Source organism: Camelus ferus, chromosome 11 (assembly GCF_009834535.1).
Source record: "Camelus ferus isolate YT-003-E chromosome 11, BCGSAC_Cfer_1.0, whole genome shotgun sequence".
NCBI lineage: Eukaryota > Metazoa > Chordata > Mammalia > Artiodactyla > Camelidae > Camelus > Camelus ferus.
Window position 1 is genome coordinate 64,906,710 of NC_045706.1, and position 60,948 is coordinate 64,967,657.

Consider the following 60,948-nt stretch of genomic DNA (forward strand, 5'->3'; position numbering starts at 1 on the left):
ACCATTTTCAGCTTCCACTTGCTGCCTTTAGAAGAAGTTACTGTCTGTATAAAAATTCCATTGCTCAAGGCTACACCCTTTGCCATGGTCATAGTCTAGCTCTTGGTTAAGTGTTACCAAAATCCTGTTTCCTCTGACCTCATTGAAGAGACAGTACATTAATGATTCTAAAAAAGCAATGTACTTATGAATTATTTCCAACCTGTACCTGATGAACTGTAATACACGAGGACAGAATATGGGAATGTGCATTTAGGAAAAGCACTACAGAATGCTCTCTGAATGGATGAAGAAGAGTGATTGCTTCTAAACTTGGCTCCATAGTTATGCAACAAAGTAATTATTAAAATATAAGAATTAGGAAGAGTATGAAGGGCCTTCTCTTTGGGAAAACAAAATCTCAACAAGGAAAGAAACCCTAAGCAACAATCACATGGTCAGGCCTGAGTTTTGGGGTTACAGCTACTAGTGTAGAAAATACGGACTATTAAAGTTCTAGCAAAAAACTGAGCTCTGACTTAAAATAAATGAAATAATAACAACAAACCATTACTATACACCATACAAAGTTCAAATACTTTACACGTACAATTTTAATTAAGTTTCTGAGAAGGCAAAACAAACAAAAGTAAAAGTTACAGAAAAAAGAGAAAATGTTTATAAGTGAAATTTAAGATTTAAGATAGTATGAGGTTTAGTACACATTCTGAAGAGCAGAAAGACACTGAGATATACAGAATAGGACCGCATTGTGATAGTCAATGAAAGGAGACTGTAATTTCATTTATGGATAAGGAGTAACTTTGTTGGGTTAGTGAAAGATAAATTGGATCCTTTGGGTAAAAAAATAACCAGTTAAAAATAAGATCGAGTCAGGAATGACAGAACACAGAGTTAATGGTTTTGAACAACATCAGTAAATAAGTGAGAAAATGAAGAGATGCAGAAGATGGTTCTGAAAGGAAAACAACCACAAAAGTATGAAAAGACTAGTACTAGGAGATGATGGGTTCAGTATGCTGACCCCGTGGTAGTAATGGATGGTAGACTGTTCCTTATTTGACCCCTGGGAAACGAGTCTCTCTAATTTTCATGTGACTCACACTGATCCTCTCAAGCTCCTCTAATGATGAGATTTAATGGACTTACACACCTTGTAAAAGCGGTATTGTCCCAGGACCACCTCTCTCATTTCCAAACAACCACTCTGTAGAAAAGGGGTCTGCAAATTGTGACTACAAGGCGGTGGTCCTAGAACTAAGAATACTTTTTATGTTTTTAGAGGGAAAAAGATGGAAGGGGCAGTAGAGAGGAGTGAAGAGGAAGCACAGGAGGAAGAGAAAGAGGTAAGAAGAGGAGCAGCAGCAGCAGTGACCAAGACCATGTGTGGCCCACTAAGCCTAAAATATTTACTATCTGGTCTTTAACAAAAAAGTTTGCCTATCTCTAATCTAGAAGACTTCATCTAGCCCCAACCTTTAACCCCACCTAAAGCTGATGGCTTTCAAATGGATACTTCTAGTTCTGGCCTCAACCATGTACTTATATGATGTGTTTCAAATCTCCTATTCAATCCCAGATTACAACAATTATCTCAAGCTTCTGTCCAAATGTAAAATTTGTAGCAACTCCCCTATAATCTCTCCTCCGGATTTTCTCTATCTCAGTCAATGGTACCCTAAATTATCAGATGCAAGAGACAAATCATTGGAATCAGGCTTAACTCCTCTCTTTCTCTCTATATCCAACCCAGCGGCAAATCCTCTTGGCCTCATCTTAAGATATACGTACAAATCTACAATTTCTCAGCACTTCCAACATTGCCTTAGCCACTGTCCTCTCTCCTCCAGAGTACACAATAGTGTCCTGTTGATATTTTTCCCTTGCTCATGCCTAAGCACCGCCTACCCACCACATATTCACTGCACAGAAGTCAGAGAGATCCTTCAAAACTGTAGATCTGATAGCTAAATCTGATTTACACTGAGTCAAAAGAGCCTGAAGATTTCCCAAATCACTCAAAATACAATTAACGTATCTGTCACGGTCCCTGCTACTTCTATGACATCATCTCCTGCCAATCTCCCTCATGCCCACTCACCTCCCACAATGCTGACAGCCTTGCCATTCTTCTGACACTCTGAGAGCACACCTGTCTAAGAAGTTCAGCACCTGATGTTCCCTCTGCCTGGAATTCTCAGAATCCACATAGCTCACACTTTTATTAGAGACTCATTTCTACTGTGGACCTCATCAAAAAGGTTTTCCCTTGACTTCTTTACCAAATAACACATTCCATCATTCTCCAAACCCCTTTCCACTGCTTTAACTCTTCATAATACTTACCACTGCCTGACACCACGTGTGTGTATGTATGTACACATACCCACACACACAACCCTGTACCTACACACGTATGCTTTTTGCCCCTCAGTGTAATATACACTCTTTGATAACAGGGACATACTTTTAATTACCTACAAACGAAACTGGGTCACGGTGGGAGCTCAGCATGTATCTGTTAAATGAATATATAGAAGTATTGCTTGGATACATACCATCTAATAAAAGATGTCTAAAGACAACAGAGGGAAGGTGAACAATTTTAAAAGCTAAACTAGCCAAGAAAAATTACCTAAGATGAAGCCAACTGAGTTTGGATTATGGGTATAGGCAAATCACTCTAAGATGTCAAAGAACAAATGACAGTGTTTATGAATGAAAGTAACATATGAAGGATGTGATTAAGGTAATAGAGGGATGTGGGCCAACTGTTCTTAATCACTTCAAAAGGTCTGGGGCTAAAAAAAGAAATTTCTAAAAAATATTTCAAAGTTGATAAACCATAAACCAGTGGCCTAAGGTCTCATTTCCTCTGGCTTTCATCTGCCTGAGAACTTACTAACTCACCTGAGAGGTACTGTTTTGGGAATCTTTCCTCTGGTATCCAGGGCTCTTCTCCTTGCTCAATCTTGAAGATCACTTCTGGCTTAGTAATGCAATTCCCTGTAAAGAAAACAACACAGGACTATGGCTAAACAGCCTGGCTTTGGGGACTGAAAAAATGACGAGGAAGAAAGGCAGAGCTTCAGGAGCTATCTAAGGAGGTGCAGAAATGAGCCAATCCTGGAGGAGGGAAGGACATAGCATTCTTTATAGTGGCCAAAGGGACTGGTCCTCTTAGAACCTTGAGTCCCAGTCAGAAAATTCCACAAGGAGTTCTTATGTTTCATCAACTAAGAAATGCATGCTACTGGTAATCACATGGGAAAAAAATTCTTACCTACTGAGACAAGGTGGCTGTAATTTTCCAGGATCACATCTCTGTATAATATCTTCTGAGTAGGATCCAGTAGGTACCACTCTTCCTGGGTGAAGTCCACACACACATCTCTGAATGACACTTGTTCCTGTAACAGTATATTCCTTTTCTATATGAAGTTGTCAGAGCGATATGAGTGGAAAACATTTAAAAGAACTAATCTCTTTAGAATTTACTAAAAATTGATATGTAGGATTGCCTTCTTTTATGTTAGAGTATGTACGATAAAAGTAGTATCTTATACAAACTGAGTTTCCACTAGGGGCCTGGAACTGTCCTAGTTGCTACAAATATGATTCCCGATAAGGAGACATACACAGTAACATTTATTAAATTAGACATTGTAGGAGCTAACAGTATGCACAAAGTAGACTGTGGTAACCAAGAAAAAGTTAGTTCTTTCATATTGTCTTTTATATTATCAGGTTAACTTACACTGAGGAAGGAAGGAAGTTGTTAAAATGAATAGAGGAACTGAAATTAATATGGTACAGGCCCTAACCAAGCTCAACTGATTAAAGTGACCAGCTCTGCATTCTACCTGCCTACCAGAGAAAAAAGGATGGATCCTCTCAGCTAAAAGAGATCGTTTTCTGGAGCCTCTACCAATATTTGTGTTGTTAAATACAACGCTTGGCATCCAATAAAAAAATTTCATGTTATATGAAGACACACAGACCAAGAAAAAAAGGACAATAAAAGCAGACTCTTGGGAGGTTCGGATACTGGAATAAATAAGAACTTCAAAATGAATTATGATTGATATGTTCAATAAAAAGAGGAAAATATGAATAAAATAAATGAAAGGATGGGAGAAGTTCAACAGATATGTGGTTCTGTGTGTTGTGGAGAAAGAATTATTAGAGCAGGCCTAAGACTGCTGTTCTTTGAAAGGTCTGCTGCAAGGGTGTCCCTTGGCTGGCATCCAGGAGCTTGGATTTCTGGAGGGTTCTCACCATTCCTTGATAAGAATGGTTCACTGTGCCTAACCTGTTTGTGTAAACAATATGGTTTATGCTGCACACATGCATTCCTTCTGGAGTCTAGAATTTCGTTACATGCTGAGCAGAGAGTATCTATGTGACTAGCCCCTGATAGAAGCTGAGCACTGAATGTATGTCGAGATTCCCTGGCAGTCATTTCATACCTGTCGTCACACCTCATTGCTATACGACTTACGTCTTTACTAGGAGAAGACTCTTAGAAGCTTGTGCCTGGTCTCCTCTGGGCTATGCTCCACATGCCTTTTCCCTTTGCTGACTGTGCTTTGTATCCTTTCACTTTAATAAGTCACAGCTATAAGTACAGCTACATGCTGAGTCATCTTGGCACATCACTGAACCTGGCGATGGTCCTGGGGATCTCTGATACATGTGTATACACAGACAAGTACATACATACATACATCAAATGGGCATTCTAAGGTTGAAAATTACAATACCTGAAATTAAGAACTCATTAGATGGGTTCAAATCACGTGAGAGAAAGAAGACACAATCTAAAATGTATGCACCTAACAAAAGAATATCAAAATACATACAGCAAAAACTGATAGAACTGAAAGGAGAAATAAACAGATCTATAATTATAGCTGAAGACTTCAATATCCCTCTGTCAGTACTGAGAGATAAAGCAAGCAGAAAATCAGTTAAGCATACAGATGAGCTGAACAGCGCTATAAATCAACATGATCTAATTGACATTTGTAGAATACTCCATCCAAAAAGACAAAACACACATTCTATCATTCTATTCCAGCTCACACGGAATATTCATCAAGACAGATCACAGTCTAGGCCACAAAACACATCCGGACAAATTTAAAACAATAGCTATCATACAAAACATGTTCTCAGACCACAATGGAATTAAATAGAAATCAATAAACAAGAGATAGGTGAAAAACTCCCTAAATACATGAAAGTTAAACAACATAGTTATAAATGACTTAGAGGTCAAAGAAGAAGTCTCAAATGAAATTTTAAAATATTTTAAATGAAATGGAAAAAAAATGAAAATACCATGTATCAAAATTTGTGGGATGCAATGAAAGCAGTGCATAGAGGGAAACGTACAGCATCAAATGTATATATCAGAAAAGATTTAAAATCAACAACTTAAGCTTCCATCTCAGTAAACTAGACCAAAAAAAGGGAAATTAAGCCTGAAGCAAGCAAAATAAAGGAAATAATAAAAATCAGTTTAACTGAAAACATGAAAAAAATAGAAAAAGTCAATGAAATCAAAAGTTGCTTCTTTAATTAATAAACCTCCAAAGTAACCAAGAAAAAAAGAATAAAGAAGCAAATTGTGAATCTCAAAAATGAAAGATAGGTGACACTACTAATCCTAATGACATAAAAGAATAATAAGAAAATACTACAAACAATTCTATTCCTGAAAAATTGATAACATACATGAACTCAACAAATTCCTTAAGACACAACTACCAAATTCACAAAAGGAGAAACAGATAACCTGAAGAGACTGTTAAAAAAATTGAATCCATAATTAAAACACTTCCAAAACAGAAAAGCACCAAGCCCAGACGGTGTCACTGGTCAACTCCACTAAACATCTAAGGAAAAGATAGTAACAATTCTCCATAATCTGCTCCGGTAAATAACACTTCCAAACTCATTATGAGGCCAACAATACCCTAATACCAAAAATAGATCAAGATATTATGAGAAAAATAAAGATCAATAACTCTCAATAACAGATGCAAAAATCCTCAAATATCGGCAAATCAAATCTGACAAAATATAAAAAGAAATACGGATCACAACCAAGTGGAATTTATTGCAGGTATGGAAGGCTGGGTCAACATTAAAAAAAAAATCAATCAATATAATTTAACACATGAAAGAAGAAACAGTACATATCATATCATGAAGAAAAAGCATTTGACAAAATCCAACAGTCATTCATAATAAAACCTCTCAGCAAACTAGGAATAGAGGGGAACTTTCTCAACTTGATGAAGACCCTCTATAAAAACCCTACAGCTAACATCATACTTAATGTTAAGAGGTTGGACACTTCCCTCTAAGCTGCAGGAACAGGGCAAGGCCGTCCTGTTGCAATACTCCTATTCAGCTTTGTACTGGACATCATAGCTAGTGCAGAAAGACTTAAAACAAGGCAAAACAAACAAACAAAAAAACTGAAATAAAAAGTATATGATTAGGGAAAAAAACTGTCTTTATTCAAAGTCAACATGATTGTGTATGTAGAAAATCCCAAAGAATCTGCAAAAAGAAAAAGAAAAAAAATCCTGGAAGTAATAAGCAAATTTAGCAATCACATAGGATACAAGGTCAATACAAAAAAGTTAACTGTTCTCCCATTATCAGAATTAACAATGGAAATTTCAAATTTTTGAATTAAAAATATCCCATTTACAACACCACCAAAAAAAAAAGTACTCAAGTATAAATCTAACACAATTACAGGAATATGCAGAAAAACAAAAACTGTTGGAAGAAGTCAAACAGCTAAATAAATGGAGAGATATTCCATATTCATCAGTCAGAAGACTCAGTATTGACAAGATGTCAATTCTTCCCAACTTATACTATAACTCAATGCTATTCAAATAAAAATCCCAGCTATTTTTTAGACATTGACAAAATGATTCTGAAGCTTATATGGAAAGGTAAAAGACCTAGATAGCCAACAAATGTGGAAGAAGGAAAAAGAGGATTTATGGTACCTGATTTCAAGACTTACATAAAGCTGTAAGTAACCAAGACAGTATGTTATTGGTAAAAGAGACACATAGATCAGCGGAACAGAATAGAGGGGCCAGGAACAGATCCACTGAAATAGAGTCAACTGATTTTGTGTGTGTGTGTGTGTGTGTGTGTGTGTGTGTGTGTGTGTATGGTATAGTTGATGTACTATACATAAGCTTCAGGTGTACAATATAGTGAGTCACAATTTTTAAAGGTTATTTTCCATTTATAGCTATTATATAACATAGGCTATATTTCCTGTATTGTGTATCTTTGTATTTTTACTTATTTTACTTACTTATTTTATATACAGTAGTTTGCACCTCAATCCCCTACTCCTATCTAGCCCCTCCCTCCTTCCCTCTCCCCACTGGTAACAACTAGTTTGTTTATCTGTGAGTCTGTTTCTTTTTTGTTATATTCACAAGTTGTTTTTGTTTTATTTAGTCAACCTATTTTTTGACAAAGGCAAATACCTAAATGGAGAAAAAAAAGTCCTTAAACAAATGATTCTTAAACAAGTGTACATCCATGCAAAAAAAGAACCTAGACACAGACTTTATATCTTATACAAACATGAATTAAAAATGAGTCACAGACCTAAATGTAAAACGCAAAACTACAAAACTTCTAGAAGAAAATATAGAATATAGAAAATCTGTGTTATCTTGGATTTGGTGATGAGTTTTTAGATACAACAGAAAAATCATTCCATTAAAAAACATTCCATTAAAAAAAATACATGGGTTGGATTTCATTAAACGAAATCTTTTGCCTTGCAAAAGACACTTCTTAACAAATGAAAGAACAAGCCATAGACTGGAAGAAAATATTCACAACATGTGTCTAATAAAGGATTGCATTCAAAATGTACAAAGGAACTATGAATACTCAATAGTAAGAAAACAAATGACCTAACTGAAAAAACAGACAAAACATCTGAACAAACACGTCAAGCAAAGACATATGGATAGCAAATAAATTTATGGACAGATGCTCAATATCATCTGTCATTAGGGAAATGCAAATTAAAACAAAAATGAGATACCGCTGACACATTTATTAGAATAGTTAAATCTCAAACAATGACAGTGTCAATTTCGGGTCCAGATGCAGAACAACAGGAATTCTGATTCATAGTTGGTAGGAAAGCAAAATAATGCAGCACTTTTGTAAAACTGGCAGTTTCTTACAAAGCTAACAATAGTCTTAACACATGATCAAGCAATTTCACACTGTAGGTATTTAAAATCTTACATCTATGAAAAAACCTACATTATGAATGTTTCCAGCAGCTTGATTCATTATGACCAAAAACTAGAAGGAAACAAGAGTCCATGGGTTAACAACTCTGAAATTACTTGTATGTGTATGTTGGAACTGAACAATTAAGTAAATGAAATGAGGATGGTGGTAGCCAGACTGCTAGAATGGGAGTTACAGACAAGCACAGGGAGAAAGCTAGAATGTTCCATGTGCTAATGATTACAACAGGAGACGTCATTAATGTAAACTAATGCTTAGCTTAATATAGACAGAGATGGTTACAGACTGAAATGTTTATAGTTATGTGTATATATGTGAGTTAGTACATATATATTATTTCCTTGTTCAGTCAGCTGAGAGGGTTTATAAGCACACCAGTAGCAACAGGCACACCCAGCCCCTCAACCTTGGTTTCTAACATCATTCTCCAATAAAAGGAACCAGAGCTCTTCAGAAAAAAAATGCCTAATTCTAAGGCAGGAAATATATAAGATGAGCCTGGAATATCTTCTTGTACCAGAAATTATGGAAGAAGTACTCAAAAACACAATAATGGCGTAGGTCACAAGGACACAGGAACCAGTTGAAAGTACTCTAGTTAATAACCAAGCTGGAACAATTTGAGCAACAAAATGAACAAGGTAGTATTGGACTATAAACAAAGTATAAAATAACTAGTCATGAGTTCATTTTGGTATAAAAATTGACTGAGTTAACAAACAGGAGAATACACGAATCTAATCTCCTGTGCAGAATTCCTAATAATTTATGTGGCTACTTCACCATGAAGGAGGTGTAGTAGAACTCCACATTTTCTTCCAAAGAGTACAGTATGAAAACAGGAAAAAGGAATAATTTTACAGTGGAGAAAGCTGACCATACAACCTCAGCCAGGTGATCAACGGTGACATATCAACTGTGAAAAGTAATGTTGAGAGCATTTACCCCTTGATAAGATGTTGCCAAATGACACTTTACCTCTGTGGTCCTTCTCCAAGAAACCAATAACCCCAGTCTAATCACGAGAAAAATAGCAGACAATTCCCAAGTGAGGGACATCTACAAAACACTCCTCAAAACTGACAAGGTCATCAAAAACAAGGGAAGTCTGAGAAACTGTCACAGCCAAGGGGAGCCTAAGGAAACAGGATGACTAAGTGAAATGTGGTATCCCAAAGCAGAAAACCTACATGAGGGGGAAAAAAACCCATGAACAATTATTCAAGACAAATGATACACCAGAAACATTTTGTAAGTCATATAAAAAACAAGCATTAGTATCCCTAATATACTAAGACACCAAAATATACCTAGATTTCACTGAATATAACTAGACGTTGAAAAAAAAGACAGAAACCTAAGAGCAAAATGGGCAAAAGACATGAACAGATAGTTCACAGAAATATAAATACAAGACACCTTTTACACTTGATTTACATACATAAAAAATATTCAGCCTCACTCATAGTTAAGAAAATTGCAGATGTAAACTACATAAGACACTACTTTTTACCTATTAGCTGCTAACATTAAAAAGTTAAACCACATATTTCTATGGGAGAAGCTGTGGAGAAACAAAACACTTTCATGCAGTGCCAGTAGAAATACAAAAATGATACTATAATCCCATCAAACAGATCAAGTTTATCAATTGTATTCAACCCTTTGACCTGGCAATCTCACTTCTGGGAATTTATCTGATAGAATAAAACTACAAGTACAAGGTTATTCATTAAAACATGGTTTGTAGTAGCAAAAGGCTGAGTTAATAACTAGTTTAATGAACTATGGAACATTCACAACTGAATTACCATGCAATTACAACAAAGAAAGCAGCAATCCATGTTCTGTTAAGAAAGATCCCTGGGACAGTGAAGGAAGTGAAGAAAAGCAAAAAAAGAGGATGGAAAATAGTGTACAGACGGACTACTCAGTGTGGTTCCCTGAGTAGCAGAATCAGCTTCACCTGGGAATTGATTAGAAATGCAGCCTCCAGGTGCCCACCCAGATCTACTAAATCAAAATCTGCATTTTAACACATTGCCAGTGATGTACAGGTGCATCTAAGTTTAAGAAGCCCTAAGAATAATATATTCCCTTTTTTTAAGCTGCACTGTAGTCAGTTATAACGTGTCAACTTCTGGTGTACAGCATAATGTAATATATTCACTTTTAAATAAAGGCTGAGGGCACACAAATTTTCTTTTAACTGAATAAAAAAACACTGGGAGGACAAACAATAAACTAGAAATAATGGATACCTATAAAGGGTGACAATACATTCCAGTTCGTCTGGGACTGTCCCAATACATGGCAGTCATCCCAGCACAATTGTTATTAAAACTTCTTTCACTCGCAGTGAAAGCGTCACAGTTTAGATGAGAAATAAATGTCACCCTACCTGGAGGAAGCATCAGATACAGAGAGACTGGGGGTGTGAATTTTTACTTACATTTTTATTGTATCATTTACTTTACCATGTTAATATATTACCAATTCAAAATATATATATATATATATATTTTTTTAAAGACAAAATCAGTCAGGAAAAACAGGTATACTGAGAAGGGCAGTGGGCTAAGGATATACAAAGCAATGGATAAGCAATAAACTCAGGGATAAGCAATGCTGGGGCAAAAAGGCAAAGACAATTTCATGAGGGATAGAAGATAGACAACAGAGGAGACTCTGAAGACAAAGAGACTACGGATAATAGTACCAAATGCTGCAAAACGGTCAAGTAAGACAAAATTGGATTTGACTACAATTTGGTAGCCTTTTCCACCATTGATTCAGGTGACTGGTGGTGAAGGAGCAAGACTGCATTGATTAGGCTGAAATGGAAATGCAGAGACAAAAGTTAGGACTACCTGCTACTCATGCTAGAAATACAAATGTGCAGACCCAAGGTTTTATAAACCTTTATAAACTTGAGAAAATCCATTTTAAGTCAAAGTGGGAATAAACAAAAAAACTCACCTGGGATTTGTTCATTTTTCACTCTTAGTGGAGGAAGGAGCGCTGAGGGAGAAGGAAGAAAGAAGTAAGAACTTGGCCTGCCTTGTAGTTCCTGGATTCACCTGCCTACACAGCTCCACACAAAAGATACTTACATGTCCATGTGTGGCTCCGATTTATGTTGAGCTTAGACATGATACTTTTCACTGAGTGAATGTAAACATTTGTTTCTTATTGATTTATTACCAATATAGGTTCTGTGACACAGAAAAATTAAAAACATGAGAAGATGAGTTTAATATGTAACAGTAAGCTAAAGGAGGAAACACTAAAGATTTGTCAAAACTGATGTTGTATGGGAAAAAAAACACCCCAACCACATTGTTAATCTATTTAATCTATTTACCTGCTAAAACCATTAATCCTGTGAGGTCAGATAACCCAAGAAAGGTCTTAAAAAAGGGATGGGGGTGTTTAAGGCAAGATTAAAAAAGAAAAAAAAGTCTGTTCTAACCTATTCACAATCTTCAAAAGGATCTTTTAATAAAAAAACTATCTTTGGCCAAACAGTGACAAAAGAACCTGCAGTGGCCCAGAAATCTGCAGACCTGACTTTTAACCTTGGTTCTGGCACTAAAAAATTGCACGATCTGAGCCAGTCACCTTCTCGGGCTCAATTTTTTTTTTTTTTTTTTCATCTTTCATTAGGACACAAACAACCCAGAAAGGACTTGCCTGTACTACCATCCTGGGAGTCTACACGGCCAGGAGAGCAGGAACCTCAGCATTTCTCCTGATGCCATCAACAATGGGACACTGTTTGAGGGCAGCTTGCCTCAGGAAGGAGTGAATGGATAATGAGGGAGGAGGGGGTGTGTAGGGACAGATAATGAGACTTTCCTTAGCTATGGCTAGTGAGCCTTTCTACTCGGACCATGCCTTCAAATTCTCCAAAGAGGTGACATTTTCTGTGTAGCCTGAGTGCCCACCCCTCTCAGCTCCAGCTCACCTCTCTCTTCTTAAATTTGTCCCAGACCTTCCACCGCCACACAGCCTTCGATGGCTTCAGGATACTGTGTCATGATTATACATAACAAATAACAAATGAATACACAATAAATAATAACTGGGGAGCTGGGTGATGTTAGAGCTAGGAGAAAGCCTTGGTGGCTAGCTGGTCCAGCCCCTTCCAACTCCATTTCATAAACGAGTTAACTGAGGAACGGAGGCCCTGGAAACGTGTCCAAGCTCCAGCCGCAACAAACACACACAACAGCAGCTAACTAATGTGAGAGCTCAAAAGAACACAATACGGCAAGCATTCTCGATATCAGCATTTTGGAGATGCGAAAACCAAGCCTCCTGCCGGCTATCTGGTCCGGGAAACCCATTTATTTCCGACCACCTGCCTGGAGCACTCGTTCCCCCCCGCCCCCCACAGCCGCCCTGCTCCCCGTAAGCCCAGCGCACAAGCAGCGTACACGCACACGTCACCCGGCGGAGCGCGCGCACGCGCACTCGCTCTTCCCCGCACCCCTGCCCCCTCCCCGTGGGTCCAGCGCACACGTCACGCACGCGCACTCCCCACCCGCGGCCACACGACGGCGCCTCCCGCTCCGCTCCGGGGCTGGAATGCTGCGGGCCGAGCGAGCCCGAGAGCCCGCGTTCCCGCTCGGGATCTCGGCCCCTGTAGGCAGAAACGCCCCCGCCTGCCGTCCCTTCAGTTCTACAGGCGCCGAAGATTCCTGCGGCCCCGCTGGTGCTCGCGGGGCTCCAACCACCACCTGGCACCGCTGCCTCCGCCGGCTCCCTGAACCGCGCGGGGCCCCCTCGGCCCTCACCCCCTCCCTCAGGGGCTCACCCGCAGCTCCCTTGCCGCGTGGACCTGGAAGCCAGGAATTGTTTCCCACGAGGGGCTTGGAGGCCGGGGAAGGACAAGCCGGGAGGAGAAGGCGGGGATGCACATGCGCAGAGGGAGGGAGCGGCGCGGCGGCGGCGGCGAGCTGGAACTAGGCTCCTGGCTGCTTGGGTTGGCTAGGTGGCTTTACCTTTAGAAGCGGTGCCTCACTCCTAAATTGTAAAAGTAAGCTAACGGCAGTACAGTACCTCGCTAGCGGTTTTTATGAAGATTAAAGGCGTGTACATCGTAAAAGCACTTAGGACCGCGTCTGTAACATGAATTGTTCAGTACATTCCTTAAGGTTACCTTACCCCAATATACACAATGCCCACTCCTTTAGAGAGTTTCTGCCTTGTTGACGGAGTTGAGAGGTTGCTGTCTGATATACTCACTCCTGCTTCCTGGAACCTGGATTCTGTCTGTGTCCCAGAGATGTACATCAAAGCACTGTGTGTTTTAGACTAGACACAAGCCAAGAGAAGTAAAATTGTGCATGAATTTTATTTATGGACGTGGACAGATATTAGTTTAGTTTTGATAAGTTTATCTTCTAGCAGTTTAGACAATAAGTTTATGTAAACTAAAATAAGATCTGAGATCAGCATATTATTTGGAATGAGGAAAAAAGCAAGCTAGCAATTCAGTTTTAATAATAAAAACTGTTCTTACGTAAGAAAGTATTCATATACCACTCTTGAAGAAAGCACATTCTCATCTGTTGGAACCAACCATGCTTTCTTTACTTGGAATCAAATGTACATTCCTTTATGTGGACATCCTTTCGACATTTATAGCACACTATGATCATTTTTCATAAAAGAATATATGGTTAACTCTTTTTGGTCAATGTCATTTAACTTTTTAAAATAAGGTTTACAGAAGAGTTGCAAAGATAGTTCCTGTGTATTTTTCACTCAGCTTCCCCTAATGTTAACTCAACTTTACGTAACATTGATACATTTACCAAAACTAAGAAAGTGACATGGGTACAATTCTGTTAACTAAACTACAGAGTTTATTCAGATTTCATCAGTTTTTCCACTAATGTCCTTTTGCTGATCCAGAATCCAATCCAGGATACCACAGCACGTTTAGTCATGATGTCTGTTTGGTCTCCTACAGTCTGTAACAGTTTCTTTGTCTTTCCTTGTCTTTCGTTACCTTTAAATGTTTGAATAGTGGTCAGGTATTTTGAAGTATGTCCCTGAATTTGAGTTGTCTGAAGTTTCTCCTGATTGGACTGAGGTTATAAATTTTTTTTTAGGGAAATCTTTTTTTTTTCCTTTTTCAGTTTTATTACGTAGGATTATTACAGTTCGACGGCACATACACATTATATTGCATGTAAATCTGTATATACAGTATATGGCACATTTATTTAGTTTACATATATGTACTAATTATTGTTTCTAAGAACAGATCTTTAGCTTTTTAAACTTACATAGTTATCAAAGGAATAAAGTCAACTACAAAATAAGAATCAACAGAATGCAGTGATCCAATCATAAAGGACTATCAAATATGCTTACACGTGTTTAAGAAATCAAAATAATAATTCATTTGTGTCATTGTTATTTTTCTTTAGCTTCCTCATATAAATGATGTTGTATGACATTTTTCTTTCTTTTTCTGGCTCACTTCATTTAGAATGACAATCTTGAGGTCCATCCACATTGCTGCAAATGGCATTGTTTTATTCTTTTTTATGGCTGAGTAGTGTTCCATTGTATATATGTACCACATCTTCTTTATCCAGTCATCTGTTGATGGACATTTGGGTTGTTTCCATGTCTCAGCTATTGTATATAGTGCTGCTGTGAACACTGGGGTGCATGTGTCTTTTTGAATTTTATTTTTCTCTGGATATATACCCAGGAGTGGGATTGCAGGATCACATGGTAAGTCTGTTTTCAATTCTTTAAAGAACCTCCATACTGTCCTCCATAGTAGCTGCACCAACCCATAGTCCCACCAGCAGTGTAGGAGGGTTCCCTTTTGTGCACACCCTCTCCAGTATCTATCATTTGTAGACTTTTCAATGATGGCCATTCTGGCTGGTGTGAGGTAATATCTCATTGTAGTTTTGATCTGCATTTCTGTGACAATTAGTGATGCTGAGCATTTTTTTTTTTTCATGTGCCTACTGGCCATTTGTATGTGTTCATTGAAGAATTCCTTATTTAGGTCTTCTGCCCATTTTTGGATTGGGTGCTTGTTTCTTTGATACTAATTTTGTATATTTTGGAAATTAGTCCCTTGTCAGTCACATCATTTGCAAATATTTTCTCCCATTCTGTAGGTTGTCTTTTCATTTAGTTGCTGGTATCCTTAGCTGTGCAAAAGTCTCACAATATACTTTTAGTTGGGCTGTTTATTTTCTTATTGTTGAGTTTTAGTAGTACTTTGTATGCTTTGAATATAATTTCTTTATCAGATGTGTATTTGGCAAATTTTTTCCTCCTAATCTGTGATTTGTTTTTTCATTCTCTTAGCAGTGTCTTCTAGAGAGTAAATGTTTTTAATTTTAAAAAATCCAACTTATCAATACTTTGTTCCATGGATGATGCTTTGGTATTATAGCTAAAAATTCAAACCTCAGGTTCCCTAGACATCCACGTATGTAATCTTTTAGAAGTTTTTCAGTTTGGGGTTTTACATTTAAGTCAGTTATTCATTTTGAGTTAATTTTTGTGGAAAGTGTAAGTTCTGTGTCTAAGCTCATTTGTTTTATATGTTTGTTTTATTGTTCCAGCATTGCTCGTTAGAAGACTATCCTTTCTCTATTAAATTGCCTTTGTTCTTTTGTCAAAAATCACTTGAGAACATTTGGGTGAGTCTCAGTTCTGGGCTACTGATCTATGTGTCCTTATTTGCCAATACATGCTTTCAAAAATCAATTGACCATGGATGTATGTGGCTATTTCTACATTCTCAGTTCAATTCCATTGTTCTATATGTCTATCCTTATAGTGGCACCACACTGTTTTCATTAATGTAGCTGTGTAGTAAGTTTGGAAATCACAAAGTGTGAGTCATCCAATTTTGTTCTTTCTTGACATTGCTTTGGCTGTTTGGGACACCTTGTATTACCTTATAAATTTGGAGATCAGCTTTTTCATTTCTGCAATACTATTGTGGGAATTTTGATAGGGATTGCATTGAATATGTAGGTAATTTTCAGTAGTACTGACATCTTAGCCACATTATGTCTTACCTGGCATGAGCATGGGATGTCTTTCTCCTTATTTCAGTATACTTTAGTTCTTTCAGTAATGTCTTATAGATTTCAGTGTACAACTTCCTTATCTCTTTTAAAAAATTATTCCTAGGTATTATTTTCTTTTGTATACTATTTGAAATGTGAAGTTTCTTAATTTCTTTTTCAGGATAGTCAATGCTGCTATATAGAAACACAACTTATTTTTCACTATTGACCTTGCATCTTGGAATTTACCCTAATTTGTATATTAGCTCTAGTAGTTATGTGTGTGTGTGTATTCTTTAAGATTTTGTATGTATAGGATAATGTCACCTGTGAATAGAAATAGTTTTACTTCTTCTTTTCCATTTTTCATGTCTTTTATTTCTTTTCCTTGCCTAAATTTCTCTTGCTAAAAGTTCCAGTACTTTGTTGAAAAGAACTGGTGAAAGCTGGTATTGTCTTGTTCCTGATCTTAGTAGGAAAGTTTTTGGTCTGTCATTGATTTTTATGTTACCTCTGGATTTTTTCCTAAATTCCCTTCATGTTGAAGAAGTTCCCTTATATACCCAGTTTGCTGTATTTTTTAATCATTAAAAGATACTGAACACTTCAATTGCTTTTTCTGTGTCAATATATGTGATCACTGTTTGCCTTTGTCCTATTAAGGTGCTATATTACATTAATGGCAACTCTATTTGTATGTTAAACCATCCTTGCATTCCTGGAATAAATCCCACTTGTTCATGGTGTATCTTTTTTTAAGATGCTGCTAGATTCAGTTTGCTAGCATTTTGCTGAGGATTTTTATATCTATACTGATAAGGAATTTTCATTTGTGATTTTTCTTTGTAATGTCTTTGTCTTTTTTTTTTTTTAACAAGGATGATGCTAACATCATGGAATGAGAAAATAGTGATCTCTCCTCTGCTATTTTATGTAAGAGTTTGGGAAATTCTTTAGATATTTGATAGAACACACCAAAGAAGCCATCTGATTTTGGACTTTTTTTGTTGGGTGTAGGGGTTTGATTACTGATTCAATCTCTTATTATGGATCTGTTCAGATTTTCTATTTCTTTTTGAGTCAGTTTTGGTAATTTGCATGATTCTTGGAATTAATATTGTTTTACAATTACTGTTGGTGCATTTATCTTTTAAATTACATGAGAAACAAAAAGGAGTTACTAACAGACACCATTAATACTGGTTTTTATATTTACCTATGTAGTTATGTTTACCAGTATTCTTTATTTGTTAATATGACTTCAAGTTACTGTCTAGTGTCCAGTATCCTTCCTTTTCAGGCTAACAGACTAAGTTTAGAATTTCTTGTAGGTTAGGTCTGCACTGACTTTGCTTGCCCACACTTTAATCAGGCTTCTGTCCCCATCACAAGCCCCTGAAACTTTGTCCCTAAGTCTAACCAAGTACAGAAAGACAGAATATACCTTGACTTAGCAGCTCATTCTAAAGGCTAATGCGAGCCAGACACATTTCCTGTCAGACTACCCCGTCACGCTGTTTGTTCTCCTCCTCCACTCACTTGTCCAACTTCCTCTCCAGAGTTCTTGCTAACCCTTCTTATTCATTCCTGAAAAAGAAAAGCTTTTTTCTATTTGATTTTGAGATGCTTTCAAATCCTGAAGTTGAAGCATTCTTTCTATTGCAACAGTCTTTTTGAAACGTTTCTGGTCCCGAAATTCTGGATTTATTTTTACTTAATATCTGAAGCACTAACCTGCTTATCTTTGTCACTGCTGAGAGAAATGCTATTATTTGCTATTTACTTTTAAATACTATTATTTTGTTGCTAGTATTTTCTGGTGTTTAAAGTAACTCCTATTTATATTCATAAATCACACTGATTTACAACTTTGCTTGCTTGGGTAGCTTGGTGTTTTAAGAGGCACGCTGGGTGTGAGAAGACTATTTTTGCGAGGTACTTAAAAACCTCAAGGCTGTACACAGAAGTGATAACCCTAGGCCACAATCCCTGAATTGCTAAAGAGCAGTAATGTTTCCAAACCCTCTCAAGGCCCTGGGCGAGCAGGCTTCTGGGAAATGGAGTCTGGAAGCTTGTGGGCTAGTCGCGTGTGGTCTTGGGAACTGGTCTTCTGCGGCTCCTTCTGCGCATTTGCAACGCCCCGTAGGCTCAGCCTCTTGAGTGCGTCGTCTTGAGCCTATTGTGGGAGACGGTCCAGAGCATCCAGGTCTGCTCGCCGCTTGGGGGCCGGACCGGGTGCAGCCAGAGTGGGAGTAGTAGGCGAAGCACAAAGGTTGGGCAAGGGGTGAGGGGACTCCCTGCGCCGCTCCGGGGAGCGGGCAGGGGGCGGCGGTGCCCGACGGTGGGGAGGAGCCTCTTGGACCACGGCAGGACTCGCAGCCTTAAGAAGAGGAGAGGGCGGGTAGGGGCGGCCAACGCGGAGTCTCTGTCAAGGGAAGTCGCCGGGGTGGGCGTGGGGACGCGGGGCCTCGGCGAGGCCGCAGACACCGCGTCTGTCCCGCCCCTCCACGGCGCGGGTGCCTTGGTCTCTACGGCCCGCGACCGTGGGGCACGTGCACATGCGTGATGAGTGCGCTCAGCCGGGCATAGGGAGCTGGGGGTAAGGGAGCTTTAGTGCAGGGCAGAACTTGGTGTAAAAGAATTAACTGGGAAAGGTTACCTACGTGAGACTTCATTTCCTCATTTGTAATACTCAGGATACTAATACCATGTGCCTCTTGGGGTTGTTCAGAGATTAAATGCCATAGCATAGTACCTGGCAGTGAATATTAGCTACTCTTGTTTATAGAAATACTTCTTACTCGTTATGCTCACAACCTCTTAGGTCAGTATAACTGTCCCCGCTGTAACAAATTAGAACAGTGAGACGGAGAGGAGAGTTGTATATCCAAAGTCACAATAACAAACTAGTAGACAACCTCAGATTTTTCTCGTAATGTCACGGTGTTTCTCATTTACTATCTTGGTTAGAAAAGCTTGTATTGCGCCTCCACAGCACTTAGCAGAAATAATTTGACATGTGAAGAAAAAATCTGAACGGTTGAATATTAGTGTGTAGCAGCTCTGTGGGATATCTAGAAGTTTTCAGAGTCCTTGGTTCAGAGAGCATAATTGTTTCTGAGTTAGCTCTATAACAGTCTGGCTTTGTGTTCTGAGCAGCCTTGGTTTGAGTTTATAGAAGGTCGACCTGAGATTCTGTGGAATAATGAATACTCGGAGTTGACTTGTGGGCCTGGGTGAAGGTTCCACTTAAAATAAATTTGCCCCTTAGGCACATTTCCTCATTTATCTCAGAACAAATTACCTCTTGCCAAATAAGAAGGAGGAGGTTCTAGGAACAGAATCCCACGTGGGAGAGAGCACAGCGCACCATTTGCGTTTCTCAGCAGAGGGAGTAGTTCTCAGAAAGGAGCAGATCCCAGGTTTATACAGCCTAATCAGAATGAGTGAGATTTGGATAATGCTGCCATATTCAGAAGCCACCACAGGCTGCCTAATGCAGGAAAGTCTGGACCAGGTTTCAGAAGAGAGAGGAACTGGGGCTGAGAGGAATGAAAGAGGGTTAAGCTAACCAGGAAATATTACTTCATTGGAGGGGTTTTGATGACATGGTGTGGGGAAAGGAGCTTTGCAACCAGATGGGAATGCTGTTTTACCAATCCCAATTTAACTCCCACTCTGTTTTTCCCTCTGCCCAGATTCTGAACTGTTCTCACACAGTGAATCTGGCATCTAAAAATATGCTGATGATTTTCTTACAGAAACAGTGCAAGAAGAGTTTTCTGTTTGTCTTGTTAAAAGTTGGGAAAAATTGGTCCTGAGAGTGTAAATGAATTCTCTGGCTTTGTGTTAATGGCAGAGCCAAGAGTAGGTGTTGAATCTCCACGTAGCCAGGCCAGTGGCTGTCCACATCATCACTGATAGAACACTTTTCTTAAATCTTTTGAGACTCTACTTATACTTTTAGAAAAACACTTAAAAAGTAACCTTAACCTCACCTTAAAATGCCTCCATCCCTTTTTTTATAGGTTTGGTGAATTCTGTACCTCAAGGAGTAAACGAGAAATAAACAAACAATGTACATTACTACATTTGATTTATAACTTTTGATGAAGGCTTAGTCTTTCTTCATTTAGTGTTTTGTAATTTGTTTAACCAGTTTTCTCATAATTTTTAAAATTCTTTGAAATAAAATAAAGGGATATGTATATTGTTTAAAAAAATAGAAAGAATTACATTCACCCAGTGAAAAAATTGCACATCTAAGCTCTTCATGACCATATCGCACTCACACATGGACATGTGGGTACTTTTTTCATATGTCCCTTCCTGCCCCTTCTCCAGTATGAAAAGGATATTCCCCCAGAGAGAGGCATTTCAACCCAGGCGATGTTTGTAGCTTTTTAAATAGGTAAATCTAGGAGTTGTGGGCAGTCTGTATCTCTAATGACTTCATTCCTCTGTTTTTGTCCCAGCTGTACCTTCAGAGATTTCAAAATTTTCTCAAGACCAGCAAAATATGAAGAAATCCTATGTGAGTTGTTGAAGTCATCCTTCATTTTGTTTTATAATGTATTTTATGAGGTTAATGACTCCTATACTTGAAAGGGAAAGGCAGAGGTCCATAAAATGAACCTGAGGGAAACAGCATAGCACAATGGTTCTCAAATTTTAATGTGCATTAAAATCACCTGGAAAGTTTGTAAAACACAGAATGGGGCCTGAGAATTTCCATTTTGAACAAGATTGCAGGTCATGCTAATGTTGAGGTCTACAGGCCAGTGGCATTGGACTAGTAGATCACTGGGGCAAAGACAAGGAGACACATATACACAGATCATAAGAAGTTAAGTGGTTATCAGTTTTTCTTAATTGAAGTATAGTTCGTTTACAATGTTGTGTCAATTTCTGGTGTACAGTATAACGTTTCAGTCATACATACACATACATATATTCATTTTCATATGCTTTTTCATTGTAAGTTACTACAAGATACTGAATATAGTTCCCTGTGCTGTACAGAAGAAACTTTTTTTTAATCTATTTTTTATATATAGTGGCTAACATCTGCAAATCTCAAACTCCTAAATTTATCCCTTCCCATCCCTTTTCCCCGTAAGATTGTTTACTATGTCTGCGAGTCTGTTTCTATTTTGTAAATGAGTTCATACTGTCTTTTTTTTTTTCGATTCCACATATGAGTGATATCGTATAGTATTTTTCTTTCTCTTTCTGGCTTACTTCACTTAGAATAACATTCTCCAGGTCCATCCATGTTGCTGCAAATGGCATTGTTTTATTCTTCTTTATGGATGGTAGTATTCCATTGTATAAATACACCACAGTTTCTTTATCCAGTCATCTGTAGGTGGACATTTAGGTTGTTTCCATGTCTTGGCTATTGTAAATAGTGCTTCTGTGAACATTGGGGTTTATGTATCTTTTCAAATTAGAGTTCCCCGCAGGCATACACCCAGAAGTGGGATTGCTGTATCATATCATAAGTCTATTTTTAGTCTTTTGAGGAATCTCCGTACTACTTTCCACGATGGCTGCACCAAACTGCATTCCCACCAACAGTGTAGGAGGATTCCCTTTTATCCACACCCTCTCCAGCATTTTTCATTTGTGGACTTCTGAATGATGGCCATTCTGACTGGTTTGAGGTAATATCTCATTGTAGTTTTGATTTGCATTTCTCTGATAATTAGCGATGCTTAGCATTTTTTTATGTGCCTGTTGGCCATTTGTATGTCTTCATTGGATAATTGCTTATTTAGGTCTTCTGCCTATTTTTGGATTGAGTTCTTTTTTTTTTGTTTTTTTGTTATTAAGTTGTATGAGCTCTGTATCTATTCTGAAAATTAAGTCCTTGTCAGTCGCATCATTGAAATATTTTCTCCCATTCCATAGGTTGTCTTTTTGTTTTGCTTATGGTTTCCTTTGCTGTGCAAACTCTTATAAGTTTAATTAGGTTTCATTTGTTTAGTTTTGCTTTTATTTCTATTGCCTGGGTAGACTGTCCTAGGAGAACACTGCTAAGATTTATGTCAAAGTATGTTTTGCCTATGTTTTCTTCTAGGAGGTTTATAGTGTCTTATCTTATTTTTAAGTCTTTAAGCCATTTTGAGTTTATTTTTGGATATGGTGTGAGGGAGTGTTCTAATTTCATTGATATACATGCCAGTTTTCCCAACACCACTTGCTGAAGAGACTGTCTTTTCTCCATTGTATATTCTTGCCTCCTTTGTTGAAGATTAATTAACTGCACATCTGTGGGTTTATTCCTGGGCGTTCTATTCTGTTCCATGGATCCATATATCTGTTTTTGTACCAGTACTATGCTATTTTGAATACTGTAGCCCTGTAGCATTTTCTGAAGTCTGGGAGGGTTATTCCTCCAGCTTCATTCTTTTTCTTCAGTAATGCTTTGGCAGTTCTGGGTCTTTTGTGACTCCATATAAATTTGAGGATTGTTTATTCTAGTTCTGGGTAATTTGTCAGGGATCACATTAAATCTGCAGATTGTTTTCAGTAATATGGCCATTTTAACAATAATTCTCCCAGTCTAAGAGCATGGGTAATCTGATAGGGATCACATTAAATCTGTAGATTGCTTTGAGTAGTGTGGCCATTTTAACAGTATCAATTCTTCTAATCCAAGAGCATGGAATATCTTTCTATTTCTTTAAATCATCCTTAATTTCCTTAATCAGTGTTTTGTAGTTCTTTGCATAGAAGTCTTTCATCTCCTTGGTCAGGTTTATTCCTAAGTGTTTTATTTATTTTGTGCAATTTTAAAAGGGATTGCTTCTTTGCTTTCCTTTTCTGATATTTCTTTGTTAGTGTGAAGAAATGCTACTGATTTCTATATGTTAATCTTATATCCTGCTACCTTGCCAAATTATTTTATCAGCTCTAGTAGTTTTTGTGTGGAGCTTTTAGGGTTTTCTATATATAGTATCATGTTATCTGTATATAGTGACAGTTTGCTTCTTCTCTTCCAATATGGATCCCTTTTATTCTTTAAGTCAAATTCTTTTGTCTAATTGCTATGGCTAGGACTTCCAAGACTATGTTGAATAGAAGTGATAAGAGTAGGTATCCTTGTCTTGTTCCAGATTTTAGCGGGAAGGCTTTCAACTTTTCACTGTTGAGTATTACATTGGCTTTAGGTTTGTCATATGGCTGTCAAATTTGAGTTTTTGTTTTTCCACTCCTGGATAAAACTAGAACACCTAGAGAATAAACTGGCTGCATGTCATTAAAAGAAATTTCCAAAAGTCTTAGTCTTGCTCAGTATGTCATTTAAGAGATGACTCTCTGGCAGATATTTCTGCACTTAATCAAATTTCAACCTGCTTCATGTAGAGTGAATTCTTCCTCATCATTTGCTGGAATTTGGTCATAAAAAAATCAACAATAATATAAATTTGTTTATTGGGTTAAATACACATAAACAATTACTCATTTTAAAGTGTACAGTTTGGTGGCATTCAGTACATTCACAATGTTGTGCAAACATTATCACTGTGTAGTCCCAGAACATTTCCATCATCCCAATATAAAACCTAATATCCTTTAAAGTCATTCTCCATTCCCCTTTTACTCCAGTCCCTGGCAACCACTAATCTGCTTTCTGACTCTAAGGCTTGCTTGCCTCTTCTGGATATTTTATAAAAATGTAATAATACAGTATGTGGGTTTTTCTTTTTTGCATCTTTCACTTAAAATATAATGTTTTCAAGGTTCATCTATATTGTGGCATGTATCAATCTTCATTCCTTTTCACCCTGAGCTTTATTAAGGTATAATTAACAAAACTGTGAGATATTTATTTTTATTTTTATTTATTTTTTTTTAACTTTTTTATTGATTTATAATCACTTTACAATGTTGTGTCAAATTCCAGTGTTCAGCACAATCCTTCAGTCGTTCATGGACATATACACACTCATTGTCACATTTCCTTCTCTGTGAGTTATCGTAACATTTTGTGTATATTTCCCTGTGCTATACAGTGAACTGTGAGATATTTAAAGTGTATATCATGACAATTTGATACACATATATGTTGTGAAAGGATTCCTCCCATCTAGTAAATTAACACATCCATCACCTCACAGATTTATCCTTTTTTTTTATAAGAACATTTAAGTTCTCTCTTAGCAAATCTCAGTTATACAATACAGTGTTATCAATGGTAGTTAGCATGTTATACATTAGATCCTCAGACCTTATTCATTTTATAGCTGAAAGTTTGTACTCTTTTATCAAGACTTCATTTCTTTTTATGGCTAATAATATTCCATTGTATGGATGTACCACACTTTGTTTATCCATTTATCAGTTGATGGGCGTTTGGGGTGTTTCTACCTTAACAGTTATTGTGAATACTGCTGTTGTCAACATTTGTGCACCTATTTTTTCTGTTTTTTTGGTTTGAACACGTGTTTTCAATTCTGAATGTTTCCCTAGAAGTGGAAATGCTGGGTCATGTCTTAATTATTTTTAACTTAATGAGGAACCACCAAACTTTTTCACAATGGCTGCACAATTTTACATTTTCACCAGCAATGGATGAGAGTTCCAGTTTTTCCTCATCCTCGACAACACTTGTTATTGTCTATTTTTAAAAAAATTATAACCATCCTAATGGGTGCAAAGTAGTATCTCATTGTGGTTTTGATTTGCTTTTCCCTAACGACAAATGAGCACCTTTTCATGTGCTTTTTGGAAATTTCTGTTTTACAGACATGTCTATTCAAATCCTTTTGTCCATTTTTTAAACTGGGTTTTTTATTATAAGAGCATTTTGGGTACTAGGCTTTTATCAGATATGTGATTTTCAAATATTTCCTCCCATTCTTTTAATTGTCTTTTTTAGTCTCTTCATAGTATATCCTTTGAATCAAGATTTTAATTTTAATAAAGTTTGGTTTATCTGTTTTTCTTTTGTTGTATGTGCTTTTGATGTCATATCTAAGAACTCATTGCCAAATCAAGATCATAAAGATTTATTGTGTTTTCTTCTAAGGTCTTTGATCTATTTTGAGTTAATTTTTATATATAACATAAGGGAGGGATCCAACGTCATTTATTTGTATGTGGATATCCAGTTGTCTCAACACCATTTGTTGAAGAGACTTTTTTTTTTCCCATTAAATTACGTTGGCACCCTTGTTGAGAATTAGTTGACCAGAGAGGTATAGGTTTATTTCTGGACTCGGTTCCCTTCAGTTGATCTATATGTGTATCCTTATGCTGTTTTGATTCTCAAGCTTTGTAGCAGGTTTTGAAGTTTGGACATGTGAGTCTTCTGATTTGTTCTACAATTTTATTAAATTTGTTTATTAGCTCTAATAGTTTTTTTGTGGGTTCTTCAGGATTTTCTGTTTATAAGATGATGTTTTCTACAGGACAGAGATAGTTTTACTTCATTCTTTCTAATTTGGTTGCCTTTATTTCTTTTTATTGCCTGATTCCTCTGGCTGGGACTTCTTTTACAATGTTGAATAGAAGTAGCCAAGGTGGATATTCTTGTCTTGTTCCTCATCATAGTGGGAAAGCTTTCAGTCTTTTACCATTAAATATGTTAGCTGCAGGTTTTTCATAAATGCTTTTTATCATATTGTGAAGTTCCCTTATATTCCTAGTTTATTGAGTGATTTTTATCCTGGAAAGGTTTTGGATCTGGTCAAATGCTTTTTCTGCTTCTGAACTTGAGCATATGGAGATTTTTCATCTTTATTGGTATATTAAATTGATTTTCTCATGTTGAACACCTCTTGATTCCTGGCATAAATTCCACTTTTTCATGGTTTATGATCCTTTTTATTATTTTGTTAGACTCAATTTTGTAGTATTCCGTTGAGGATATTACATTTATGTTCAGCAGGCATATTGGTCTGTAATTTCATTTTATTGTGCTGCATTTATCTGGCTTAGCTATTAAGACTAATTAATGCTGGCCTCATTAAATTAGTTAAGTACAGTTGACCCTTGAATAACATGGGTTTGAACTGCATGGGTCCACTTAAATGCAGATTTCTTTTGACACTGAATACTACAGTACTATAAATCTATGCTTAGTTGAATCTGCAGATGCAGAACTGTGGATATGGAGGGCCAACTATAAAGCTACACTTGGATATTCAACTGCACTAGGGTTATCACCTCTAACACTTGCATTTTTCAAGGGTCAGCAGTATTTCTTCCGCTTTTTGGGAAGAGTTTGTGAAGGATTAGTGTTAATTCTTCTTTAAATGTTTGTTTAAATTCACCAATGACATCATCTGGTTCTGGACTTTTCTTTGTTGAGAGGTTTTTCATTACTAATTTTATCTCTTTGTTTACTATTCACATTTTATTTTTCTTCCCCAGTCAGTTGGTAATTTGTGTGTTTCTAGGAATTTATTAATTTCCTCTAAATTTCCAATTTTTTGATGTATAATTGTTTGTAATATTGTCTGATAACCCTCATTTCTGTTAGGGTGGTAGTAAATGTCTCCGTTGCTGATTTTATTATTTTGAGTTTTCTTTCTTTTTTGTCAGTCTAGCTAAAGATTTGTTAATTTTGTTGATTGTTTTCAGAGATACAATCTTTGGTCTTGTTCACTGTATTTTTCTATTCCATTCATTTGTCTTTCTAATCCTTATTATTTCCTTCCTCCTGCTGGAGACAAAGACCAAAATACTATATCACAGGATCACAAGGATAGAGACAAACAGAGGGAACACTATATGATGACGGAAGCAGAGATTGGAATAATGCAGCTTCAATCCAAGGAATGTCAGGTACTGCTGGCCAACATCAGAAACAAGAAGGAGGCAAGGAAAGAATCCCAGAAGGATCATGGCCTTGCTAACATCTTGCTTTCAGACTTCTAGACTCCAGAACTATGAGAGAATAAATTTCTCATTACCACCAGTTTGTGGGAATTTGTCACAGCAGCCCTAGAAATGTAATACACGTGCCTGTTAACATAGATTTGTAATTATTGTTTTATGCTTATGTCTTTTAAGTCAGATAGGGGAAAAAGAGGAGTTATTAACCTAAAATATAATATTGGCTTCCATATTTACCTTAATAGCTTAATGGCATTCTTTATTTCTTCTAATAGCTTTGATTTAGTCTTCTGTTCATTTTCACCTGAAGGACTCCTTTTAGCATTTCTTATAGGACAAGTCTATTAGCAGTGAACTCCTTCAGCTTTTGTTAATCTGCGAATGGCTTAATTTCTTCCTTATTTTGAAGAATAGTTTTTCTGAATGTAGAATTATTTGTTGAAAGTTTACTTCTTTCAGCTCTTTAATATGTCATCCCACTGTCTCTTGTCCTACATGGTTTCTTAGGAGGAATTGGATATTCTTTTTCAGAATCTTCTGTACACGATGAGTCATTTCTTTCTTATTTCCTTCAAGAGTCTCTTTTTTTCTTTGATAATTGATTATTCTGTGTTTTAGTGTGGATCTCTTTGTGCTTATGTTACTTGAAGTTTCTTGAGCTTTTTGGATGTATAGGTTCATGTCTTGGATCAAATTTGGGAGGTTTTCAGCTTTTATTTTTTCAAATTTTTTTTCTGCCCTTTCCTCTCCTGGTAATCCCATCATGCAGAGGTTGTTACACTTGATGGTATCCCATAGGTCTCTTAGGCTCTGTTTATCTTTCTTCGTTCTTTTTTCTTTCTGCTTCTCAGACTATAATTTCTATTTACTTATCTTCTAGTTTGCTGATTCTTTTTTTTTTTCCATCTGTGCACATATGCTGTTGAACCCTCTGTTGAATTTTTCATTTCAGTTTCTGTACTTTTAAACTTCAGGACTTCTATATGATTCCTTTTTATTCATCCTACCTCTTTGTTGATACCCTCTTTGGTGGAATGTTTTTCTTCTGGTTTCCTTTAGGTTTTAGGTTTTTTTTTCTCCCTATGAATTCCTTTACCTCTTTAATCTTACTTAAGACAATCTGATTTACAGTCTTTATCTAGTAAGTCCAAAGACTAAGCTTCCTCAGGGAAAGTGTCTGTGAATTTTGTTTTTTTGTGTGTGAATGGGCTATACTTTCTCATTTAGATGCCTTGTAATATTTTGGTGAAAACTGGACGTTTTGAATATTATAATGTGTTAATTCAGAAATCCCATCTTTCCCCCAAACCCCAGGGTTGTTACTATTGCATGAGGTGTAGTTTTTTGTTTGTTTGTTTAGTGAATTTCTAAACTATTTTTGTAAGATCTCTATTCTTTGTTGCATGTCATCACTGACATCTCTATTCTATTTGCTATAGCGGTCAACTGGTGATTTAACGGAGATTTCCTTAAATGCCTGTGGCCAACAAAATAAAAAATCTCCCAGTCCTTACTGTGGGTCTACATGTGTTAGGGACACCTTCAACAGTATACTGGGCAGTTTACAACTCCTCCCTCCCTCCTATTTCCTACTTATGTAGAGGTTAGCTTAATGGTCATCCAGAGGTGAGCACTTAGGACCTTGTTGGGTCTTTCCTGAACATGGGCCTTGTCCTAGATATGTGTGTGTCTTCTAGATTTCCAGGAATAGATAGAAACCTTTCAAAGCCCCAAAGCGTTTTACTCCCCAACTTTTCTTCACAGACTTTTTCAACATATTTGTTGTTTGCTCCAGCTGACATCCTTTGCCCCAGTGGCAGCAGCTGGTTCATTTGCCTTTGAATGTTTTCAATAGATGCCCTTCATACAGTCATTTCTCTGGTGTCAGAGAGTTGTGAGCATTCTAATCTAGTCTTTTCAGGTGTTCACCAGTTAGGTTAAAACAGACAACCCCCTAATTGTTTGAAAAACAGCTCTATTCTGCTGTCTCTGGCACCAGAAATCTACACCAAGAGTATTGGATTCCATCTTCAAGACCACTGCTAAAACAGTGTTACGAGTGAGTTGTCTCCTGAAAGTTTATATGTTGAAGTCCTAATCCCCAGTACCTCAGAATATGACCTTATTTGGAGAAAGGGTCTTTACAGGTCTTTACAAGAGGTAATCAAGTTAAGGTGAGGTCTTTAGATTAGGCCCTAATCCAATACTGGTGTCATTATAAAAGGAATATTTGGACATAGAGCTACGTACAGTGGGGATATATTGTGGAGCCACAGGGGAAGACAGCCATCTGGAAGCCAAGGAGGGAGATCTTGAATAGCTTCATATGTCACAACCCTCTGAAGGAACCAACCCTGCTGATACCTTAATCTTGGACTTCCAGCCTCCAGAACTGTGAGATGATAAATTCATGTTGTTCAAGCCACTCAGTCTGCATACTTTGTCATGGCAGCCGTAGCAAACTAATACAGCCTGAGTAGGTGAGGTTGAGCAAGATCCCTCCTGCCAGCGTTCAGCTGCATTTTCGTTTTTTTGTTTTTTGTTTTTTGGGTTTTGTTTTTTTTTTGGCCATCACCTCCTCCTCCTCCTTACAGGAGTGGCTGTTCCCAGTCTCATTTTCTTGGCTGTTGCGACCTTTGTCTTTTTTCCAGAGTTCTGCTTAAGTTGATTCTGATGGATTTTGCCAGGGTTCCTGCGGTGTTTTGGTGTTCCTGCGGAAAGATGCAGCCCGGGGTTTCCTGGTTTCCCTGATCAAAGTCTGTTACCAGTGATATTTTCTAGAGTGTGAGCTTGACCTCTCTGCAGCGTTTGACCCCAGTGTCTGTGCTTTTCTGCACAGCCTCTGCTGGTGGCTTTCCACCTCTCTAGCGACACCTTCTTCCTGGAATCTTTTGACTCTTTATGAATAATGTATCCACTGTATATTAGTTTCCTATTAAAGCTCTAACAAACTACCACAAACTTAGTGGTTTAAACCAACACAAATTTATCCTCTCTAGTTCTAGACGTCAGAAGTCTGAAGGTAGTCTTACGAGGCTAAAATCAAGGTGATGACAGGGCTGGTACTCTGGGCTCTCTGATGGGAGAATGTGTTTCCTTGCTGTTTTTAGCTGTTGTGGTACCTTCCTCCATTTTCAAGACATATCACTTCAGTCTCTACTCTGTCTTTCCACTGCCTTCTCTTTTGTAGTCGTATCTCTCTCTGGCTCCTTTTTAGTTATTAGGACACTTATGATTACACTGAGAATCCACCTGGATAACCCAGGATACTCTCTTTTCAGAATTCTTAGCTTAATCACACTTACAAAGTCCCTTTTGCCATATACAGTAATATTCACTTGTTCCAGGGATTAGGACGTGAATATCTTACGGCCGTTATTCAGTGTACCGCACCAGGGTTTTCATCCTTGACTCACTATTCATATGTTTTTACATATATATATGTATGTAAATATATATGTTTATATATATTTATTGACTTCATTTTCTGTTTGTATAAGTAGACAAACGTATGTATGCATGTATCATGGAAGAGTATACATTTTGTTTTATATGCTTCTTAGAATTATGTAGGTTATCTCATTTGGTACATGGGTTACTGCAGCTCCTTTTTAAAAATTTAATATTGCACTTAGGATCAGTCAAGTTGATTAATACTTTATTCCTTTTGATGCCATATAATATTTTATTATGAACCCATAACACATTTTAGTTTTCCATATTTTTACTGAAAGACATTTGTCATTTCCATTTTTCATTTTCATGTCTAATAAAGGTGCACCTTGTTCTGTTGTGCTTTATTACACTTCACAGATACCGCATTTTTTACAGATTGAAGGTTTGTGGCAACCCTGCATCGAGTCTATTGGCACCATTGTTCCAAAAGCATTTGCTCACTTCATGTCTCTGTGTCATATTTTTGGTAATTTTTTGCAATATTTCAAACTTTTTCATTATTATAATATTTGCTATGGTGATCAGTGATCTTTGGTGTTACTATTATAATTGTTTTGGGGCACTATGTAACCCATATAAGACGGTGAACTCAAATGTGTGTATTCTGACTGCTCTACCCGGCCAGCTGTTCCCCAGTCTCTTTCCCTCTCCTTGGTCTTCCATACTTTGTAAGACACAACAGCATTGAAATCAATAACCCTACAAGGGCCTCTAAGTGTTCAGGTGAAAGGAAGATTCACACATCTCTCACTTTATTATTTAAAAAAAAATTTTTTTTTCTTTTTGGCGAGGGGAGTTAATTAGGTTTATTTATTTATTATTCTTAGAGGAGGTACTGGGGATTGAACTTAGGACCTTGGGCATGCTAAGTGTGTGCTCTACCACTTGAGCTGTACCCTCCTCCCATCTCTCACTTAAAATCAAAAGCTAGAAATGATTAAACAGTGAAGAAAGCATGTTGAAAGCCTAGACAGACAGAAAACTAGGCTTCTTGCACCAGTTAGTCAGGTTGTGAATGCAAAGGAAAAGTTCTTGAGAGAAATGAGAAATGCTATTCCAGTAATCACACAAATGATGAAAAAGCAAAACAGCCTTGTTTCTGATATGGAGAAAGTTTTAGTGGTCTGGATGGAAGGTGAAACCAGCTACAGCATTCCCTTAAATCAAAACCTAACCCAGAGCAAGGCCCTAATTCTCTTTTCTTCAATTCTGTGACAGCTGAAATTGGCAAGGAAAGCTGCAGAAGAAAAGTTTGCAGGTGGTAGAGGCTGGTTCATGAGGTTTAGGGAAAGAAGCTGTCTCTCTAACGTCAGAGTGCAAAGTGAAGCAGCAAGTCTGATGTAGAAGCTGCAGCAAGATATCTGGAAGATCTGGTTAACGTAATTAATGAAGGTGGCTACACTGAACAATGATTTTCAGTATAGACAGTACAGCCTTATATTGGAAAAAGATGCCATCTGGGACTTTCATGGCTAGAGAGAAGTCAATGCCTGGCTTCAAAGCTTCAAGGGGCAGGCTGACTCTCTTGTTAGGGGCTAATGCAGCTGGTGACTCTTAAGTTGAAGCCAGTGTTCATTTACCATTACAAAAATCCTAGGGTCTTTTAGAATTATGCTAAATCTACTCTGCCTGTGCTTTATAAATGGAACAACAAAGCCTGGTTAACCGCACATCTGTTTACAACATGGTTTGCTGAATATTTTAAACCCACTATTGAGACCTACTGCTCAGAAAAAGATATTTCTTAAAAATATTACTGCTCGATGACAATGCACCTAGTCACCCAAGAGCTCTGATGGAGATGTACAGTGGGATTAATACTGTTTTCATGCCTGCTAGAGACAACATCCATTCTGTAGCACATGGATGGAGTAATTTTGATGTTCTGGTCATATTATTTAAGAAATACATTTCATAAGGCTGTAGCTGCCATAGATAGTGATTCGTCTGATGGATCTGGGCAAAATAAATTAAAAAACCTTCTGGAAAGGAGTCACCATTCTAGAAACCATTAGGAATGTTCAGGATTCATGGAAAGAGGTCTACATATCAACAGTAACAGGCATTTGAAGAAGTTGATTTCAACCCCCATGGGGTGACTTTGAGGAATTCAAGACTTCAGTGGAGGAAGTAATTGTAGGTGTAGTGGAAATAGCAAGAGAACTAGAATTAGAAGTGGAGCCTGAAGATGTGACTGAATTACTCTAATCTCATGATAAAACTTTAACAGCTGAAGAGTTGCTTCTTATAGATGAACAAAAAAGTGGTTTCTTGGGCTGGAATCTACTCTTGTGAAGACTGTTTGAGACAGTCTATTCAATTATGGGAAAAAATATTCAGATGTCTACCTACATTTATTTTACTCTAAAAAAAGAATGAAATCTTATGTATAGATTGACACTGTAAGTTTACAGTTTATAAATAAAAAGGTTTCCCAGATGGAAGAGTAACCAAATATTTTGGACACCCCTGTTCTGCAGGAGTTATGTCCAAATTTATTCAAGAAGTAATTCCCCAAACACCTTTATAGCTCTTTGTCTTATCATAGTCCTAAATGGTACTCTCCTATGTGCTAATTGTTATTCGTTTAACTACATGTTTTAGATGTATCCATGGTTATGCCATTGCCCCAAGTTCATGTATGTTACTCTAATGTTTTAACAACTCAGAATTTGACATCAGTGCAACTCATCCTAACAGCAGGAATAGAACTTTTGTCGCCTCCTCAATCAACCTTGCAAATCTTTTCACTACAGTAACACCTGATTGTAGTTCTACGCTTGTATGTTTGTCTGTTTTTCAGATTATATGCTCCTTGGTAACAGTAACATTGCTTTATCATTGGATTCCCCCAAAGTAGAAGAGTTCTTTGTGGCATGTAGGCACACAGTGGGATGCCAATAACTTATTACAGTAGTAGGAAATATCTTTTATGATTTCTCCCTCTCCATCCAAATACAGTGTAAAAGTAGACACCCCAAAACACATTTTCTGATTAACTCTGAGAAGTGAACATCATAACAATTCTCATGCAGCTTTTCCATGTCTTCCAATTCTGATTACTTAAATTTGAGCACAAATGTGCTATTTCAGGGATCCTTATCATTTGAGGATGTGACTGTGGGCTTCACCCAGGAGGAGTGGCAGCAGCTGGACCCTGCTCAGAGGACCCTGTACAGGGATGTGATGCTGGAGAACTACAGTCATCTCATCTCAGTGGGTAGGGATTGTTTTCCATGTAGACTCCTACTTTGCACGTCCATTCTTGGTTGCTGAAACCTGTGGGGGCTTTTTTGAGTTTAATGCTTTTTCAGGCTTGAGATTCAGGGTGATAAGCAGAACTGTTCAGACATCATGAAGAATGTTTTTTCCCCCCAATAAAAGATTGAAATTGGTCCCCGAAGCTTCATTTTCTGTTTTCCTCAGAAGCCCTAAAGCCCTTGAGACTAGCCCAAGTCCTGTGTCATTTCCCGTTCACAGGATATTGCATCTCTAAACCAGAGCTGATCTTCAAGTTGGAGCAAGGAGAGCAGCCATGGATGTTAGAGAAAGAGTCCCCAAGCCAGGACTACCCAGGTGAGTTAGGGTGAATTAAACAGATGGACACCGGTGACAGGTATGAATTCTTTTTCTTAAGTGCTGCTCATAAGTTCATTTTTTTTCATTCAACAAATATTGAGCACCTATGTGTGTCATTCAAGTTTTAGATGCTGGAAGTACATCAGTGAACTAAATTTTGTCCCTGACCTCAGAGAGCTTACATTCTGATAGGGAGAGAAAGATAAGAAACAAACAATATCATACACACACACACACACACATACATACACACACACATATATGTACACACACACACACACACACACATAATATGCCAATAAATAGAAGGAAATTAAAGAAAGTTAAGAATGATGGAGTGTTATACTTTGAAAAGGAGGTCAGGAAGGCCTTTTGATGATATCAACTTGAATAAAATGGGGGTGAGAACCATGGGGAGTCTTGATGGCAGTCCATCAAAGCAGGGATGCACTTAGTGTTTTTTAATTTTTTCATTTTATATGTATTTACTTTTTTACTTAGTGTTTTTGACAAATATCTTCATGGGTTTAGGGAAAGGAGTGAGTGAAGAGTAGTAAGAGTTGGCATTGTAGAAGTGACAGGAGCTCAAATTATGTAGGGCCATTTCGGCCATGATAAGGATTTTGATTTTATTCTAAGTGAAATCAGAAGCCATTGGTATAATTTTAGCTAGTAAGCAAAAGACACTGATACATCTTTTAAACTGATCTTTCTGGCTGTTGGGCAAAGAAAATACTGTTAGGGGCAGAGGGCTGAAAGCAGGAACAACAGTCAGGACCATATTTCAATCTATGGAAATGTGATGAGAGCTTCCCCTTGGTTGGAAATGGTGAGGAAGAATAAAAGTGATTGGCTTCTCTATATATTTTGAAGGTGGGGCCTATAAGATTTGCTATTGAAATGGATAAGGAATGTGAGAGAAAGAAACTCCAATTACTTTCAAGAATGACCCCAGTTACTTCATTCGAAGCAATTGGATGAGTGGGCACCAATTGCTAAGACTGGGAAAATGGAAGGGAAGCAGTTTAGGAGGAGTTATTAGTTTAAACTGCACATACCAAGCTTCAGATGATTGTAAAATAGCCCAGTTTACTTAAGAATGAGCATTTGGATATATAAGCAGAGGTAGATTAGGGGAGGATCCAGGTTGAGATATTTGTGTGGAAATTATCAGCTATGGCCGTATTTAAAGTTTTAAAATTTAGCGTTTAAAGCTAAGAGGTTAGATAACATCTCTCCCTAGGAGTAGGAGTGCACAGAGGTCTGAAGGCTGTACGCTGGGACACTAGCTTACAGAAGCCATGAAAATGACATGACTCGCCAGAAAAAAGGGAAGCAGGAGTCTGGAGATTAGGGGGAAACAAAGAGAATGTAGTGTTCTGAAGCCAAGTGAAGACAGTGTTTAAAAGACAGAGTGAACTTCTTTGAAAAAGAATGTGTGAAGTCAGCGTTTTCTCTATCTCTGCCTGCAAATCATCAAGAAACATTAAGGAAAACGAGTAATACAAACTCCATTTTTTAACACTAGAGAATATCCAAGATCCCAAATCAGTACAAGTGTAAAAGCTGCAACATTACTGAAAAAAAAATCAAGCAGGAGTATATGTATCAGCAGATGGTTATAAAACAAAAGCATTTTTTATAACTTAATAAAATAAAAGAAACAAAAAAGAAAAGCACTTCTGATGTTCAGAGGAACTGGCAAAGTCCTCTTCAGGTACAAATTACATACTCTGAGATGTGAGACCTAAATGTTCATATAACCACAATATTGGGCACAGGATAGCTGGAGCTTTGAATACAGTTTGGTTCTGCAAAGCAAACATAGTAGGGCTAAGTGTGGAAGCAGACACACAAGCCATACTTTTCAATAACACTCTTTCTGTGACAACAAGCAAAGGGAGACTTTCCATTTGTTGAGGGGGGGACCTCACAGAGGCATATATGTGGGGAAATAAACTTACATGCTACTTTAGTGGGTAATCCTAGAACACAGAATTTAAAGCAAAGACTTTCTTGATAACAGTTGGTCAGGATGTGCAGACCTCCTACAAAAATGAGAAGACGCAGGGAGTGAGTCTGGTTATGAGGAAGGGAACACAATGAGGCAATTAGCTATGGGTCTGTAATAAGCACATTTGATTGCTCAGTCAGCAGGGTATTTTCATAGTGTTCATGTGAACCACCATGTCCTGGAAGAAACAGTCAGAAAGGTGGGAGGGGAACTGATGTATCTGCTGTCTTCTTGTTCCTCTCTCTCATTAGATAAGACTGGTCTGTAGAGTTTTAACTCCATCTCATCTCTGGATTACATTACCTCTCTAGGTAGCTGCTGGGGAAGCCAGCGCCTTCAGGGCCCAAGTTCAGCTACTTGTGCAGTGAAGTCAGCACAACACTTGGTCGGCATCTGCACTGGTGCCAACCCCAGCACCTGACTCCATGATTACCAACAGAGCAAGCCCTGTAAGGCTACTTGGTTGAGAAAGGAAGGCAGATCTAGGTTGATCTATAGACTGAGTCTGGTACATGTGCACAACACATGTTCATAGGGAATTATCCTTTTAATCTAAGATACATCTCTATTCCCTCTCCCCAGTAAACCTCATGCAGTGAGCTGTTCTTAAAAACTCGTGTCCTTTGAAGCCAAGTAATCAAAAAGGAATCAGCACAAATGCATACAAACTATTGCAAGAAAAAAGGGGTGGAGAAGATCAGAAAAGAAGTAGTAGGCAATTGAGTTGTCATCTGACTGAAGCAGTTATAAATTACATAAGTACTGTGACCAGATATTAAACCATGAATTTCAGAAAGGAGAACTAATTGATTTGATTACTTCTGTGACAAAAGGATTCAAGAAAGATGTTCATAAGCTAGAAAATGAATTGTAGGATGTCAAACTCAGAAAACAATTGGAACAGAAAATAAAATCACAGTTAAGTAAACAAATCGGAGGAATCTTAAGGAAGAATAGGTACTGCCAAAATTACATTCAGAAAGAAATGAAAAAAATGAGCAAGAAGACACGGAAATAAATAAAATTTGAAGTACATAAAAAAGAATAAAAAAGATTCCATATGTATTTCATAAATACAATTCATTCCCCAAAATAGAAAGTCAAAGAAATAGAGCAAGTATTTAAAATATTCTAAGAACACTTGGTGGGGAAAGATACAGTTTAGTCTGCATAAAAGAGCAAATCCTCAATCAGGGTATATGGACCTAAAATTGTCAACATTATGATATATGCTAACATGGTTAATAGATTTCAAAAACAAAGAATCAGTTTGACAGCCAGTCAGTGTAAGAAAAAGTCCAGCTAGCTTCAGACTTTTCCACAGCAGAATTTGCTGCTAAAAGTCAGCAGAGCAATTCCTACAAAATCCTTATGAAGTCACATTAGGAATTTTATACCCCATTAAAAAGATATTTAACAAAAAAGAGCCAATATTCTTTGAGTAGGCAAGAACTTTGTTCCCAGAAGCCTTTGTTAGAGGATGCATATCAGATAACCAGGAGAGACATAAAAAAGATTGGTGGTTTTCTCTGAATTTAACTGAAGGACCAATTTTAAAGAAATAGAGGAATTAGATGACAGAACAGAATGTAATAGTTACAAATCTGAGCAACAGAGATAGGCTGTATGGATTGATTAGGGGAGGCTAAAAATTAAGAAAGAAATATACTAATGCAATGAGTTCTGTTATAACAGGACATGTGCATTCCTAAAAAAACACTGCTCAATACAAAATAAATTAAAAACTACATGGCTAATGGGAAAATGGGGTCGGGGGTATAACCCTCAAAAGCTTTGTCAGTGACACATTGAGAGAGCAGTATTGCAGTCTCCAGCTGTAATTTTGCATTTATTTCTCCTTTCAGTTATGTTGGTTTTTGCTTTATGAATTTTGAAGAATTATTAGCTGCAAAAATATTAGGATCTTTATGTCCTCTTGATGAATTGATCCCTTTATGATTATGTAATATCTCTGTATCCCGGATAGTAGTCTTCGTTCTCAAGTTTACTTTGATATTAATATAGCTCCTCTAGCTTTCTTTTAATTAATGTTTCCACATATATCTTTTCCCCTCCTTTTAACCTATTTATATCTAAAGTGGATTACTTACAGATAGCATATGGTTGGGTCTTTTTTATCTAATATGAAAACCTCTATTTTTTAATTGGAATATTTTGACCACTTAAATTTAACATAATTTTTGTATGTTTGGATTCAAATTTATTATTTTGCTGCTTGTTTCCTATTTATCCCATTTGTTATTACCCCCTCCTTTTTTTCTTTTTTAAAAGCTCTTTTGGATTGAGAATTTTTTTGTTTTATCTCTACTATTTACTACTAGTAATACCTCTATCTTAATTTATGTACTATGTGGTTGCCCTGTGGTACACAGTATACATCTTCAGTTTATCACAGTCTAATACTACTATTTTCCATGTTGTCTTACAGTCTTAAAACAATGTAATTCTATTACTCCCTCCCACTCTGTGTGATGTTTAGCCATTTTACTTAGATTTACATTTTTACTTAGAAATCCTGCAATACATGATTAACATCTTTGCTTTAGGCAGCTAATCATCTTTTAAAGTGATGAAAAGTCTTTTACTTACCTTTAAAAAAATCATATTCTAGCACTTTATTTCTTTGTGTATCTTAGTCCTTCCAATACTTCCTTTAATATTTCTTTTTTTGTCTTTTATTTTATTTTATTTTAACATTTTTTACTGATTTATAATCATTTTACAATGCTGTGTCAAATTCCAGTGTAGAGCACAATTTTTCAGTTATACGTGAACATATATATATTCATTGTCACATTTTTTTCTCAGTATTCCTTGTAACACAAGTCTCTTGGCAGTGAATTTTCTCAGCCTTTTTTTTTTTTTTTTTTTTTGCCTAAAAAGACCTTTATTTCATCTTTATTTGTGAATATAGAATTTCTCTGAGTATAGAATTGTGGATTGGCACTTTTTTCTGTCCTTACTTTAAGGAGTCGCTCTATTGTCCTCTGGCTCACATTATTACTCCTTCCTTTGTTCCTCTATATTTAATGTTTTAGTTCCTCTAGCTGCCTTCCAGATTTTCTTTTTATTTTTGTTTTTCAGCTGTTTAACTACAATGTTTCTAGGTTTAGCTTGTTTTGTTTTATTTGTTTGTATTTCTCTTTTTTGTTGTTTTCTCAGCTTCTCATATATGTGGTTTGACGGCTTTCATCTTTTTTTTCCTTCTTTTCTGGGACTCCAGTTACTTATATGCAGCTGTGTTTGATATTCATATTTCTTGGATCTTTTTTGTCAGGAGAATTTTCTGTGTTTGTGCTCCATTTTCAGCCTTTAACTGTCTTCCCAAGGAGTTATGTTAGAGAAGGCTTATCTTTCATCTCTTGATCCTCCTTCAGCAGTGGGCTGCTGCTCTTGTTACTCCGTGCTACATTGTGGCTGGGGTCGGGTGGTCTTTGTTGTTCTGATCCAGCTTCAGTCTTGGGTATGAGCCTGGGCCTCAGCAGTGGGACTTCCTCAGTGTACCTCCCCTTTCTTCAGTTGTAAGAGACTTCTACTTTCATATCAGTAAAGCTTCCTGGGCCCTAGATGATTATCTGCTCCTCCTGGAGGGATGGAGTGTTTGTCTTCTACCCTTACCCCACTATACTCCCACACTAAGGGATCCAGACTGTTGGCTAAGTTTATCTCAGATTGGTAGCTTGCTTTAAGCAAAAGAAAACAAGTCCTCTCTTAAGGAAAAGCATTTCCAATTCAGGACATTAAGATTCTCACTAAGTTCAACAAAACACGAGCTCAAAAAAACTAGGAAATAAATTATTTGTGAGATTAAGCAGAAGTGACAAAATATATTTTCCAACACCTGTTAAGAAAATGGCTTTTTAGACAGTTAAGTGTAAAACATTCATTCAAAGAAATAAAAGGTGAAATAAAATCAGTAAGGAAGAATGTCTAAATGGGTATGGGTAGGCAGATTGTTGAATAACCATTCGAATTTTTAGAACTAAAAATAAGTTGAAGTTCTAAAAAATAGATTAAATAGCAGACTAGATGCAGCTGAAGAGACTTTACTAGAAAATAAATGACATAGTCCAAGTAAAGATGACAGGAGAAGGGAAATAAGTCACTAAATTCAAAGATATCTAGGGTAGGAATAAGAAGACAGATATAACATGAATAATTGGACCAGGAAAGAGAAAGAAAAATGGAGAAGCAATATATGAAACAATGATTGCTTCGAATTTTCTAGAAATTATGCAATAAGATCACATATGTGGGACACAAAACACATACCAAGCAGGATAAATAAAAAGAAATATATACTTAAGAACTATTAATTTAATTGAAGAACACTGGATCTGAACAGCAGCCAGAGAGAAAATCAAGTTACCTACTAAAGTATGAGACGCTGCCAGAGACTTCTCAATTGAAGCAAGAAATATTTGTCAGATTAGAACTATGAACTCAGAAAACTTTTTTTTTTAAAAAAAGAATCAGAGTTGTCAGAGAGAAATAAAGCCTAGTTAAAGCAATATAGATTTTATTCAGTAACTGTTGCAATGAGGGGTAAAGTTTCAGTGAAACTGAGCTCAACTCCAAGTACAGCAGAGACAGCTGGGGATTTGTAGTGAGCAAGCGAGTGAAGGGGTCACGGAATAGAAAATTACTAAGAGAGCAATCAAGGGTAGGGGGATTCTTACTAAACTGGCCTAACAGGTTGCTTGCTAAATGCAGGCCACAGGTTTATACATCAAGGTTGGGGCGTGAGGAACTTGATCAGACATCAAGGGGGAGGAAATTCTCCCTAGACTGACAAGGATTCTTGCCAAAACTGCTCAGCAAGGACAGTCATGAAAGGCCAAGGTTGAGGTCTGGCCAAGAATAGGTCTCAGAAGAGCTTATATAAAATTTGGTTAAGGAAAGAGTCTCTGTCAGAGTGTATCATTAAATTTGAACTGATCCTGAAGTAAGTTATAGAAGCAATATTGTTACTGTATAACTTTGTTAGTAAAATTCTAATAGAGATACTACAGGAAGAAAGAAAATGAAACCCAAAAGAATGCTTGAGATGAGAGAAGGAGTGGTAAGTGATAAGAAATTAGGAAACATATGGGTAATTCTAAACAATATGTGGATAAAATAATTATGAACCTAATTTGTAGGGCTGAAAAAGACACTATGATATGCTAAACATAATTGCATAATTGACTTGGGAGGTGATCAAATTGTATTTAATTCTTCTGTTATTCAGAAAAAGAGATTCAAGATACAGAATCACTTCAAATGCTAGGTTAAATATTCATGATAACAAATGAAATGAACAGCCACCTAAAGTGGAGAAATGTGTGTATAACCTCCAAAGTTTTAAAGAGGAGAAAATGGAAAAGATAACAAAATACCCAAATTAGTCCAAAATGAAGGAAGAAGAGTGCAATGGATATAGTAGTAAAGCTGTGACAAATACAAAGCACCAAGTAAAATGTAGGAGACAACTTGATATATCTTAGTAATCACCATAAATGTAAAAGGACTAAATTTACCAGTTAAAAATCAGATAGTCAAATTGGATCCTCAAAAAATAAAATAAAATTTTGCTCCAAGACTTTAGGTTTCAGTGACTCCATATTTATATCTTCACTTCCTTTGCTCATTCAGTTATTCAGTATTTTTTCTTTGCAGGGCATCTCTAACAGGATATTCTGATTTCCTCCCAATGTGGCAAGAACTGATGTTAAAATCGTCATTAACAAATCACAATCTTCCCTACTTATCCACATTTACTAGGTTCTATAGCCTTCTACTCTTACAGCTGACAACTATAGCCATCATTTAACTTTTCTCTCTGTCCTTCTTTCTGATATTAGATCACTGTTAGTGTTATACTTTTGTAAAAGTGCGTAAAAAAATATTCTTATCTTCTCACTTTCCACTGATAATACTGAAAACACTAGCCATAGTGTTTCCTCTTTTGATTGTTCTAATTCTTAAATGAAATTAGACTCTTCCCCCCACCCAAAGCATCTAATTTATCATATTTGTAACCTGAGTTCTATTTTTTTCCCAATAGTAATATACAACAGTTAAGTTTTTCTCTTTTAATGACCCTTTAAATGTGGCTTCATCTCATTTCTGTGGCACAAAACTGGGGGTGCTAAACTCCTACTGAATCTTTCCTAAGTATCACCCATATATATGCTTTCCTTCCCTACAACTCTATGTTTAATTCCTATGTGTTTAGTGATTCTTGTGAGTAAATACATGAAAAGTATATGGAGACTGCTAGATCATGGTAATGGTTTGTTATTTTTCCTGTTTTTATTATCATTATTATGATGACGACGACGATGATGATGATGATGATGATGTAAATTTTGGGGTTTTGTTTTTTACTCTTCATTTTAGATTGTTTCTTGATTTTTATCTAATATCTGAGCCAAAAGAGAAAAATAATATATTTCCATAAATAATTTTTTGAGGAAAAAAAGAGCACTGTGCTCAAAATTAACTTATTTTCACAAAACAAATAATATTTATAAGATGAAAAATACCTGAACTCATAATTTGGAAGTTATTCCCTCCTATATATTGACTAAGTTAGTCACAGTGCAACATTTGTTCAGCAGACTCGTATAGTACATTATTTACCATGATAAAAATGATTAAGGTGTCTTCCTATGCCATTCAGGAGAGAGCTATATATTCTGCCATTCCACTTGATTTTCTTATTCATTTCAAAATATATTACTAAAAACTCTGTTTTTATAATTTTTACGTCCTAAGCGCAGAACAAAAAACCAAAAATCTCTACCCTTTCCTCTAAAAAGTCTTCATAGATCCCCTCAAAAAATTATTCTCTACCTGTTTCCACTCTCATAGTCCTTTATTTCTCTTTTCTATGTGTATTACATCCTGCAATATATTATAGCTGTATGCTTCCACTTCCGGTATTCCCTCTACTATGTACTATGATCCTGAGGTCAGGATTAAGGTTTATTTGTTGAGATGCCCCTCCCAAAGAATTTGGTCTAATCTGATATAAACTCAGTGTTAATATTTTGTTTAATAACTAAGCCCCTTTTGGTTAGTGATCCAAATGGGATGTTATTCCACTGTATAGGAGCCTGTACTAATTATTGATTTTTTTATGCTCAGTGCTTGCCTTAAGGTGACTCTCCACTGATTTTTATTTAGATACTTAGTGTTTTCTGTTCCCTTGTCTTTGTGTGTTAGATCTTGGCTTTACCATTCATGAAACAGAATGGGAAATATATCCATTAAAAATCAGATTAGAATTTATAAAAGAGAAGGCTTGAAAGTATGTATTTATGTGCTTTTTAACAGTGCTTTGAAATGAATTGTTTTAAATACTGGTAAGATGCCCATCAATGAAATATTTGTGCATCATTTTCATAATAAAAATCGTAGATTTAGTAGGCATTTATTATTTTTAAGAAATATTTTCAACAAGTCTTGATATTTCCCATTAACTTTTATCTGTGTATACATGTTGCAACATGTATTCATTTTATTTTCATTTTTTATTTTTATCTTTTGAAGTAAAAATTTTTTGATACATTTTAATTTAAGCTCAAGTTCCACAGCTTTTGTGAAATGCTTCTTGCTTGTTTTAATTTACATTATCTGCTATAGATTCTGATTATTGATTCTGATAGAGTGTAGATATTAATGAGTCTGCTTTCTTATCTATATTATGCTTTCTCCAAAGAGGTTATATCTCCAAAGAGGGTATATCTTATTTTGTTATGTAACTTATAATGGATATTGGATCATTTCTTAATTGGGATTTGATGAGTGAGTGGGCCTTTTTTGGATTCATTCAGAAAACACTACAAGAAATTAACTTCTAAATGCACATTTTGGGTTATAAACCTCTAGATTCTTGTTCAGAAATTATAGGCTTGAATAAAAGTTGAGATGTGTATTTTGAAAAAGCACATCACTTGTTAAGGACCAGTAATTCCGTGTCCACTCAGGGTATTCAGAGGAAATCAAAGATAAACACTTACAGGATCATAGGTTATAGTTGGAAAAGGAAGAAAAAAAAAGTTGGGTATTTTAAATTTCCACAGTAAGTAGAGGGTGTTTATGTTACAAAGGAGTATTGTTCAATGTTGTGATAGAATGAGATGTATAGAATGTAAATTTTAAATTTCAGTGTGAATAGAACTTGAAATTGTAGAGATGTTTATAAAGACTTATTTGGACAGTGTCATTTCCCTGATGTTTAATGTTTAAGTTCTGGGCAAAGCCAAAATGAGGAATGTAAGCCAGCTTAGTGAAAGTCTTGATTGGACTTGAACAATTTATGGCAAATTAACAGTCTGACATTCCTAGAAAGAAGACATTTATTATGGACTTTTGGAGTGATAGCATGGATACAGTATGAATGTAATTGGTAAAAAGTGTTTTTATCTTTCTCCAGAATTGTAACTTCAGTCTATTTTGTCTCATGGTGCTTGGAGACAGTGGGCTCTGGACAGGTTTTTTAACAAAGTCATCATTTTTGTTATATTGCGTAATCTGGAAAGGAAGATAACAAGATGAAGTCTAGTTGACAGTTCTTAGGGTAAATAAATATAAGTGTCAATGAATATTTTTAAATATAAATGTCCATGGTTTTAAATATAAATAAACCCCAGAAATGTGAAAATCCTGGTGTAAAAGCAAAAATTTATTAATACTGTGTCAGAGCAAATTTAAGATGAGAAGTTAGCATTTGATGATAGGATAGGTTCACTTTTGCAGAAACTCTGAGAGAATAAGCTGAATATACCCAAACTAAAAGCAACAAATGGATGTGGCCCTCTGGCAATCTTCCTTGTCTCTTTGATTTTCCATTCCCTGGTAGACATTTGTATTCTTTTTAAGTCACGTGGGTAGAGGGAGAATTAGAAAGCAGGCTACAGGACTCCTTAATCATGAACAAATCTGTACTTTCCCAGATATTTAATTTGGTATTAACAGTATAATAAATTAACAATATATAACAGAAAATAAAAATAATTTTTGAAAGAGGAGAATTGAAGTGGAAACATGTAAACCATAGAGATTTATCTGCAGTATTTTAAGTATAAGAAAATTATGTAAAGTCTCATCTGTTTCCTTCAAAAGATCAGATCATTCCTCTGATATTTCTCTAGGGTGCTCTTATCTACTAATCTTTATTCCCTCTCTGGTTCTCTGCATTTCCCATCCCTGGATCAGTCTTTTTTTTTTCAAAATCTATTTTTCTTTATTCTCTGTGCTTTGAATTTATTTCTAACCTCTATATTAAGTCTTGAAGTATATATTTATAAATTGCCAAATGTAGACATGTGTATTCTAAGTTTCTATCTCCTCTTTCTGGCTTTGTTTTTTCTAAGCCAAAACGATGGGGGATATGAACATTTTGGATTATTCTTTTTTCAAGAAACTAAGTCAGCCATACAAAAAGGCATTTGTATATAAGTTCATCATATTATGTAATAAAATTCATAACTTACAGTTTTTTTCTTATTTTTAGAAGTCTGCAAAATTTATTACCAACTAGAGCAGAGTCAAGAAATCCAAGACAGACATTTCTGGCAAGCTCCATTTATCAGCAACAAAACACTGGCTATAGAGAAAGGTAATGTATTAGGAAGAGTGTTAAACTTTAGCCCAGACCCAGTTCCTCCCATAAAAATACCCTGTAAATGTGACACTAGTGGTATGAGTTTGAAATACAGTTCAGAATTTATTATTGAGGAAAACTATGTAAGAAGCAAGTCTGATGCATACCTCAATGCATATGGAAAATGGTTTCTTCATGTTAATCATGAAAGAATTCATATGGGAGAGAAACCTTATGAATTCATTCAAAATGGAAAGTACTTCAGTCATAATGAAGACTTCATTCCATGTCAGAAAATTAAAAATGTAGAACAATCTTTTGAATACAAAGAAAATGGGAAAGATTTCCATGAGAAGACAGTTTTCATCACATATAAATACACTCACATAGGACAGAGTCCTTGTGAACATAATGAATGTGATAAAACATTCTGTAATTATTCAACTCTCATGGCCAATAAGATGGCACAACAAAGAGAAAATCTTTATAAGTTTAATGAATATGGTAAAACCTTTGAGACATTATCTCTTTCGAAATGTAGAATTCATTTGAAGGTGAAAGATTATGATTGTATTGAAGGAGTGGATAATTTCAGCAGATCAACCTTTCCTAATGCAGGAAACAGAACATTTGAATGTAGCAACTTGAGGGGACCTTTCTGGGAGAAGTCAATTCTTAGTGTAACTCAGAGAACATGCATAGGAGACAAAGCCTGTGAATGTAATGAATGTGGAAAAGCATTCTGCGAAAAGTCAAAACTCACCAGACATCAGAGAACACATACAGGAGAGAAACCTTATGAATGTAATGAATGTGGGAAATGCTTCTCTAGGAAATCCCTTCTCAATTTACATCAGAGGATACACACAGGAGAGAAACCCTATAAATGCAATGAATGTGGGAAATCCTACTCTAGGAATTCACACCTCATAATTCATCAGAGAACTCACACAGGAGAGAAACCCTATGAATGTAGTCAATGTGGGAAAAGCTTCTACCATAAGTCATATCTTACAGTACACCAGAGAATTCACACAGGGGAGAAACCTTATGAATGTAATCAATGTGGAAAAACCTTTATAAGCAACTCAGTTCTCACAATACATCAGAAAACACACACAGGCAAGAAACCCTATGAGTGTAATCAATGTGGGAAGTTCTTTTCCAGGAATTCATACCTTACAATACATCAGAGAACTCACACAGGTGAGAAACCCTATGAATGTAAAGTATGTGGGAAAACCTTCTGTCACAAGTCAGATGTCAGTAAACACCAGAAAACTCACATAGGGGGGAAACCCTATAAATGTAATCAGTGTGGGAAAACCTTTAGTCGCAACTCAGGCCTAAAAGTACATCAGAGAACCCACACAAAGGAGAAACCCTATGAATGTAATGAGTGTGGAAAATCTTTCTCTGAGAACTCAGTCCTCACGGTGCATCAGAGAATACACACAGGGGAAAAACCTTATGAATGTAATGAATGTGGGAAAACCTTCTACAATAAGTCAGATCTCACTAAACACCAGAGAACTCACACAGGTGAGAAACCCTATGAATGTATAGAATGTGGGAAATTTTTCTCTAGGAATTCCTATCTTACAGTACACCAGAGAACTCACACAGGGGAGAAACCCTATGTGTGTAAAAAATGTGGGAAAACCTTCTGCCATAGGTCAGACTATACAGTACATAAGAGGGCACACAGAGGGGAAAAGTCTTATCACTGTGATCAGTGTGGGAAAACCTTCACTTGCAATTCAGTCCTTAGATCACATCAGAGAACTCACACAGGGGAGAAGCCCTATGAATGTAGTGAGTGTGGGAAATCTTTCTCTGAGTAATCAGTCCTCACTGTACATCAGAGAATACACACAGGGGAAAAACCTTGTAAGTGTAATGAATGTGGGAAGCCCTTCTGTCATAAGTCAGATCTCACTAAACATCAGAGAACACACACAGGAGAGAAACCCTATGAATGTAATCATTGTGAGAAAACCTTCAGTTGCAACTCAGGTCTCAAAGTACATCAGAGAAGACACATAAAGCAGAAACCCTATGAATGTATTCACTGTGGGAAAACCTCTAAGAAATCAGTTCCCACAGTCCATTCAAAATTATACTCAGGGGAAGAAATCTTATAGCAGTGAGAAAAATATTTAGTGATTCATACCTCAAAATAGTGTGGAGAAGTCACACAGGATGTTACCCTCTATGAATGTAAAGTGGCAAATTTTTCACCCTAAGTGATATTCTAGAGTAAATAAAGAGTACCCATAGAGGAAATTATTATGAATATAATGAATGTCTGAAAATATTAGTAAGACAACTAAAAATGAATATATGTAGAAAAAACTTTATTAATGTATTTAGGAAGTGTGGGAAAATATAAGTTAGGGCTTATCAAACAAATAATTTTGTAGGGGATAATTCTGTGAATCAAATGGATGTAGGAAAGTGTTCTTCCAGAACTTGGCCATTGCTAACAATCAGATAAACTATACTTGGGAAAAACTGTCAATAACTTGTATTTTTTGAGACCTTCATACACAAGTTGTACTCATTGTATGTCAGGGAATAACAGGGAAGCTATGCAAAGAATACAGCAAGTGTAGTTGAGCTTATATCAAGAAATGCCATTTTACTGAATAAGACAATTGATGTTAGATGAGGTCTTCAAAATGTTTTGAATGTGAAGGCTTTAACAAAATTCAGACTTTATTATATCTGAAGATTGTATTGGAGGAAGTCTGTCCATTTAGGAAGTATGGACAGAAATTTTCCTTTAGATATGATGTTATTCTAAAAGTTATGTTTTGCACTGCTTTCAATTTTTTAAATAGAAATAAAACTGAAAATAGACATGAAAATATTAACTGTGGAATATGAAGGAATAATATGTGGAATATGGACTTTTTAAAAGCACAAATATGTTGAATAATCTCAGTTTCTGATTCCACTTTTAGAGAAATGCATGTCAGCCCATGGCCCTCCCCTTTATGAGCCATCACATGTTTTTAGTGAGTTTTCATCACGGCTGTGCTGTCACCCCTGCAAACACAGTCAGTTCTGCATATCTGTAGTCTTCCTATCTGTGGTTCCATGGTTGATTGAATTCTCAATGCAGAACCCAAGGATACGGAGGGCCCGCTGTAAGGGACTTGAGCATCAGCTGATTTTGGTATTTGAGGGGGTGTCCTTGAGCCAATCCCTAGCAGATACTGAGGGATGACTGTAGTGCCTAATGGTCTGGTTCATCCTGGGGCCGACCTCTAGGGAATCTCAGCGTAGACTAGATCCCATCAGAACAAACACCAGGGGCAGCTTTGAGGCTGCATCTGTCTCCTCTCCTTAGGTTCAGTAACTGGAAAGCTGAGTGTGTGAATGAAGCTAGAATACTGCCTGGAATACTCTAGGACATGTGACCTCAATGTTCCAATTCAGATTTACAGGAAGCTTTTCATAGCTTCCTTCTTGAAACTAAGTCTGTTGACCCAATTACAGCCCACCCTTTTAGGGGAGGGAAACTTGGTATAGTTGTAGTGAAATATTTCATACATATGTCCAATTTTGAGTCAGATATAACCAATGAGTGTACCCGTTGCAGGTTGGAAGTAAAGTATTACAAGAAGAGTTGATGCATCCTGCATACTGTCCTCAAACCCATTTTATATCCTGTAACTGCTACCATCTTCAACATGTCTCATTACCTCTACAATAATACACATAAGTTATTTTGTGTATGTGTGTGTAATAACATTGTTTTGCAAGTATATCAGTGGGTACCTGTTCTGCAACTTGCTTTTGTCTTCAGATGTGTGGTTTTGATATTTGTACATGTTGATATATTTTGCTTTAGTTGATTTATTTTAATAAAACATAATATATGACTATGTAACTATAACAATATTGTCCATTTTTCTGTTTATCATTTAAAATTTTTTCAGAGTTTCAGTATTAAAGCAATAAGGTTTAATTTTTTAAAAAAGAATTTTGAGATATAATTTAAACATGGTAATATATACCCTACTTTAGTCGCGAATTTAATGAGTTTAATAAGAGTATAATCACATGCACTCTCTCCTACAGTAAAGATAGACAACATACCTGTTACGCAGAAGCGTTCTTCACTCCCTTTCCCAGTCCCTCCTGGGACTTCCTTCTCCCTCCTGGCTCCTGGCAAACCAATGATCTGCTTTCTAGTACTAGGTTAGATTGATTTTTTTTATTGCATGTCATATAAATGGAGTTATACAAACTGTCCTCTTGTTTGTCTTCCTTCATTCAGCATGATTTTGAGATTCATCAGTGTTTCAGCAGGTATATTAAATACCTTTACTTTTATTGCTGAGTGGTATTCCAGTGTATACATATATTACAATTCATTTATGTATTCGCCTATTGTTTCCAGTTTTTGATTGTTAAGAACATAGTTGTAATGAACTTAATGTGCATTTTTGTGTAGGTATGTATTTTTATTTCTCTTTGGTAAATAATTAGAGTAAAATTTCTGAGTTGGTAGGGTTATTATGTGTGATATCAAGGTTTTCGGAAGTAGTTAATCCATTTCACATTTCCATCAGCAGTGTGCAAGAGTTGCAGTTGTTCCACATTTTTGTCAGTACTTGGTATTGTCGCTCTTTAATGCAGCCATTCTAATGAGTGTATAGGTATCTAACTGTGGTTTTCAGTTGCATATCTCTGATAAATGATGTTTAGCATCTTTCACTTATTTGTTGGCCATTTGTGTATCTCATTTTGTAAAGCATCTATTCAAATTGTTTGCCACTTCTTAGTATGGGTTGTTCATTTGTTTATTATTAAGTGATAAGATTTCTTTATTAATTGTGAATATTTTCCTCTAGTCTGTGGCTTTTCAAAAAAATTTTTTTTTCATTTTGTTGAGAGTTCAGCTTATCAGTTTTTCTTTTCTACTGAATCTTTGCAAATCCAATAGTTCCAAAGAATTTTTTCCCCATGTTTTCTAAATGTTTTAAATCTATGTTTAGATGTATGATCTATTTTGAGTACATTTTTGTATATGGTGTATGTTAAGGGTCAAGATTTATATTATTCAATTTGAATATTCAAACGTTTCAACTCCATTTGTAGAAAAAACTACCGTTTCCCCATTGAATTACCTTGGCACCTTTGAAAGAATGGATTATTTGAATTTGTGTGGGTGTGTGTTTGTGTGTGGTAGGGAGTCTGCCTATGGACTCTTTATTCTTTCCACTGACCTATATATCTTCTTTACATTGTTTGTATTCCCTTATCTTCATAGTGAATTTTTAATGAAATTGTATAAATTCTCCACCTTTGTTCTGTTTCAGAATTGTTTTGGCTATTCTGAGTTCTTTGAATTTTCACATACATTTTAGGATGGACTTGTCAGTTTCTGAAAGGAAACGAAGACTGCTTTAATATTGTTTTAGGATTTTATTGACTCTGTAAGTCAGTTTGGGGGAAATTGGCATCTCAATAATACTGACTCTTTTGCTCCATGAATGTGATATAGCTCTCCATTCAGTTGCTGTCTCTTGGTGAAGAGGGAAGTCTTAACCTGTGGAGGCAAGGTTTCCTGGACCAGGTGCTTGGGTTGGCTAAGTCTCTCAGTGGGGGAGCGAGCGCTTCCCCAGGCTGCCTGTTGTTGGGTGGGACCCTCCAGATCAATCCCCTTTGCCAGTGGTTTCAAGCTTGCCTGCAATTGTCAAAAAGACTCCCTTTTAATCTGGGGAGAGGAATGAGCCTACCAGGACCACCTTCTGTTGCTAGGTGGAGGGCTGGGAAACACTTGAGTCTGGATGGCCTTCTTCTGTTGAGTGGAGGGACATAAGATGCCATGCTGCAGCGTTACTCCTCCAGGCCTGGGCTCACAAACCAGTCTGCTGCCACTTTAACACTACACAGTTCAAGCATGTTATTTCAGACGGAGAGTTTTGCAGGGAGGAACAGGGAGAAATGGCTGTACACCATATTGTCTAGACCAATAGTTTGCTTTTGTTTTTTATGTATCTCATCTATTCTTTTGCCCTCTTTTCCTGACACCTTTTTGAATGTATATTTTCCATACTCCATTTTATTAGCACTATATTGGTTTATTAACTGTACCTCTTTTTAAAATTATCGTGTAGGTGTTTCTTTTAAATTTATAATATTCTTCTTTAATTTGTTCAGTCTATTTTCAAGTAAGAGTAGGCCATTTAACATTTCAAGTACACAAGAGAATACTTAAATTTCTCCTCTCCTGTTCACTATTTTTGTCATGCATTCCATTTCTTTGTTATCAGTCTGACAAATATATTCTTGTGCTGACTTTAAACTTTCTTTTTAAAGAAATTTTAAAATGAAAAGCATTTTATATTTGTCTTCTTATTTACTATTTTTTCTTATTTCCCATTTTTGATGTTCTTTATTACTTTGTGTGTATACAGATTTTCATCTCATATCATTTTCTTTTTGCCTAGGAGAACTTCATTTAACATTTCTTGTAATGCAGTACTAATGGCAATGAATTTCCACAGCATTTTTTGTTCATTTATTTGTTTGGAGGGAAGTTATTTTGCCTTTTTGTGAAGGCTATGTTAGCTGGATGTAGAACGGTATGGTGGTAGTTTGTTTCCTTCCAAGACTAGAAGTATGTCATTTCGTTGTCTTTTGGCTTGGATAGTTTGTGATAAGAGGTCTGAGCAAATTTTATCTTTGTTCCTCTGTACGTGTTGTGTATTTTTTTCTCAGGCTCCTTTAAACTTCTTTTGCTTATAACTTTTTCAGGAAATTGATTATGATGTGCCTTGGTGTGGTTTTCTTTATTTGCATTTATCATGCTTAGATTTCTTTGAACATCTTGGCTTGTAGTTTTTGTTAATATTGGAATGCATTTACCTATTATTTAAGAAATATTTTCTTGTTTCTCTTTTCTCTTCTTCAAAGACATGAGTTACACACATTTTAGAGTAGTAAGTATTGTGCCATGGAAACTAAGCCTTCATTTTATTTTATTTTAAAAGTCTTTTCTGTTCCTGTATACCCCACAGCTGTTTCCCATTATTAATATTATATATTAATATAGTACATCTGTTACAATTAGTCAGTATTGACACATTATTTTTAACTGAGTTGATATTTTAATAGTTTAATATGTAGCCCTCATACATTACTGATGGGAAAGTAAAATGGTGCAGGTGCTGTGGAAAAGTTTGGCAGTTCCTAGCAATTCCACCCCTAGTTATAAGCAAATGTTATGTGTAATACATATATTCATCACAGCACTATTCATAGTAGTCAAAAAGTGGAAACAACCCAAATGTCCATGAACTGATGGATACATAAACAAAATATGGTAACCATACAATGGAATATTATTCAGCCATTGAAAAGAATGAAGTATTCTTACATGCTACAACAAGGGTAAACCTTGAAGGTGAAAGAAAACAGACACAAAAGGCCTTTATGTAGCTTCACTTCAAATGCCATCCATCACCTTAGGCAGCATCAGTCTGTAAGTATTTTTGACAGATGTCCCCCCAGGAAGCAGCTTTAGCACTGGACCAGTTTTGAATTAGCTGAAATAAATAAGGCTTTTGAGCTCTGCTATCAGACAGGTCAGACAAATAAACTGTAATTTATTTGTGAATGAGGTCTGTTGTGATTCTTCTAATATTGGAAATGTGGGCTGTTATTTTGACATTATCCTGAGTTGGAGAATGAGGGACTGGGATGGGGACAGTTAGAATGTCCTGAAGTTTTACTGTTCTTAACCCAAATCAGCCATTTTCCTTGAATTCGCCCTCACTGAGTCACTTGCAAGGCTTTGATTAAATTCCAGATTTCATAAAGTTGATTCTGACGGTTCTTGCCCTGTATTTTTGTTGCTCATAGAGAATATTATGAGTAGTTGCATGCCAACAGTCTAGGTAAATGGGGAAATCAATGGACATACAAATAACCAAAACTGACTCAAGAAGAAATAGAGAATCTGAATAAATCTGTAACTACTAAGGAGATTTAGTCAGTAATTAAAAGCCTACCAACAAAGAAATCCCCAAGATCAGATGGCTTCACTGGTGAAGTGTACCAGTTTAGATGAAAAAAAAAAAAATGACTATTTGAAAAAAAAGAAAAAAATTGTGAAAATAGTAAATATTGGGGGCAATGTAGAGAAATTGGAATGCTGGTTCATTGCTGATTGGAATGTAAAATAATGCAGCTGTTTTGGAAACCAATACTACATTTCCTCAAAAAATTAAATGATTAGTACCATAGTGTTCATCTATTTCATTTATAGGTATATACCCAAGAGAACCGAAAGCAGGGACTCAGACACTTGCACATTACTGATCATAGCAACAGCATTGACAACAGCCAAATGGATACAATCCACTGACAGATAAACATAAACAAAATGGGGTATATACATACAACAGGATGTTCAGACTTTAAAGGAACAACATTCTAACACATGCTACAATATGGATAAACCTTGAAAACATTAAGCTAAGTGAAATAAACCAGACACAAAAGGACAGATACTGTATGATACTGTGTATACAAAATTACCTAAAATAGGCAAATTCATAGAAAGAAAATAGAATAAAAGTTCCCAGAAGATGGAGGCATGAGGGAATTGGGAATTATAGGATTTATGTTTGGGGATGATGAAAAGTTCTGAAAATTAATATTTGTGATGGTTGCACAACACTGTCATTGTACTTAAAGCCACTGACTTGTACAGCTAAAAATGGTTAAAATGGTAAATTTTATGTTATGTGTGTTTTACTATAATTAAAAAAAAAAACCCAGTCAGAACAACACAGAGAAAATAGACTGGGTAGAGTGATGCCAAGGCCTGTGGGACAAAAACAAAAGATTTATCATTTGTATAATTGGAGTCCCATATGAAGAGGAATATAGACTTGAAAAAATATTTGAAGAAGTGATTGAAAATTTCTCAAATTTGTCAGAAAACAGAAATCTACAAATTCATTAAGTAGTAAACCATAAAAGGGTAAGTGAATAGAAATCCATGGAAAGGCACATCCTTACCAACCTTGTAAAAACTAATGATGAAAAAAAAGCTATCAACTGTGTATTATCTATAGAAAATACCAATGCAAATGACAAGAGATTTTTCACCTGAAACTTTGGAGGCTAAAAGTATGTGGCAAAAAAATTGCTCGAGTGATTAAAGTACATAATTGTCAACTGCAAATTCTATATCTATTGAAAAGATGCTTTGGGAATGAAGGGGAAATATTTTCTCTGATAAAGGAAAACAAAATTTGCTGCAAGGTGACCTACCTTCAAACAATGGCTAAAGGAGGTTATTCAAGGAAATGATAACAGAAGGACATTCAGAAACATGGAAATGGGTAAAAGTTTGAATAAGTATAACAGACTATCCTCATATGTTTCTTAAATCATATTTCATATTGGAAGCAGAAAAGACATCTAATGTGGTACTCAATATATAGAGTGAAAATTCTGAGGACAATTATATTTCAAAAGTGGAGCCTGCAAAGAACATACACAGTACAGTTGTCCATTAGTGTCAAAGGGATTGGTTCCAGGAGTCCTCACAGATACCAAACTCTGGATGCTCAAATCCCTTATATAAAATAGCCTAATGCAATGAATGTTGGTTAATTCTGCTGATACAAAACCCATGGATACGGAGGGTCTGCCATAATTCTCTACACTTCATTTGAAGTAATGAAACTGCTACCCACAGGTATATATGAGCAAACACTAAGAAAATGGTACAAAAAATATACTCAGTGTTAATTTTGCAAAGGTTAGCTCTCAAGATCTATTCTGAGGTGCATCCTTTATAGAGTTATTCTGAGAGATATTAAATACCTTAGAGGTATTAAACACTGTTGTCCCCAGTGACACTTAATTAATCATACTTTCCCTCCTTTGCTGTCAGATTCTCTCCATTCCCTCTGTTTTCCCAAGATGAGCTCCAAAATAAACTGCCTGCAGCTAATTCCTTGCCTTAGCCTCTGATTCTGTGGGAACCCAAAGTAGTACTGTTGGTGCCAAAAGTGACCCTAGAAGTAAGAATTTCAGTTTTGGAATCTAGAACTAGATCATTTATTAATCAGAGAGCAATGAAGGCCACATTGCTCATGGTAAGTGGTATGAGGATGATCCTTGTTACGCTGTAGTATCACATTTAAAGCAATTCTCGTATGTGGTCGACTGGGATGAGGGAGGGTAGACTTGTCTTCTGCAAGCTCTATCTCTTGAACGGGATGGGACGATGGTATGTTTATGAGCTGTGGAGTTGCTGGCCTTTCTGCCTTAGAAGCCTTGAAGGTAGGTTCAAGTTAGCTAACTATCAACACAGAACACACAGTGAAGGATAGTAGGCCTCTGTAAAAGCATTCAAAAGATCTTTTATCCTGAGATATAAGCCAAGTCCGGTAAATCATGCACAATTTTTAACTGTGGAATAAGCAGTATTGCAAAGATAATTACAACAGTACAGGATTTACAGATTTCTTGTGCAAAATTCAGGAATCTCATAAAGGAATGGAAAATTGAGACCTAGAGTGGGAAATCTGCAGCAATACGCTTGAGTCTTTTGAACCCAGAGCCTCTGTTAAACCCTTCAGGCTAGCAGAAGCTGTTTCTCTTTGAGAGACTGGGACACTCTGCCATTTCCCAGACTGTGCAAATACCTAACATGAGGCAAATGCCTTTCAGGATGACGCTTGGTCTTCTCAAAATCTACCCTACATCTCCTCATTGCCTCTGTTAACATTTAATGTAGTTACTGATATGATGGATTTAGTCCTATGTTTTGTTTCTACTTGACCCCTCTTTTCCCCCTGATTTCTTGCCTTTTTCTGTTGAATTTGAATATTTTAAAATTCCATTTTAATTTCTCTATTAGCTTTTTAGCTCTATCTCTATGCATTATGTATATAATAGTTCCTTTGGCAATGATAACATACATCTTCAACTTTTCACCATCTATTTAGAGTTAATGACATACCATTTCGTGTAAAATGTAGAAATCTTGCAAGCATAGAAGTCCATCTCCACCTCCCTGGCATTGTTCTTTCTGCTATAGTTGTCACATGTACATTATAAACTCTAGACAGGAGGTGATTTTTGATGTCTGGTTCTTATGAACTGAATGCTTGTTCCCCCCTACTCCAAATTCATTTGTTGAAACCCTACCCTAAATATGATGGTACTAGCATATGGGGTCTTTGGGAATTAATTAGGATTAGATGAAGTCATGAGGGTGGAGCCCCCTTGGATGGGATTAGTACCCTTTTTAGAGTCACCAAAGAGCTTCCTTCCTCTTCTCTGCTCTCTGCTGCAAGAGGATACAATGACAAGTCAGCAGTTTGTAACCCAGAAGAGGGCTCTCACCAGAACTCCGTGCTGGCACCCTGATCTCAAATTTCCAGCTTCCAGGACAGTGGAGAAACAAATTTCTGTTGTGTGTAAGCTACCCAGTATATGATACCCCATATACAGTACTTTTTTATGCCAACCTGAAATGACTAAGACAATAGTCCAAAATGAAACAGGCTTAGAAGATGAGCTTGAAGTCTCATCTTCACAACAACAAAAAAGCTGAAAAAACTGAAAAATCAACAACTCTTTTTAGATCAAAGTATAGAAGTCACAGGATAGGCGCCCAGGAGGAGACGCCCACAGCTGGAGCCAGTGCTGACAGGAACACTCCTGTAATTGAATTGTTGAAGGCTCACTGTAGGATAAGCTGAGAGTTAAATATTCCAAAGGGGGCCCAATTTTTGATGAGTTTTTTCCTCCAGATTCTCATTGTGAAGATCATAGAAAAATCCCCTTGCTTCTGGCAGGGAGAAGGGAGAAGTAGCCATTTTGAAATATGCTCTTAACGAGGGCATGCTCTTTCCTCCTGTACCAGGCCTGACCTCAAGAGAAACTGTTACACCAGAGCCTAACTACTGGGAGAAGGAAAATACCTCAGACTTCTGGAGCCTTCCCATTTCACCTAAGGTGGGGCGGGGACAAAAACTGAGACACACTTGTTAAGGTGACTCCACAGGGACACAGGCTCACTAAAAGACTGAGACCGAATGCTGGAAAGCTACAGAATGCTTCCTTCCTCTCATACCTTATCACCGTATCAGTTGGCCTCCTGTGTGATAATGAGACGTTATAGCTAAAAGAACTCCAAGCATCAGACCTTTTTAAAAAGGGATCTCTGAGAAAACACAAGGACAACAGAGAGGGGAGACAAAACAAGAACACTAAAGAAAATTTTAGCCTCTGATGCACAGCTACAATAAACAGTAAATACAGCCTCCCTTCCTAGCCACATAAAGTCAAACCTCACACTAAAGGTTTGTTACATCAGTTCTGTTCACCCAATATATCATTTCTGGCTTTTAATTAAAAAACAATGCAAAGCATGCTAAAAAGAAAGAGAGAAAAAAGGCTCAAAAGGCAAAGTGTGCTTCAGAACCTGACTCAGATATGGAAGAGATTTGGAATTATCAGATCAGGAATTTAAAATAATTACAATGAATATACTAAAAGCTCTGCTGGAAAAAAAGTGGACAGCATGTTAAGAACGGATGGTTAGTGTAAGCAGAGGAATGAAAACTATAGGGAAATGCTAGAAATCAAAAACATTCAAATAGGAATGAAGACAGTAGACTAAACACAGCTGAGGAAAGAATCTGTGAGTCTGAAGATTTTCACAGGAAGTTGCCAAACTGAAAATTAGAAAAAAGAATGAAAAGGAAAAAGGAAAAATATATCCAAGAACTATGGAACAATTACAAAATGTGTAACACACTTTAATGGGACTATCATGAGAATGAAAGAAAGGAGCAGAAGAAATATTTCAAGTAATACTGGCTGAGAATTTTTTCAAAATTAATGACAAACAAAGCCACAGATCCAGGGAGCTCAGAGAAAACCAACGAAAATAAATACCAAAAAAAAAAAAAAATCTACATATAGGTACCTTATATACAAACTACAGAAAAATCAAAGATAAAGAGAAAATCCTGAACAAAGTCAGAGGAAAAATATACCTTACCTATAGAGGAGTAAAGATAAAAATTACATTGCTTCTCTTCAAAAACCATGCAAGTAAGAGGAGACTGGAGCGAACTATTTAAAAGTTTGGGGAATAAAACTCATCAATCTAGATTTCTGTATACAGTGAACTTGCCCCTCAAAAGTGAAGGAAAAATACTTTTTCAAGTAAACAAAATCAAAGGAGTTTGTCACCCATAAACCTTGCAAAGCATGTTAATAGGATTCCTCAGAAAGAAGGAAAATGTTTTAAGTCAGAGTTGGATCTATATAAGGAAAGGAAGATTGTTTTAGAAAGAATAAAGGCCAAACAACATCTTTCATGTTTTTATTCTTAATTGATCTAACAGATAACAGTTTGTTCAACTTAATACTAGCACAGGTATTCTTGGTGATTATAGCTTGTTTCTAAATGAAACAAATGGCTGCAGTGTCAGGTAACATTTTGCCTATGTTTTCTTCTAAAAGGTTTATTCTTATGTTTAAGTCTTTAAGCCATTTTGAGTTTATTGTTGTGTATTTTGTGAGGGAGTGTTCTAACTTCATTGACTTACATGCTGCTGTCCAGTTTTCCCAACGCCATTTGCTGAAGAGACTGTTTTTACTCCATTGTATGTTCTTACCTCCTTTGTCAAAGATTAATTTGTTGTAGTTCTAGGATTATTTGTTCCAGTTCTGTGAAAAATGTCATGGGTAATTTGATAGGGATTGCATTAAATCTGTAGATTGCTTTGGGTAATATGACCATTTAAACTGTATTAATTCTTCTAATCCAAGAATGTGAGATATCTTTCTATTTCTTTAAGTCCTCTTTAATTTCTGTTGGTCAATGTTTTGTAGTTTTCTGCATATAAGTCTTTCACCTCCTTGATCAGTTTTATTCCTAAGTAATTTTCTTGAATGCAGTTTTAAAAGGGATTGTTGACATATTTCACAGAACTAGAACAAATCAGATTAAAATTTATATGGAATCATAAAAGACCTAGAATTGCCAAAGCATTACGGAAGAAAAGAATGAGGCTGGAGGAACAACTCTCCCAGACTTCAGATAATACTTCAGAGCTACAGTAATTAAAACAGCATGGTATTGGTACAAAAACAGACATATGGATCCATGGAACAGAATAGAGGGCCCAGAAATGAACCCACAAACTTTTGGTCAATTAATCTTTGACAGAGGAGGCAAGAACACACAACGGAGTAAAGACACACTCTTCAGCGGATGGTACTGGGAAAACTGGACAGCAGCATCAGTGGAGAGTCTTATGGAGACTAGCTGATACATGGAGTCCTGTTACAGATCATTTTCACAGTTAGTTCAATGGATTCACAGATCCACTTTATTACTCATTTTCCCAGTTCCTGTATGTATTCTTGAGATGAATATGGTTGGAAGAACTCTCATATTGGTACTATATCCTGGGAATAAGAGTCATTATGGTAAGAAGAGTCAAGTAGAAGCCTCTGGGGCTGTTCCCTGGCCAAGATTGGTAGAACTCTTGAAAACGTAACAGATTCAGGATTAGTAGTCCTCATTATACTATAATTCATTTTACTGTTTGACCTCTGCAAAAAAAATAAATTGTAGCAGATGATGGTGTACTGCCATAAACTTAACCAAAACTACCCATTTTAAGAAATTCTCTGGGTGTCATATCTCTACTAGAATAAACATAGTCTCTAGTTTGTAAATCTGGAAAATATGTTCTTTTAATCCTCATTAGTAAAAGAATCACAAAAAGCATTCTGACTGTACATGGGGTGAGTAGCAGTACATCCTTTACTGTCTGGCTCCAGAGCTATAGATACATACTCTGTCACAGTATAGTCTGCTGGAATCTTGATCATCTTTACATTCTGTAGACTAGTATGTCAGACATAACTTTAAATGAAAACATTATTGGATTTCTTAACCGCCTACAAGGTACAGCTTGTACCTTGGTGGACTTCCTGAGAATTAAGAAGCAGAATATATTGCACTTGGGAAAACTGTTCTG

At 36.4% G+C, this 60,948-nt stretch overlaps 2 protein-coding genes and 1 long non-coding RNA gene across 6 annotated transcripts in view; 2 read left to right on the top strand and 1 right to left on the bottom strand.

Moving 5' to 3' along the window:
- ZNF248 (zinc finger protein 248) overlaps positions 1-13,439 on the bottom strand; it is a 19,444-nt gene extending 6,005 nt beyond the window's left edge. Inside the window, exons 1-6 of one of the 4 annotated variants that reach the window (XM_032491785.1) lie at positions 13,145-13,439; positions 12,293-12,356; positions 11,439-11,540; positions 11,305-11,346; positions 3,284-3,410; positions 2,911-3,006 (exon numbers count right to left, since the gene is read on the bottom strand). In XM_032491785.1, the coding sequence (XP_032347676.1) occupies positions 2,911-3,006; positions 3,284-3,410; positions 11,305-11,319 (238 nt within the window). In that variant the 5' untranslated portion in view covers positions 11,320-11,346; positions 11,439-11,540; positions 12,293-12,356; positions 13,145-13,439. The remainder of the gene's footprint in view (positions 1-2,910; positions 3,007-3,283; positions 3,411-11,304; positions 11,347-11,438; positions 11,541-12,292; positions 12,357-13,144) is intronic. The other 3 variants (XM_014562664.2, XM_032491783.1, XM_032491784.1) reach the window with 3 other exon arrangements.
- Positions 13,440-26,874: 13,435 nt separating this feature from the next.
- On the top strand, positions 26,875-49,799 carry LOC102521992 (zinc finger protein 33B-like). The gene is made up of 4 exons (XM_032491782.1): positions 26,875-27,185; positions 33,786-33,912; positions 34,173-34,268; positions 45,809-49,799. Exons 1-4 carry the CDS (start codon positions 27,132-27,134, stop codon positions 47,740-47,742), a joined length of 2,211 nt encoding a protein of 736 aa, XP_032347673.1. The 5' UTR covers positions 26,875-27,131; the 3' UTR covers positions 47,743-49,799.
- A 2,541-nt stretch (positions 49,800-52,340) lies between these two features.
- On the top strand, positions 52,341-60,692 carry LOC116667256. The gene is made up of 3 exons (XR_004324072.1): positions 52,341-54,670; positions 56,121-56,124; positions 60,682-60,692. It is a non-coding gene; the product is annotated as an uncharacterized LOC116667256 (long non-coding RNA).
- Positions 60,693-60,948: the final 256 nt, after the last annotated feature.

What these genes read in the sequence shown, in the direction of transcription:
- LOC102521992 (XM_032491782.1), top strand. Translation starts at nt 27,132, where the DNA reads ATGATGACGGAAGCAGAGATTGGAATAATGCAGCTTCAATCCAAGGAA. An exon ending in CAGTCATCTCATCTCAGTGG is followed by an intron (nt 33,913 to 34,172) that starts GTAGGGATTGTT and finishes TCCCGTTCACAG; the next exon opens with GATATTGCATCTCTAAACCA. An exon ending in CCCAAGCCAGGACTACCCAG is followed by an intron (nt 34,269 to 45,808) that starts GTGAGTTAGGGT and finishes TCTTATTTTTAG; the next exon opens with AAGTCTGCAAAATTTATTAC.